General features: G+C 37.0%; 1 long non-coding RNA gene across 1 annotated transcript; it reads left to right on the top strand.

Moving 5' to 3' along the window:
- The first annotated feature begins 29,164 nt into the window (after window positions 1–29,164).
- LOC105708741 (uncharacterized) lies at window positions 29,165–64,482 on the top strand. The gene is made up of 3 exons (XR_001105381.2): window positions 29,165–29,246; window positions 42,371–42,461; window positions 64,136–64,482. It is a non-coding gene; the product is annotated as an uncharacterized LOC105708741 (long non-coding RNA).
- Window positions 64,483–72,089: the final 7,607 nt, after the last annotated feature.

Below are 72,089 nucleotides of genomic sequence, written 5' to 3'. Positions count from 1 at the left end.
CTTCTGTGGAATGCACTCCCTTCCCAGTCTAACCATATGTTCACCAATCAGGGAGCTCTCCAAGCTTCACTGGAGTTTTTATGTGGGATTCATTACATAGGATGATGGTTACATCACTGACCATGTGATCTAACTAATCTTCAACTTCTCCATTTATCAGGGGATGAGGATGAAAATCCCAACTCTCTAATGAAGTCACCTCATAAGCATCAACTCAGGTATCCTCTGAAGGGGCTGGTAATGGTTAATACCGAGTGTCAACTTGATTGGATTGAAAGATACAAAGTGTTGATCTTGGTGTGTCTGTAAGGGTGTTGCCAAAAGAGATTAACGTTTGAGCCAGTGGACTGGGAAAGGCAGACCCACCCTTAATCTGGGTGGGCACGATCTAATCAGCTGCCAGTGCGGCTAGAATGACAGCAGGCAGAAAAATGTGAGAATAGAGACTGGCCTAGCCTCCCAGCCTCCATCTTTCTCCTGTGCTAGATGCTTCCTGCCCTTGAACATCAGACTCCAAGTTCTTCAGTTCTGGAACTCAGACTGGCTCTCCTTGCTCCTCAGCCTGCAGATGTCCTATTTTGAGACCCTGTGATCATGTGAGCTAATAATAAACTCCCCTTTATATATATATATATATATATATATATATATATATATATATATATATTTCATTATTTCTGTCCCCCTAGAGAATGCTAATACAGGGCTCATTATTAATAACAAAAGGTACTTCTGTCACTCAGGAAATTCCAGAGGTTTTTGAAGCTGTGTATCAGGAACTGGGAGAACACATCAGATATACTTTTTATTATACCACAGACACTTAATAATATGCCATCATAGGCGCTAAGAACAGTCTTCGTTTCAAGGAAGAGCAATTACAATAGCAGAGATAGGAAAGATGTAAACACTCAATGTTACTACAGCACGTGAAATGGGTGCACATCAGTGTAGCAAAAGATAGATGAAAGTAGGAAATTACATAAGAGTAATTATCAAAAAGGAAAAATCACATTATACATATTTCACATACAGTCTTGCTCATGGGCAAATAAGTCTAAGTGATTGTTATCCCAACATATTAACAAAAGATCTGGATCGGTAGTAGAAATCTCATTGGAATAATTTATCTCATCACGAATACTTAGTTTATACAGCCTCAAAGAAAAAGATTTAATTTTAAGATGGAATGAGTTTAGCTTCTCTGAATTTTTTTTCTAGTAAGAACAGCTGTTCATATATATTTGCCTATGCCCCAAATTCCCCTTGCCAGTTCCTCAGAGAAATCGTCTCAGTGAATTCAACAAGAATTATATTATTGAGAAACCCACGGATCCTCATTTTATTATTTGCAAAGTCACAGTTAGGAAATGTCAATATTTTACTATCAGGAACCACGTAATCCTACCCTGGGGAGAAAGGATGACATAGAATGGAAGGAAACGATCATGTTAGAACCACATGGCCAGGGTCTTGTTCCTGGACCTGACATTAATGTAATGTGTGATTTTATGGCAACTACTCAATCTGCATGAACTCATTTGCCAAATAAACACATTACGCTTAGATTTGCTTGGTTAAAAATTGAATAATTCAGGATTCTATTCCGACTGACTTCAGACTATGGGATAATAATCTGACCTATAGTGCATTTACAGATACACCAGTCACCCAAACTAATCAGCAGTACTTCAGAGTTGAAGAGGGATTGAAAATCCCGATCCTGAAAGAACACCAAGAAGGATGTCGAAATTTTTATTGATGATCATTAAACCACTTTAATCAATAGTAATATAAAACATAACTTTGCTAATGGATCAGATTTCACCCCTCATTGGCTTACTTTTTACTCAGGCCACGACTATGACAATCAGGTTTTTGGCAACCTACTGCAGCTATACATACAGTTTTCTACACCAAGGCCTCCCTGATACTGTAGCAGGGGAACCATGCAGAAGTTCACTAAACTCATGCATGCACAAGGGAAATGATGGGGACTTAACGGCCCATGGAGCAATCCTGAGCAATGAGAAAGGGGTCAGATGGAAAACTACCCCTCCCTTCCCTCCCTTAGAAGCACAAGTTTGAGGCTCATTCTGTACAGCTTTTCAGGCAGTCTTGGTAGGTTTGGGTCTTAGCTGCACTCAACAATGATCAGATGAATGATGCATGCTGTTGGCTTTTCCCTGCTCCTCATTTCACCCTCCTATTTCCCTGTAATCATTTCCCAAACAAACCGACTGCACACAAGCTAATGGCTCGGCTCTGTTTTTGGCCAGAAGCCTACCAAAGCTAGGACAAGCAGTATTAGAAATATCTTAGGAAGCAGACCTTAAAGAGGAGATTCTGGAACTGGATTACTCACTGACTCCATGGCAATGAGGATGCCATTTCTGGCTGTAAGCCAGGTGGCAACATTAATCTTGACATTCAATAGAATTAAATGTGTGTGTGTGTGTGTGTGTGTGTGTGTGTGTGTGTATGTGTATGAGGATATATATATAAACTCTGGGCAGCGTAAGCATTGACTGATGGATCATAAGATTGGAAGGAGCAAAATTGAAAAGCAGAAACAAAGACTTAGAGCAGTCACGTAGATGGACCTATAAGAGTGGATCTTAAGCCCACTGTCTTATCACATACTCCAGAAACAATTTTTTAAAGAGCAAGCACTCAACACCCACATATGACTTGCCAACTACTACAGTGCTAGAACAATGAGCCAATGAACTGAGGAACCATGAAGCCAGGAGGGACGCCATGCATGTGCCCGACAACCTGGTCACCCTCTGACCAATCATCATTCTGCTAGACCTGCAGCTGAATGACAAACCTGCCAACAGAGAATGAGGCTAAGCCCTCTAAATGACAGCATTCCTTAGAAAGAAGATGCAATCTCTTGATGCTGAGTTTATCATCATGGAACACTATTGTCCTGCAAAGTATTCTTATCAGACTGATAGCAGCACTGGTTTGCTTTACCATCCATAGACTTACAAAATTCCTGATTACTAGCATGCTGTCCCTCACAACAATGTCTTAAACAAGATGATCCATTATCAAAAGAGTGTCTTACTAGCCATGACACAGTTCTCTGACTCTGTGGCTCCAGCCACTCCCTCACTTAAAGCTGCATTCCCTGGAACGCTGGCCGGTTTCTGGTTCCCCCCATCCGTCTGCAAGATGGCCAGCTCTCCCTTAACCGTCTGCAAGATGGCCAGCTCTCCCTTACAGGGTCAGCAGTTTCACTCTCTCTCTCTGGGCATGAGCTGCATGTACAGCATCAGCAGGGCAGTTATACCTTTTACAGACAATGGTGGCTCAGAGCCGAGTGTGAACATACACACAGATTACATCACAAGCGGAGTTGTACACCTGCGCTCCAGACTCACTGAGTCACACTGGCCTGGATGTCTGCCTCTTTCTATTCTTGACCAAAGCACATCCATTTTCCTCACAGTAAGTTGTGGGGCCCATCTTTTACTGAAGCCCCTGTTGTAGAAACCGGTTTAGCGAAGGTGTAACCTGGCCTTAGCTGCACTGTCTTCCTGTGCCGAAGCCAGGGTGGGAAATGTCCATGCAAACCTACTGAGCACTCACACAGGGAATTTGGAGTCCTGTAGATGTTAGTGCCCCGCGAGGACTCTTGACAGTAGAGGACAGTAGAGATCCTGTATTGACTCCGATAGGGAAGGAGCTGTGTTGGAGAGGGCGAAGAAGAGACCTAGAGCCAGTGAACAAGACATAAGATTTACTGAGGATTTACACATGGGGCAGGTCCAGGAGCAGCCAGATAGCCGGTATAATGGCTACTGTTTGTAAAAATCATGCAGTTTATACAGCATCTTCATTTAGTATCCTCCACCTGGCAACCTCCATTTAATCCAAACAAAGATCTTTGGTTTTTTGTACATCCTGTGTTCCAAGGAAGAGGCCAGGGATTCAGATGTGCTTCATAGATAAAAAGAAAATCTCCAGGTTGGCCAATCCCAGATTCCTTAGCCTGAGACTCCAAACACACATTCTTCTTAGACCATAGGGTCATTTTCTGGGTCTGCTGAAGTTATTGCTTAATTTGATGCCTAGTTGTCCACACAGCATAACTGTTGAGGTGACATACACTTTGTTTTAAAACGCAGGTTTTATTGTTTTTCAAGTATGATGAGGCCAACAGATTAAGAGGGACATTCATTGCAAAGATAGCACATTACTCCACAGTTCCCGTACCATGCAGGGCCACACGGGAAAGTACCGGGGTATGCCAGGAAGCGGGGGTGGGCCATGGGCAAGAGCTTTCACTGTGTTTTTTGCAGGAAAGAATGGACAAAGTAGGATAAGCAGCGGGGAAAGGGTTAGGGTTGGCTGGTTGGAATAATTTCAGCAGGCCCCTTTGTGTGGGGGTTGACTCTAACAATGTAGTACCTGGCCCTAGGGGGATTAGAGCAGGGGAATAATGGCCTGGAGTGTAAGAGTCATTAAATGAGGCAGTCCTCAGGTGTGGGTGCTGGATCAGTTTGTTGGCACATGAAAAGCACATTCCCAGGAGACCTCTTACCAGCTATCTCTGGTAATGGGCCAACCTTGGGAGGGGCAGTCCCTCTAGGGTCAGCAAAGGCCCAGATGTCAAAGCATCAGAAACACAAAATGTAAAAAGGCATGGTTAATACACCCTTACATTTGCTTTTCTTCCTTCTTTGCTTCACTTTTTTCAGGTTTCACTCCTTTTCCCTGAAATTGCTTTATGAATAAATTACTTTTACACTGACTCTAGTCTCATGCCTTGCTCAAGACTAGAGTCACTGTAAAAGTAATTGATCCATAAAGGGGATATTCTCTATTTTATAGGGAAAAGTGTGGGTGGTGGGAGAATGCAACTAAGAAAAAATCCTCCTAAGTCACTCATTCACCTTTAGATTTGATTTCAGCATCACGGATTTTGACTCTGCATCTTCAACAGAATCAGTGGTCATGACTTTACAGTGTGGATGTTGATTTCAGCATCACAGATTTTGACTCTGTGCATCTTCAACAGAATCAGTGGTCACGACTTTACAGTGTGGATGTTGCATTTCTAAAGAGAAGTGATTCGTGAAGGTGAAAATGCTGTATTTATAGAAAAGCAGATCTGGCTGGGAAGATGGTTCTAAAGAACAAGAGTTGCATTTTTCTTGGTTTGTTTTTTTGTTTTCATGGATTTGAGCCACAGGAGAAGCCTCTTCTTCATTACTAGTAAAGTTAAATTTAAAAGCATGTCTTTTGCTTCACAGGGAAAATGGGAGCTAAATCATGTATAGCGTGTTATTAACGATAAGAAGAGACATAAGGTAAAAATCAAGAAGCACATAATCAAATACATCACATATTTTCCTGGACGTTTCCCCAAACTCCAGTAGCTTTTTTTTTCTTTATTTGCATTAAGGACCAAAGAAATTGCTTGAGTAGTTGAGCACTAGGGACCTCTTTGGGCAAATATGAATGTTACTTGATTCTTGATTCTTCTTTGTCAATACCCCATGACAGCAACCCCACTATGACAGGAGGAAAAGCAATCCGCATTTTATGTTACCCAACATCAGGGATTGTGAATAACAGGCCCCCTGTTCTCCCAGGAGCACAGCTTTATATTCCATCTTCTTGGCGTATGTCCTTACAGGCAGACAGCTCCCACAGCATTCTCAGAGATTGACTTGGAAAGTGAAAAGCCATCAAAGCCTGCATTTAAAAAGCCCATCACATGGCACTTATTTTTTTAATTAGTAAAAAAGTTTAAGAGTTCAATAGAAAAATAAAGAATTAAAGTATTTTGCTGGTTTAAACAGAGAAAAAAAATTCTATACTAGATTAACTACCTTGTATTTCAGAATGGGAAATTCTTTGGCACGAGTCATCAATTTTGCTCTATCTGAGATTTCCCTGTGTGCTTTCTTAAGGGTCTGAATTTGGAAATCCAAATACATCAGGGACTAAATTATTTAGAAATTACCCTGAATACCAGATTAGTGAGATTATCTAAAAATAACTGAGGTAATGTAATGCGGAAGGTAACTAATGACCTGTAAATGCAGGTTGCTCTACAACTCTCCCTTTAGGGAGTAGTTAATGTTTCTCAAATGGCTTCTATGGGAACTGGATTGTTCAGAGGAATTGGTATTAGGAGATGATACAGTGATTTTGCCATTATGTCCTGACTTGAACAACACATAAACAAACCATCTTTCTGAACAAATACATTCATAAATGCTTAAGAAATGCATCCAATGCTGACAACAACCTGAAAATCTATACTGCTAACCATAGTTCTCATGCTTCCTTGTCAGAATCCATTCTGCAGAGCACACAACATTATTCTTTTTTCCTTTGACTTTTTTGCGGCAATAGCCTATGCTATCACTCCAGTGTAAAACTTCCATTGCAAGCAAAAGTTAATCAGAAGTTCTTTTTTCATTTGTACCTATTTCAATTGGTCCTCATATAGATAATCAAGTAATTTAGGGACTAACACAGAGAATGGAGAACAGGAGGATAAAGAAGCATTTACTACAAGGTACAATGAGGTATGAGAGCCACAAGAGGAAAAAAATAGAGCCGAAAGGGAATTCGTAGTTACAACCAAGCTCTTTATTTCATAGCTGTGCAAAACGAAACAGAGATGCGTTAAACTGTCTTGCCACAGGTAAAGTACTTAAGAAACAGTAGAGGGTCAGGTCTTGCCCTCTCCCTATTGAGTGTCCCTTCCTCTACAGCACACTGTGTCCGCTCAAAAGGCATTAGGAAACAAGTCATAGGGTCTTGCTGCAAATTGCTGAGACATAAGATGCAGTAACTGTGGACAAACTAATCAGCACAAAGCTGGTAGTAGCTGAAGTTTTCCTTCGAAGTTGGCCAAGCAACACTATATTTGTACCCGTAACGGCATGGCACTAATTAAGAAGTGAAACATGACAAGCAAGCAACACTGCTCTCTCAATACCTTTTATTTTATCCAACCTATGCAGAAGAGAAAATGAGGAGAAAAGGAAAATCTCAATTCTAGCTAGTAATTTGATCAGACTTGCTAATCAAACTAGCCATTCTATCACTTTATAATTGCAGAAGTTATAAGCGACAAATCTGAAAATTGCATCAGACAGGTAAAAAGCGTCTGTGAATGCAAATCAAAGGGCAATGTCGATGTGTGTGAATAGAAGGAAGGGTACTCTTTTTCTAAGGAAAGGGTTCAGAATTATTCATGGTCTGATATACCAGAAAGAATACAGCCTTTGGAATCAGATGGGCCTTAAGCTACTACCCTTTACCTGTTATGTGCCTCAAGTCTTTTGACTCTTGGCCTCTTGACTTAAGCAATTTCAGCTATCACAGAGGACTAATAATAAATACCAGTCTACTTGTTGTCGGGATTAAATGAAATGATATATTTAAAGTTATTACCATAAGATATATGCTCAATAAGTGGCAATTTTGATCAGTTTTATTTTTATTTTATTGTGAAGCAATTCAAATCCATATAAAGAATAGTATAACATATTACTATGATCCTATCACCCAGCTACAATAATTAAAACTTATGGCCAATCTTGTTTCATCCATATCTGCGTCCATGCCCTGTATTATTTGGAAGGAAATTCTAGACATTATTTTTCATCTTTAAATAGTTCAGTATGTATCTCTGAAAGATCTTTTATAACATAATCCAAATTACAACCACACCCCCAAAATACTGATAATTCTTAGTATTATCAAATATCAACTCACTGCTCAAATTTTCAAATTGTCTCATGGGTATTGTAAGTGGTTTCATTTTCCAGCTTATCTGAATCAGGATCCAAATAGGATTAGTTGATATATGGTCACTGTGATGATGATGAAAAAGATTTCTGGCATTGGTTGGTGTAATTTTGGAATGAAAATAACATCTATAAGTAACATGACATTGCTATAGCATTTTAAAGAAGGTATAACTAATATATGACTAATAAATCAGGTCAAATCTTTTCTCTTTCTTACACTCACCTCAAAGGAAGAGGAACTTAATTATCATGGCAAATGCCCCCCGTCATTATACATCTGCCAGATTCATCCTGCTCTTTCCCTTAGTTTGTTTTATAGACAGATAATATAGGGTCATAAAGACACAGGAGATCTGTGTGAGTGCAAAGTGAGTATAAGAGAGGTGTGAGTTAGGGGTTTGGTGGTGCTGGCCTTTTGAGGAAGGTTTTTTTTGGAGGGGGTACCCCTGTTTTTAGTGTCTGTATGTGTTAGCAACAGGTATTTTCTTTCTATCATTGTACTCAGCACCAATTGAGTTCCTACCAACAGAGTTTTCCAAAGTCTATTTTTCTCTAGAGATGTAATTATTTGTAAAGAGAAGCCAAACAAGGAAATGGCCCATGTTCTTGTCTTGCATTTGGGGAGTAGACTGCTACCGCAGACTCATAACTGAAAAGTAAGTCAGAATGAGACAGAATTAGGGAGATAGCATGCAAACTCAAAAGCATATAATCAGTAAAGCTGGCGGAAGATGCCTCTTTTTTCTATGCCTCACTGTCCTCCAAAAAGAGTACCTATTTATGAATAATAATGCAATTTTTGCAATTAACTTTAGTCTCTCTGTATACAGATATGTAACATATATAAATATAAGCATATATGTGTATATATAGAGATATAATATACATATACATATACATACACACACACACACACACACACACATGCTTGTTTTGAATTGAGGATGAATGAGATTGTTTGCAAGGAGATAAGAGACACCATACCTCCAGCTATTGACTGTATCAAAGGTGATGTGCTTGAAAGTAATAAGAATAAAGGTGTCTATGACAGAGCTGAAGAAGCAGATGGACGGATAAAAAAAATTAGATATTACCTTGATGTTATTCTGTAAGTCATCAATACGCATCTGTCTACAAATAAAATTCTTAAATATTCTTAAATATATCATGGAATAAAATGCCAGTTCCTGTTGAATAATAACTAGAATCACATATGTTTCAATGAGTTAAACTACCACCATGCAATTATGTTCCAGTTTCACTGAACTTGGTCCAGACCCTTTTGAATTAAGCTATATGTAAGACTTTGTTTAGTTCACACAATTATTTAAACAAAACCTGAAAAGGGAGGTTGTCCTCTGAAAGAAAGCATACATTTTAAAAAGGGATTTGAATCTACTTTGGATACAAATTTAATAGTACACAATAATTTAGCCATGGGTTTAAGTGGCATTTTGAGAAATATAAGAGGGGAGGTAACCAAATCGGATCTGAAGAAAATCCTATTAGAATATGGACCTTGACTTTCAAAAAATCATTAAGAGCAGTTTCTGGTATAACAGTTGTGTCTGTTTCCTGCTTTATTGATATATGTCATTTTTGTTTCTGGTATATATGCTGTTTAGCATGAATGAATAAATGAATGACAGCATGATCTTGCTAGAAAACATGGACTTCCACCAAGTGACCAATGTCCTAGTGAACGATAGCTATCCGATTTGGCAAAGTGGACACTGATAAACCATCCAAAATGACTTTCTATGCCACACTCCCTATTTAATTCATCATCAGATTCTATGGAGATTATTTCCCACATATCAGCGATGCTTTTCTCATCATGTCCACTGCTTATCTGATTTGGTTTTTTTTCTCTCACTTTATCTAAAGGCTCATATAAAACACGCAGTCTTTAGCCTTTCCAAACTGGTTTCTTTTACTTAAAATAATGCATTTTAGGTCCATTCATCTTGTTGCATCTAACAATAGCTATTCCCTTTTTATTTATAGCTCAGTCTCATTCAATTGTATGGATCTACCACTGTTGCATTTATCCATTTCTAAGCTGAATGACACATTGGCTATTGCCACTTTGTGACACTTGTGAGTAACACTCATCTAACCATTCATATATCAGTTTTGTGTGAACATTGGTTTTCACTGCATTTGGATAAATACCTAGAAATGTGCGTAATTGCAGCATCATCTATTAAGGGTGCATTAACTTTAGGAAAAAATGCCAAAGCGTTTTCCAAAGTGGCTGCAAAAAGGTTTATTCTCACTACAACTGTGTAAGGGTTTCAGTTCTTCCATATCCTTGGCAAAACTTGTTACTATCAATTTTATTATTACTATTATACTTTATGTCCTCGGATACACGTGCAGAATGTGCAGGTTTGTTACATAAGTATGCACATGCCATGGTGGTTTGCTGCATCCATCTTCCCACCATCTACATTAGGTATTAGGTGCATAGCACTATATATTCCATTTTGTCTTTAGTTTGCATTTCTACAATAAAAAAGAATGTTGAACACCTATTACATGTTTGTTGACCATCCCTATATCTCTGATGAAGTGTCTGTTTGTCCATTTATTATTGAGTTGCTTGTTTTCTTATTACTGAGTTGTGAGAGTTTTTTATGTATTATGAATACAAGTTCTTGATCAGATACGTGACTTGTAAATATTTTCGCTCAGTATGTGATAGTCTTCTCATTCTCTTTACAGTGTTTCTGAAGAGCATAAATTTGTAATTTTGATGAAAATCAACATCAAAATTTTAACAGATCATGTTTTAGTGTCATATGTAAGAGATTTTTGTACAATGCAAGAATCACAGAGGCATTCTCTAATATTTTCTTCTAGACATTTTATAGTTTTACATTTTACAATTAGGTCTGTGATCCAATGTTCAGTTAATCTTCATATAGATTGTGAGGTTTGTGCTACATTTCTTTTTTTCTTTGCATATGTGCATCAAAATTTTCAGCACCACCTATTGCAAAACCTATGTTTTGTATGTTACATTGCCATTGCAACATTGTTGAGAATCAGTTGACCATGTATGGTTGGGTCTGTTTCCTGCTTTATTGACAGCTGACATTTTTGGTTCTATTGTAAATGGCTTTCAATTTCTTCTGTATTTAAATTTCCGGTTTTTGATTTCCTCTGTATTTCAGTTTTCCATTGCTTACATATAGAAAATCAATTGATTTTTTTGGACTAGCCTTGTATGTTGTGATCTTGTTATATTTATTAGAATTGTTTTTTAAATATTCTTTGAAATTACCTATACAGAAAATTATGTTGCAGTTTTATTTCTTCATTTCCAATCTGTGTAATTTTTATGTCTATTTTTCATTATGTTACCAAAGAACATCGGTATAATAGTAAATAGTCATGGGGTGAGAGAACATGTATGCTTTGTTTCCATTCTTAGGTAAAGTACTCAATCTTTTGTCATGAAGAATGACATTAGTTGTAGGTTTTTCATAGATTCCTTTCATTAGGTAAGGAAGTCACTTCTCTTCCTATTTTGCCGAGGCTTGTTATTATGAATGGGTGTTAAATATTGTCCATGGAATCGCAATTGTTAAATGTATAAACATAATGTTGTTCATATCATTTTCCTTATTAGTATTTCAATTACTGTATGATCTGTAGTGATGTCCTCATTTTTTGTTTCAGATGTTTGGAATATTTGTCTTGGATTTGCTTAATATTAAGAAATATCAAAAGTCGATACCAAGTTTTGACTCTAGGCTTGTCCTTTTATTTGTCTTTTCAAAGAATAAACTTTTAATTTTATTTATTTATTTTTGTTGTTGTTGTCAGTCCTACTGGTTTCTGCTCTAGTCATTCATTAACTTTTCCCTTATACTTTCATTGGGTTAAATTTAATATCACATTTCAATTTTGTTAAGATAATGCTTCTATATTTGATTTGAATCTTTTCTTCTTCTCTAATATAAGCACTTATTGCTATAAATTTCCTTGTAAACACTGTATTAACTGCATCCCAGATATACTGTGTTTTCATTCCATTTGCTTTTTTCCCCCCTTAATCTTCATGGTGATTGCCTTTTTGACCTATGGGCTTTTGAAAAAAAAAGTTTTGTTTAATTTCCAAATATTTGAGAATTTTTTCAAATATCTTTCTGCTGTTTGTTTATATTTCAATTATGTTCTGGTAAGAAAATACACTTTGTATGAGTTGAATTCTTTTATTTTGAAAAAGTCTTAATTTGGACCAGAATATAGTATCTTTTATTATTACTATTATTATACTTTAAGTTCTGGGGTACATGTGCAGATCTTGCAGGATTGTTACATAGGTATACACATGCTGATAGTTTGCTGCAGCCATCCCCTACTCACGTACATTAGGTATTTTCCCTAATGTTATCATTCCCCAATATTCCCACCCCCTGCTATCCCTCCCTTAGTCCCCCACCCCTTAACAGATCCCAGTGTGTGATGCTCCCCTCCCTGTGCCCATGTGTTCTCATTGTTCAACACCAACCTACGAGTGAAAACATGTGGTGTTTGTTTTTCTGTCCTTGTGTCAGTTTTCTGAGAATGATCGTTTCCAGATTCATCCATGTCCCTACTAAGGACATGAACTCATCCTTTTTTATGGCTGCATAATATTCCATGGTGTATATGTGCCACATTTTCTTTATCCAGTCTACCTTTGATGGGCATTTGGGTTGGTTCCAAGTCTTTGCTATTGTAAATAGTGCTGCAATGAACATACATGTGCATGTGTCTTTATAACAGAATGATTTATAATCCTTTGGGCATATATACAGTAATAGGACTGCTGGGTCAAATAGATCCTTGAGGACTTGCCACACTGTCTTCCACAATGGTTGAACTAATTTACATCCTATTTCACCACATCCTCTCCAACACTTGTTGTCTCCATATTTTTTAATGATTGCCATTCTAACTGGCATGAGATGGCATCTCAATGTAGTTTTGATTTGCATTTCTCTAATGACCAATGATGATGAGCTTTCTTTCATATATTTGTTGGCCTCATAAATGTCTTCTTTTAAAAAGTGTCTGTTCATGTCCTTTGCCCACTTTTTGATGGGGTTGTTTGTTTTTTTTCTTGTAAATCTGTTTTAGTTCTTTGTAGATTCTAGATATTAGCCCTTTGTCAGATGGGTAGCTGGCAAAAATTTTTTCCCATTCTGTTGGTTGCTGGTTCAGTCTAATGATTGCTTCTTTTGCTGTGCAGAAGCTCTTAAGTTTAATTAGATCCCATTTGTCTATTTTGGCTTTCATTGCGATTGCATTTGGTATTTTAGTCATGAAGTCCTTTCCTATGCCTATGTCCTGAATGGTATTGTCTAGGTTTTCTTCTAGGGTTTTTATGGTGTTAGGTCTTATGTTTAAGTCTTTAATACACGTGGAGTTAATTTTTTTGTAAGTTGTAAGGAAGGGGTCCAGTTTCAGCTTTCTGCACGTAGCTAGCCAGTTTTCACAACACCATGTATTAAATAGGGAATCCTCTCCCTATTGCTTGTTTTTGTCAGGTTTGTCAAAGACTAGATGGTTGTAGATGTGTGGCATTACTTCCAAGATCTCCGTTCTGTTCCATTGGTCTATATCTCTGTTTTGGTACCAGTATCATGCTATTTTGATTATTGTAGGCTGTAGTATAGTTTGAAGTCAGGTAGTGTGATGCCTCTAGCCTTGTTCTTTTTGCTTAGGATTGTCTTGGCTATGCGGGCTTTCTTTTGGTTCCATATGAAGTTTAAGGTATTTTTTTCTAGTTCTGTGAAGAAGGTGAATGGTAGCTTGATGGGAATAGCATTGAATCTATAAATTACTTTGGGCAATATGGCCATTTTCACGATATTGAGTCTTCCTAACCATGAGCATGGAATGTTTTTCCATCTGTTTGTGTCCTCTCTTATTTCCTTGAGCAGTGGTTTGTAGTTCTTCTTGAAGAGGTCCTTCTTTTCTTTTGTTCATTGTATTCCTAGGTATTTTATTCTCTTTGTAGCAATAGTGAATGGGAGTTCTCTCATGATTTGGCTCTGTTTGTCTGTTATTTGTGTATAGGAATGCTTGTGATTTTTGCACATTGATTTTGTATACTGAGACTTTGCTGAAGTTGCTTACCATCTTAAGGAGTTTTTGGGTCTCAAGGAGACAAGATTTCCACCCTTTCTCACAAGTTTACATCTTTTGTTCCATATGGGTGATGAAGTAAAAAATCTGGGTAGGACTTAATTCTTTCCTGCAGTGAGTAATGGTCCCCTCTTCCAGGCCTGCATAACAAAGGAGGCTTTGTTGAGATTTTCACCTGCTGCTAATGTTGCTCAAGAGCACAGTGAGCTCTGTGGAGAACTTGCTAGGGGCTGTGAATTTTTTTGGAGCAGCAGCTCCAGAGATTTTATTTGCTCACATTATTCCACACATAGCCGTTAGTAATTTATTAAAAATATTAGCTGAATCTTTCTGCTGACTTACATGTTGCATAGCATCATCCTCAGGTAAGCAAGGATTTAACCCTCTCTCTCCTTAGTGATGCCTCTTTCAGTAGATATTTTAAGTTAGTTTTTGCCCAGTGATCTCAGCTGTCTGATGAATTCAAGAAAAGTTGTGATTTTGCAAATTATTAGCTGTTTTTTAAGGGGTTCTTGCTCTGTCATCCCAGCTGGAGTATGTGGCATGATACTTATAGCAAGTATCAACTATAAATTACTGATTATGAGTAAAATGGGAATTCAGAAGTGAGAAATCAGGGAAATAATGGAAAAGATTACTTTTTAAATTATACTTTAAGTTGTGGGATACATGTGCAGAACATGGAGGTTTGTTACATAGGTATACATGTGCCATGATGGTTTGCTGCACCCATCAATTCATCATCTACATTAGGTATTTCTCCTAATGCTATACCTCCTTTAGCCCCCACACCCACCAACAGACCCCAGTATGTGATGTTCCCCTCCCTGTGTCCATGTGTTCTCATTGTTCAACTCCCACTTATGAGTGAGAGCATGTGGTGTCTGGCTTTTTGTCCCTGTGTTAGTTTGCTGAGAATTATGGTTTCCAGCTACATCCATATTCCTGCAAAGGACATGAACTCATCCTTTTTTATAGCTGCATTATTCAGGAGTGTATATGTGTCACATTTTCTTTATCCAGTCTATCACTGATGAGCATTTGGGTTGGTTCCAAGTCTTTGCTATTGTGAATAGTGCTGCAAAAAACATGCATGGGCATGTGTTTATACTAGAATGATTTATAATCCTTTGGGTATATGCCCAATAATAGGATTACTGGGTAAATGGCATTTCTAGTTCTAGTTCCTTAAGGAGTCGCCACACTGTCTTCCACAATGGTTGAATTAATTTACACTCCCACCAACAGTGTAAAAGCGTTCCTATTTCTCCACATCCTCTCTAGCATCTGTTGTTTCCTGACTTCCTAATAATCACCATTCTAACTAGCATGAGATGGTATCTCATTGTGGTTTTGATAGCATTTCTCTAATGACCAGTGATGATGAGCTTTCTTTTCATGTTTCTTGGCTGCATAAATACCTTCTTTTGAGAGGAAGGATTACTTTTTAAGAAAGAGCTACTCACCATTTGGGTAGGATCTGAGGATTTACATAATTTCAATGTATGAACAGCTTATATTCATCTCATCAAGAATACATATAGTCTGAGAAAAAAAGAACACTCAGTTGTCTGCCATTTAACTGTTAGATTCAATATCTTTGTCCACATATAGACAAGAATAGCTAGTAACATTTTGTTAATTAGGCCACCCATGTTTACCCTTTCCTGTCACTGAAAATAAAAGCAATAGTGAAAGAATAAATAGAAAGCTAAATAAGATTGAACAAAAGCATTGTTATACTCACAAATGGTACTTAAGGCTGAGGCAGACACCAAGCTATAATACTAAATGCAATTTTAAAAAAAGAATCCAAATAGAAAAAAAAATGTTACTGCTGTTATTCAGTCCCAGAAATAATGGTGAAAATTTCTAAAAATTCCAATAATGGATACAAGAGAATAACAATTGTTATAAATAATTTTATTAATAAGTTTCAAAGTCTGAAATCTAGGTCTTTGTTAAAGTTTTCCAAAACTCAAAATCAAGAATTCATTATAATTCAACTTTGTTGAAAGGTTTTAAAGTCTTAAATTCTGGTCTTTAGGACTGAACAGCTTTTAAAGTCATAAGTCAAGAATGAACTATAATTCATCTTGAATTCCAGCAACCAAGTATTTGAAAGAGAGAGCAAAAGAAAGAAAGAAAGCTAAATAGCTTTCTATTTCTGTGAGTAAGGAGTCAGTTATCAGAAATTCCATATTGGTAAAATCTTCATTTCACTATAGGTCAATACAGAAGAAAGAAAACATTTTCTACAAAGGTCTATGTTGCTGTCAGATGGCAGCACATTAAATTGTTTGAAAAATCCACATCCTGGCATGTGAGTATTTTTCAAAGCTAACTATTCATAAAATGTTGACATATCATTACTGTAACTGTCAACAGACATGGATACTGGTATGATCACATGAAATTCTATTCTCGAGGAGACCAGAAATCACAAGACTACACTGAGAATTTTCAAATGCTAGCACCCAAAACAAGGAAATGGTCAGCTTTATCTCAATGTATAACAATATATATAAGAAACAACTTCACCAAGCAATATAATTAATAGAACTTTGTAGTGACCGTGGTACTATTTGAATCACTCTACCTTCATGATTAGTTGAAAATTCTTATTTTGAAGTTGTTTCTTATAATCATATTGAATTCTTCTTTTTCCTATCCCAGCATAACTGATGGATATTATATATTAATAACAATAGATTCTATGCACCAATTATTCTGATGTGTTTTTTAATTTAAGGGAAGATAGCTACCAGTCTCTCTCTATTTAATTAATGGTTTTAAACTCTAAAATAAACAGCATTGTCCAAAAACCCCCCAGTTTTGAAACTAAAAGAAACAATCTTTGCAATATGTCTCATTACCCTAATTTTATACTTTTTTCTGTGCTTTTAATACAAGGTTGACAAATACTGTTAAATACTGTTAAATTCAAACATGATATTCGGGCTTCTTGCCATACTGTGAGTGGTGAATTTCTTTCTTTCTTTCCTTCTTTTTTTAAGAAACCAAGATTGTTGTTTATTCCACTACCATCCATTAAAAAATGACAAGATAATTTATTAGCTTGCAAGTAGGGTAAAATCTCAGATCCTTCACAACTCTCGACTGACAAATATGGAAAAAAATCCTAAAATTGTGTACAAACAGAAATAAATGAACTGAACTATCTTTCAAATGAATAATATTACCGCAATTAAGGGAGTGGAAGCAAGGACTAACCAAAGTAACTTTTTTCAACATAATACAGTATTTGTACCATGTGCTCATGCTAAAGGCAAGAACTGTGAAAAAATAATGAATTATTAGTAGCAGATTTATTTTTCACAGAGGCATGGATTGGCAATTCTGAAACTACTTTTATGTGTATTCTAGGACTAAACACATATATAAATACACTGTGGATAGTGAGAACCAGTTTTCTTACTTTCAAAATAAGGAGTAAGGCATGAAATGGGAAGTTACTGAAACTAACGCATCAGTGTGAAAGCATGGATTTTAATGTAGATGTATGATAGATCTATGGATATAGAGATATATGCATTTGTCTATGTATCTGGTGAAGTATACATCTACACAAATGTATGCATGTTGTATGTATATATCTGTGTTATTAATCTCACAGCTCTGTTCAGTGGGAGGACCTAGACACAATAATATCCCACTAGCAATAACTTTATCTAGTATCTCTATCTTGGTTTCTGAATATTATTCTCCAAAAGAAAGACACAGGAATTCATAACGTAATAAATAACACCAGAACCTGAACAATAAATCCAAAGGGATTAAAATGATAGACTTTTTTAGCTGCATCCCACAATGTTAATTTTTTTAAAAAATTGCTGTCTTTATTCAATACATTAATTAATTCTTGGGTTACTTAGAAGTATGCTAACTTATAAATATCTCAGTTTATTGTTATTATTGATTTCTTATTTAATTTCATTTAATTCTATTACGATCAGAGAACATACTTGATAAGATTTCAATTTAACACCTTCTCTTCATGTTTGCTGTAAGTCTTATATGTATCTTTAACTTATTACAATTTACCTTTAAATAATATTGTACCACGGCATGTATCTTTTGTAATATTGTTGTCATCCATTTTGTTTCCTCCTGTTCATCCACTCATACTATACGTTATTTTTGTGTTGTCAATTATTGTTTAAAGGTATAATAAATTTTAAAATTTTGTAGTCATCCATATATTTATTATTGTGATGCTTTCCGTTTTCTTCTAATCCAAATTTCCATTATCCTTCCCCCCTCAAAGAACTCCCTTTAACATTTCTTGTAGTGGAGGGAGTCTGGCAATGATTTCTTTCACCTTCTGTTTGCCTGAAAAAGTCTTTATTTCCATTCAGTTTTGAGACATATATTTTTTCTGGATAAATAAATCCAAATTATATAACCCCCCTAAATAAAAATGTCTTCACTTTCTGGTTTGCATAATTTCAAGCAAAAGTTTCCTTTTCTTATCTGTTCCTCTGCACACACTGTATCTTTATTCTTATGCCAAAAGTAACTTCTTTTCTGTGTGCCTTGGTGTATTTCTTTTCTTCTTCTTTTTATTTTTGAGAGAGAGTCTCGCTCTGTTGACCAGTCTGGGGTGCAGGGGTGCGATCTCGGCTCACTGTAACCTCTGTCTCCCAGGTTCGAGTGATTCTCCTGCCTCAGTCTCCTGATTAGCTGGGATTACAGACACCCACCACCATGTCCAGCTAATTTTTGTGTTTTTAATAGAGACAGGGTTTCATCATATTGGCCAGGCTGGTTTCCTAGCTCTTTCTATTTTGACAATAGGGTGTCAATTTTAGATCTTTCCTTGCTTCTCATGTGGGCATTTATTGCTATATATTTTCCTCTAGAGACGGCTTTAAATGTGTCCCAGAGATTCTGGTACATTGTGTCTTTGTTCTCTTTGGTTTGGAAGAACATCTTTATTTCTGACTTCATTTCATTGTTTATCCAGTCAACATTCGAGAGCCAGTTGTTCAGTTTCCATGAAGCTGTGCGGTTCTGGGTTGGTTTCTGAATTCTGAGTTCTAACTTGATTGCACTGTGGTCTGAGAGACTGTTTGTTATGATTTCTGTTCTTTTGCATTTGCTGAGGAGTGATTTACTTCCCGATTATGTGGTCAGTTTTAGAGTAGGTGTGATGTGGTGCTGAGAAGAATGTATATTCTGTGGATTTGGAGTGGAGAGTTCTATAAATGTCTATTAGGTTTGCTTGGTCCAGGTCTGAGTTCAAGTCCTGGATATCCTTGTTAATTTTCTGTCTCATTGACTGTTTAAAGCTGACAGTGGAGTGTTAAAGTCTCCCACTATTATTGTGTGGGAGTCTAAGTCTCTTTGTAGGTCATTAAGAACTTGCTTCATGTATCTGGGTGCTCCTGTATTGGGGGCGTATATATTTAGGATCGTTAGCTTTTCTTGTTGCATTGATGCTTTTACCATGATGTAATGCCCTTCTTTGTCTCTTTTGATCTTTGTTGGTTTAAAATCTATTTTATCAGAGAGTAGGACTGCAATGATATGCATGTTATGTTCCCCGCTAATGTCATACAGATTACAGATGCTTTGAGGGATTTTTAGTCTCGCTCCATCTCTCCTTTTCTCTCTCTCTCTCTCTCCTTCATTTGAGTAATTTCCACTCCCATGTCTTTTTCTCTGCAGTGCCTTAATATGCTGTTCCTCTCATGCAGTGTTTTCCATTTCATTTATAATTTTTACCATATCTAGTAGTTTCATTTGAGTCATTTTTCCATCTCTCATTTCTCTCCTCACCACAGTCATGTTTCCCTCAACCTTTTTGTACTATTCATAAGATTCACTTTAATGTCCTGGTCTGCTGCTTTGATTATCACTGCAAAAACTTGGTTTGTTTTTATTGACTAATTTTTCTCTCTCTTCATGAGTCATATTAATAGTTTTCTGCTTATTTGCATACCATATTAGTTAGGGTTCTCTAGAGGGACAGAACTAAATGGAAATGTAAACTCATATATATATGAGTTTATTAAGTATTAACTTACACGATCACAAGGTCCCATGCTGTCTGCAAGCTGATGAGCAAGGAGAACCAGTCCAAGTCCCCAAACTGAATAACCTGGAGTCTGATGTTCTAGGGCAGGAAGCATCTAGCATGGGAGAAAGATGTAGGCTGGGAGGCTAGGCCAGTCTCATCCCTTCACATTTTTCTGCCTGCTTTATATTTGCTGGTGGCTGGTTAGATGGTACCCACCTGATATGAGGATGGGTATGCCCTCCCAGCTCACTGACTCAAATGCTAATGTTCTTTGGCAACACCCTCACAGACATACCCAGGATCAATATTGCACCCTTCAATTCAATCAAGTTGACATTCAGTATTAACCATCACAAGTCCTCCCCTTGTCAACTTGAGCCCATACGCATCTCCTAAGATTATCCACAGTCTTCAAATAAAGACAATAATAAGGTCATAATTACACCTAACTTAATGCAACTATCCTTCATACAACCAGAAATGCACCAATCCCCAACCCAAATACTATCACATAAAGTTAACAATACTTAAATGCTAATATGAAGTTAATAAATCTTATGTTACATGATAAAGGAAAAGGAAATAAAATGAAGATATTTTCTTTGTACACGTGTATATATGCAGAAACATGTTTTTAACAAAAGGAGGAAATACTCATGACAATTACAGTCCTCATTTCTGCATCTGGTCAAGTGGTCATAGCTGGTATTGATGACTATCTTCATCTACCATCCATTCTGTATTCCCTTTGCCTTCAGCAAGCATCTCAGCAGATTATGGCTTTTTTCCTGGTGGAGTGACCCGAACCTTTATTCCTGAAAGGTCTGGGTCATGTCTGGTATGGGCCATTGTAGTTTCCCATTGACCTTAATCACAGGGCATTATAATACTTGGAGATGCCCTAATGGATCTCCTGTATTCCATGCACACTCTTCCTTACCTCTGTTGTGGAGTAATAAACTGATTTCATCTTGATAGTGCAAGTCAATCACCCTGCCAACTCTGTAACTCCCTTAGCTTATTGACTTAAAGGTAGGAGGAGTCCAAAGCGTACAGGTGGCAATCTTAATTTCCAGTTTAATGGAATCGTTGTTGTGTCTCCTGAAGGCAGCCTTCCTCCCTATGGAACTAAGACTTCTAGGCCAGCAGAATGTAATGTAATGGAAACAGGAAGCAAAAATTTTGCTAGTGGATCACTGGGGTGATGGTGAGTGGTGCCACTTCCACTTCCACCCTTTGATTCCTGGACCCATGAATCCTGGCTATGGGAGAAATAGTACCATATATTGGATGCTGATTCAGAGCATACACGGCCTTCTGGAGGACTTTGCCCCAGCCCTGCAAAGTATTGTCACCTAGTTGGTATTGTAATTGTGACTTCAAAAGGCCATCCCACCATTCTATCAATCCAGCTGCTTCAGAATTATGGGAACATGCTAAGACCAGTGAATTCCATGAGCATGAACCCACTGTCACACTTCTTTAGCTGTAAAGTGAGTGCCTTGGTCAGAGGCAATGCTGTGTAGAATACCACGATGGTGGATAAGGAATTCCATGAATCCATGGATGGTAGTCTTGGCAGAAGCATTGCACGCAGGATAGGCAAACCCATATCCGGAGTAAGTGTCTATTCCAGTGAGGATAAACCTCTGCTCTTTCCATGATAGAAGAGGTCCAATATAATCAACCTGCCACCAGGTAACTGGCTGATCACCCCGAGGAATGGTGCCATATTGAGAGCTCAGTGTTGGACTCTGCTGCTGGCAAATTGGGCCCTCAGCAGTGCCATAGCGAGATCAGCCTTGTTGAGTGGAAGTCCATGTTGCCGAGCTCATGCATCCCTGCCACAATGGCCATTTTGTTCATGGACCCATTGGGCAATGACAGGGTGGCTGAAGAAAGTGGCTGAGTGGTGTCCACAGAACATATCTTATCCACTTGATTATTAAACTCCCTCCACTGAGGTCACCCGTTGGTGAGCACTCACATAGGATACAAGTATCTTCACAGGTTTTGACCACTGAGAGAGGTCCATCCACATACTTCTTCCCCAATTTCTTTTTCACCAATTTTCCAATCGTGCTTCTTCCAAGTCCCTGACCATCCAGTCAAACCATTGGCTATAGCCCATGAATCAGTATAAAATCGCATATCTGCCATTTCTCCTTCCATGCAAAGTGCACAATCAGATGCATTGCTCAAAGTTCTGCCTACTGGGAAGATTTCCCTTCACTGCTGTCCATCAGGGATGTCCTAGAAAGAGTCTAGTGCTGCAGCTGTTTACTTTTGGGTGACACCTTCATATCATGCAGAATCTTCTGTCAACCAAGCCGTAGTCTTCTCTTCCTCTGTCAACTGATCATAGGGAACTCCCCATGAGGCATCCGTAGCTCACTGGAGCCTTGAATACTGTTTTTCTACAATTTCAGCTATTTCTCTATAGGAGATAAGATTCTCACTCAGGGCAATCTTAGCAGATTTGAGGCTCAGTATGTGTTTCTGAGCCAGGAGACGGAATCCCTGAGTTCATTTTCTTTCGTCACCCTGTCCATTGAACTTAGAAGCAACCAACCAGCTTCATTATGTTTTTTGATTCTCCACATATGTTCAAGAGTATTATGTATAGAGTCACTAAACTTATTGCCTCTCATGAGTGGTGAATCAGGAGTGTCAAATGCATTTATTTTGCATAACTCTTTCAACAGTTCACACCAAGGACTATCAGTGTTCTCCATACTATTGGAAATAGAGTCCTTAGCATTTTGGGGTCTAATCATATTAAGCAGCCAACTCCAGAAACCCCAAAATCAATGAAAGAACTCCATTCTTAATATTATTTTCCTCTAGAACCACTCCTGGTACTAAAATCTGTATCATCAGTCAGGGTTTTCTAGACAGACAGAACTTACAGGATGGACATCTATATCTATATATCTATATATATCTATATAAAGGTGAGTTTATTAAGTTTTAACTTACATGATGACAAGATCCAGTCTGAGTTCCAAAACTGAAGAATTTGGAGTCCAATATTCTAGAGGAGGAAGCATCCAGCAAGGGAGAAAGATGTAGACTGGGATGCTAGGCCAGTCTCGTGGCTTCACGTTTTTCTGCCTGCTTTATATTCCCAGGTGGCTGATTAGATGGGGCACACCCAATTAAGGATGGGTCTGCCATCCTCAGCCCACTGACTGAAATGTTAATCTCCTTTAACAACACCCTCACAGACACACCCAGGATCAATATTGCATCCTTCAATCCAATCAAGTTGACACTCAGTATTAATAATCACACACACCAACTAATTTTTTGTTGGATGTTGGACATTTTACATTTTACATTGCAAGGTGCTGGGTTTTGTTATACTCCTTTAAGAAATGTTGGATCTTGTTTTAGCATGCAGTTAAATTATTTTTCACTACTTAAATCCTTTCAAAGGTTTGTTTTTAAGCATCATTAAGGTATGTTTAGAGAAGTCTTTACCCAGAGCAATTTAGCCTCACTGCTAAATTAATAATTTTATTATTATTTATTTATTATTGATAATCTTATGAGAATGCCACCTGAAACCCCATGTATGACGAGGTCTTTTCACTCCGACAGGTGGAATACAATCTCTTCATAGTTCTGTGTAAGCTGCAGAGGCTGTTCAGCATTCTCTCCTTTGGTGGTTCTTTTCTCAGGCTCAGGTTGTTTCCTCACACATGTATGTAGGTCAGTGCTCAGCAAGGACTCTACGGATCTCTTTGCATGTCATTGAAGGTTTCTGTCTGTACAGTGCCCTCCTCTCTAGTGCTTCATCTTGCACTCTGATCTCCTTCTTAACCCAGTGTGGCCTTCAGCTCAATCTGCTGACGATGAATCCTCTCAGTTCAACTCGTCTGCTACTCCCATATTATATCAATATTTAAGGAAGGCTTTAGATACCTATCCTTTAGACAGTAATCTGATGAAGCTGTAGAGATCATCATTGTTACTTGTTTTCTTTCTTTCAAGCATCAACATCCTGTACTGCCAGCTGTCCAATATTTTAAACCCTCATTTTACATACTTTATCCAATTTAGGTTGCTGTTCAGTATCTGAGGGTACATCCAGTCCCTATTATTCTGTATTGGCCAAAAGAGAGAATATGGTATAGCTACTTTTGAAAAACATTGCTCATCTAAAGCTAAGTCTATTCAAACATTATGACCCAGCAATTCCATTCCTAGGAATTTTTTCAAGATAAATGAGAACACATGCTCATAAAAACACTTGTATGAAAATCTTCATGGCAGCTTCATTCATTGTAGCCCAAAGCTGGAAACTACTTAAACTGAAATCAACATGAAAATGTATAAACAAATTGTGGGATTTTAACACAAGGAGTATTACTCAACTATAAAACGGAGTAACTTACTGACATACATAGCAACAAGAATGAGTCTCACAGATTTTATGCTGAGTGAAGCAGGATACAAATTAGATTACTACCTAACCTATGATTGCACTTACATGAAGTTAAAAAGCAGACCAAACTAAGTTATGGTGAAAAAGAATTAGAATTTGATTGTCTCAGTGGTCAGTGAAAAGTAATTAAAGAGAATCTTCTTGTGTGATACAAATATTCTTTATCTTTATGGGGGGTGAGTTATGAGTTTATGCATATTTAAAAACTCAGCAAACTTTAACTTTAAATGTGTACTTTATTTTAAATAAACTTTCCCTAAAAAGCACTACAAATGGGTGATAACTTTTAGGTATTGACATTGTTTTTCACAGGGAGAGGAACTAGCATTCCAAAACTAGCATTATATTACTTGCTATAGTTTATGTACATTTCTGTTTAGTCTAGGCTTGGACCCATTATTAACTATATTGAGAATAATGGGAGCTAGATTTATCACTGTTGGAGAATTAAGTTGGAAGTATGGAAAGGAGGAAGACTAAATTCTACCCTGTGGTATTAGATTATAATGATAAGTATCAGAATAAATTTATGGTTTCAAATATAGAAATAGATACAGGTATTATTGTAGATTTACATATCCACTGCCTATGCTGAAGAAGCAATGACATATCAATGTTATTGACAAAGACCCAGCACTCACTTTGGTTTCTAAACCTGATTCTCCATGAAAAGCAAACAGATTTCCTTTAACTAAAAAATGATTTTAGAGCTAGCATAGGCAAAGTACAAGATCATTCTAGAACATTATATTAAGCCAGAAAATCAAAGTGCTCAAAGAATGATGAATAATGGAGCTATGTTAAGAGGACAAAGGATACAGTTTGTTGGGGTTCCTACTGGTTAAATCTCAAACAATTTTATTATAAAAATAAATATTGATTGTAATGGATTATATACTATGGTATGCTAGTAAACTGGCTGTCCATAATGGAAAAATTACAATATAGGAAAATTACAACCAGGAAGCCCTGGTTGGCAGTATTTGCTGATTTTTACATTGTAAATACTCCATTATGGATGACTTTAAGCTACCAACATTACGCCAATGCTAGATTTAAGAAGAGTTGCCTAAAAGTGCTTCTCATGAATAAGTGAACTGGCCATAAAATATCATTAATTATAACTATAGAAAAAAATGAGGATACATAAATGTATACAGATTATCAATAAATGATTAAATTACTTAATGGAAGAGAAGGGAAAGCTCTTGCTTATGGTGAAATTTTAACTAACATGGAAGAAATGATGGAGCAGAAAATAATCAGTAAATGCCAAATCTAGCAAGGAAAGTTTTAACAAAGAGTTCTAAACGTACACAATCTGAAAAAAATCACTCTAAAAATTACTCAGAATTTACCAAAAAAAAAAACTGGTGTAACTTCATAGTAAAGAGAGCTAATGGATACCACTTTAACCAAGTAATCAATGTCAGTATTTTCAGCATTGAGATAAGCTGACATTATGTACCTCTTATTAGAATTAGGCACTGATTAGGATTAGGCCAGTGTCACTTCTCTGCCACACCTGCTGTATCAGTCAGAGAAACAGGACCAACAGGATATATTTATACAAAGAAATGTATTTTAAGGAACTGGTTTATGTGGTTAGGGGGCTGGCAAGTCCAAATCTGTAGTGCGCAGTGGCAGACTGGAAACTCAGGTACGATTTCTATATTACAGTTTTGAGGCAATCCTTAGTTTTGCTTTTAGGCCTTCACTGCTTGGATAAGGTCAACTCATATTATCTAAGGTTCTCACTTTGTCTAAAAGTCAACTGATTCTAGATGTTCACCACATCTACAAACTATTTTCCCGGAAATCTCTAGATAAGCATTTGACCTGACAAATGTGGACCAGAGCCTAGTCAAGTAGACACATAAAACTTACCCATCACATCTACCAAAAATTTATAATCTGAATTCAATCATAAAAAATAGACAAATAGAAATGGTAGAACATTTTATGAACTAACAGGCCTATTGCCTTGTGAATGTCAAAATAAATGACAAAATGAAGGTAAGAATCTCATTTAGATTAAAGTTGACCAAAGAAACATGACAATTAAACATAATCTAGGATCTTGGATTTTATGTGGTGCTGGATGAAAAAAGTTCCTGGGACAATTGATGAAATTAGATTATGGAGTGCAGGTTAGATAATTTTCTAATTTTGACTTGTTTTGCTGTGGTTGTGTAGGAGAAAGTCATCGTTCTTAGGAAGTACTCAGTGAAACACTAGAGATAGCGTGCACAGTATCTCCTTCTCCCTGATGATATCTGAACCTGCAAATAGGTTTTCTAACATAGCAAAAGGGGCTTTGAAGATGCAATTAAAAATCTAAAAATGAAGAAGTTATCCTTGATTATCATGGCAGGCCCAATGTAATCACAAATTTCTTAGAAAAAAGAAAGAGGAAACCAGGAGAAGCAGACGCAAAGACTAGGAGATTAGGACAGAGGCTGATTTCAAAGTGATGCAGATACTGGCTTGGAAGATGGAAGGGGCTGCAAGTCAGGGAATATAGGCAACCTTGAGAAACCAGAGGATTAAAACATCCTCTAGAACTTGGAAGGGTCAGGGAGCAGATTCTCCCTAAACACTCTAGAAGACCTGCTGACACATTTTCTGGCCTCAGAAATCTTGTATTGGATTTCTGAATTCTAGAATGTTAAGGTAAGGAATTTGTGGGTTTTTTCCTTTCCATTCCATGTACATTTTATTTTTATTTTAGTTTTAATTTTAGATTCAGAGATATATGTTCTGGTTTGCTACATGGATATATTGCATAATGGTGAGGTTTGGGTTTCTAGCGTACCCATCACCCAAATACTGAACATTGTACCCAACAGGTCACATTTTTAACCCTTGGTGTCTCCCACGCTCTCACCTTTTGGAGTCCCCAGTATCTTTTATTGCCATTTTATGTCCATGTATAGCCATTGTTTAGCTCCCACTTATAAATGAGAACATGCAGTATTTGAGTTTCTGACTTACATGTTACTGTAATAATAGAAACCTACTACACCCTTAAATGACTTCAAAAAAGTATGCATTTGTTTGAAACTATATGTAAAGAGACAAAATACAAAAAAGGCAAAGCAGATATAAAACATTAGCAAAGTTTGATTAAGAGTTTCTGGGATTTCCTCATACTATTACAATTTTCTTTGTTTGAAGTCATACTAAAAAAATTACAGAAAGGGACAAAAAGATCTGTGACTTTAAAAAATAAAGATAAATATTTATGGTATAGAATTTGCTTCAAATACACCAGGAAAGAGGTATAGATAGGGAACTTTGGATGAGTGCTTGTTAAGAATGGGTAATATGGCCGGGCGCGGTGGCTCACGCCTATAATCCCAACACTTTGGGAGGCCGAGGCCGGTGAGTCACGAGGTCAAGAGATCGAGACCATCCTGGTCAACATGGTGAAACCCCGTCTCTACTAAAAATACAAAAATTAGCTGGGCATGGTGGCGCGTGGCTGAGCGGGAGGCTGAGGCAGGAGAATTGCTTGAACCCAGGAGGCAGAGGTTGTGGTGAGCCGAGATCGCACCATTGCACTCCAGCCTAGGTAACAAGACTGAAACTCCGTCTCAAAAAAAAAGAATGGGTAATGTGTAAGAGTTTGAGTATACTATTTTTGTCTGTTTTTGCATTTGTTTCAGATTCTACTCAAAATATTCAAAACCAGGATCATTTTATCTAAAAATCGATGGAAGGGAAAATGATGCAATACTAACATTTCATGTAACAATCAGTCTAGCTGGGGAGTTGGCAGCCTCTACTGAAAAGAAGGAATTGGCATGAACTCTAAACAGTCTGGTGTCGTATCAATTTAATATATTTTATTTACTTGAACAGACAAACCAGGAAACAAGAGGCTTTTCTCTGAGTATGTCAGCCAGCAGACATTAACCTTTCTCTACTTTAAGGCTACTCTCTGCAGTTTCTGCAGTTCGTTTTGCTTTTTGTTTGTTTTTATAATTGTAGGCACTACCTAAAGTGTTTAGAGGACTCTGTTGAAAACGGCAGTATTTGAAGAAACTGGATGTCACTTAAAATATGATCCTTGGATAAACATCACATGCTGCTGGCCTTCTTACAAAATGAGTAAGCATTGACTGTCTCTTTCTGGCTGCCAAAGCCACTTTGATTTTCCTGGAGCCTTCTATTTAGCAGGTAATTTGAGGGGACCGTTGGGAGGGGACAAATATCATACATTTAAATTAGAATCTTTATTTGCTTCACCTGCCCTCTTTTCTAAATAAATTTGTAAAAGAGTTAAGGACATGTTTCTGTACAATCAAAAACAAATGAAAATTGTTCAGAGAGTTAATCTAACTTTTTGCCCTTCCCCAATGAGACATACAAATGAGAGCTTGCATTTCTTGGCCAGATACGATGAATTTAAATTTTCCATTAACATATAATAGGTTTAGACTATAAATCCCTTTGAGCGTGGGAATCAGTGAGGAAAAACAACACTCTGGAAGCTATTGCTGAAATAAGCTCAAACATTTATTTTAGAATATACCGTGCCTGTAAAGAGAAAGATAATAAATTTTATGTGTGTCAATTTTTTTAAAAAAAACAGCAAGATTTTTTAAAAGCCATTTTATCTCTGAGAGATTCAATGACCATGTTTGATGACAAGCCAGATGGCAGTGTTCTCTAGACCCGGTGCCAAGAAGCATGACAGGAGCCGCAATTTACCTTCCGTGGCGAGGCTAGCTGCTGAAGCACACCACAGCTGCGGGCGAGCGGGCTGCTGCCGGTAGGTGCGAGCACAGTTGGTTCCCTCCCAATTTGGATGCAGCAGGTAAGAGGCTGAATCAGTACCCAGCAATTATGGAATTGGCATGCGCCGCATTGTTTACTCACAGTAATATTCCTACTGGACTTTATTAAAACACCATCTGTTGTCAGGGCAGACAAAGAATCCAAATAGAAATACATAGCAAGACAGAGAGAAAAAGAAAGTAAGAACATGCATGTGTGTGCTGGAGCCCTGCTATAGGATTTGGTTGCATTTCTAAGAGGCCACGTTTGACCCTGAGGGTTATCTTTTAACATGATATCCCTACTCTCCCAGATTATTGTTTTGGGTTTCTACTGCCAGCTAGTCCAAAACAATTTGTGGTCCAAATGAAGTTGGCTGTGTGTGAGTCAGGCTGGAATTGAAGGCAGCGAGTGCATGCATATGGGTGGAACCCAATCACATTAGCATGACTACAAATTAAAACCAAAATGATGCACAGTCAAGTCATCCCACTGAATGATGCTCAGAGTAAACTTTTGAGTTAATGTTCAGAATACAGGCTGAGTAATAAAGGATATCTGCCAATAATAATAATACCTTCAGGGAACAAGGAAAAGTGACTGTTTTTTACAATCAGCTGTTTTCTCTCACTTCTTTGAATCCTGAAGATGAGGATCAGATATTTCTAATACACAACTGGTCTCTACAAGTGGCCAAGTGTAATTTTTCATACACCCGCATACCATTCCGGGTGAAATTAATTAGTCAGAATTCCTCATCAGAAAATATACTAATAAAATGTTATGCAAGTAATTAAATATGCACATACAAGAATGACAGCATTAAAACTCTGATATGTCATTTCAATTCTTCGAATAGACAGCTGTCTATTTGGAACATCAGTTCAAAACAAAATCAGAAACAAAACAAACCTTAAAAGTAAGAACAAGTCCTGATGCATGTGGTGAAATGCAAGCTGCAGGAAAATGAATCTGAAACAAGCACTGAATAATTTCTGGGTAAAAGGGTTGGCTCAGCTAAAATATATATTCAAATATTATGGAGCAAATGAATTAGGAGCATTTGGAGAAGCCAAGGAGAAAGCGCATGCAGTGTGTGATGTCATCGTCTGCTTTGCCTGACATTCAGACCCTGATATTCTTGCCAGGTTATGAGCAGTCATTCTAATTTACAGAAATGCTGTTTACCACTTTGCAAGCCATGCCAATATTTACAGAGAATTCAATGAATGAATGAAAAGAAACAGCTGCGACTCCTTCCACCTCATTGCCCATTTCATCTCTAACTCTTCTCCTCTGTACTGTCTTATTTGTAGTCATTTTGTTGAGCAATGGATTGGGCTTGGCAGCATTCAGTACACTGATGCCTGTTTGTTAAACACGTCACTATTCCTGTTATGAATTTTCCCTTTCCTAAGTGTGTGTTACAGAGAATACCATGATTGACTGACTACATTCTGCATTTATATTTTAATAGGCTTCAAAATGCATGAATATCCCAATTATGTATTTTTTTCCCTAAAACTGCTTTTACAGTGGTTTTAATGCTGCTCCTAATACCATAATTTATACTCATTGATGATATTTTGCTATTTGATAATGTATGTGTCTTATGGTATAAGTTACTGTAAAGAATGTCTAAAAAGTAAAAAGGCACAATTCTTTCCTTCAGGGAGCTTAAAATTTAGTTGGGGAAATAATATATGTACTGAAATAACAGAAGGCGATATTAAGTTATACGTGATGAATATTAACATGTAAAGCCAACTAGCAGAAATGCAGAAGCTCAGAAGAAGCAATAAGGGAAAGAGTTATGAAAGAAGACCTAGCCTGTGAAAGTTGAAAAGATTATGCATGGGTAAAGAGGAAAGAGCAGAACAGGGTCTTTAGGGAACACTACACTGGGTTCTTGGGCCAGAAGAGCAAAGGCAATGATGATTTAATGAGAAACACTTTTCAAGAGGCTCCTATAGTTTATTGCACCCTGTCCAAGGACACCAACCTTCCAGAGAACATGGAGAAGATTTTCATGAAGGAGAAAGGAATAGAATCTCTGAAAATATGTTTAGGCTCATTCAAATTGAGATGTTCAGCATTGCCTGCAAAACAGGCTATATAAACATTTGGAGACCAAGAGTTACCAAGAAAGAATGAATTGGTGAATTGACTGTAGTAACTGAAAATATTTGAATAATGAGAATATCTTGCAAGACCTCAATGCCCTTGCTCTAAATTTGCTCTCGCTATATCAGAAGAATTTCATTTAGATTCTCTACTGGCTCCTGGAGCAAACCAAATGAGCATGCATATTTGATGGTTACAATAACCTGGGCTAGAATAAGTGAGCTCCACACTCAGGGCACCAGAATGATAGATGTTGAGCTTCAGTCAGGGTCAAAAAGAAAGAGACTGAGGTCAAAGCCAAATACAATAACTATCTCTGCATTAGGTCTGAGGGTGAAACCAAATAATGGATTAAATAAAGGCATTGCAAGGTGTGAAGCCAGGAAGAGCTGGAATAGGTGAAGTGATGAGGTGTGAGCAGCACACGGGAGCAGACTTAGAATAGAAGCTGTCTTAGTTCATTTTGTCCTGCAATAACAGAATACTACAGACTGGGTCATTTACATGGAAAATAAATTTAATTTTTTCCAGTTCTGGAGGCTGGGAAGCCCAAGGTCAAAGAGCGGCATTTGGTGAGGGCCTCCTGACTACATCAGCCATGGTAAGACGTGGAAGGAAAAGAGAGCAGAAGAGCAAGAATGAGCATGTGAGGGCTGAACTCACTTTTACTCAGGAACCCCCTCCTGAGATAACTAACCCGCTCCTCAGTGATGACATTAACCCACTCATGAGGATGGAGCCCTCACGGACTAATCGTCCCGTAATGGTCCTACCTCTTACTACCATCACAATCACAATTAAATTTCAATATGGCTTCTGGAGGGGACATTCAAAAAACAGCAGGAGCCATGAACATTATAGGGTTATCTGAGCTCCGGCTTTATATGGTGCTAAGTAGGCTCAGGCACAGGCTTTCTAGGAAGAGAAGAGAGAAAAATAAATTGCCATTTTGCCATTTTACCTCACAGAATACGTTTTATTAAAGACTTTCTTTTCATCCTGATACAAATCGATTCCACTTAAAATAAAAGCATGACTTTAAATTATATCACCATTAACTTAAGGTCTTTATATCATTGGTAACTTCATTAACAGAAAAAGTTGACAAATCAATAGCTATCTACATGGAATGATTCAAGATTGACATTTCTTTTTCATAAACTATTCCCAAAGAACTGTGTCTACAAGGTAATATTTAGCCCATCTTTCACCCTCATTTTCCCAAGTATTCCTAACTCGTCCCCACTGGAAAATTCTATGGGAATAAGCTTCTGGTTTAGAGATTATGCTGGAAGAGTAAGAAATAGCTCCTTGTCCCTTTGTCATCACAGTCCTTGCTTCCATCCACCACGCCAAATGTGGGTCTCTTCTCTGGAGCTGGTGTCTTCACACATAGCCCATTGGTTTTTGCCATTAATTCAAGACATATACATTAAAAATCTCTGTGGTTGTATGAAAAATAGCTAGACGAACAACTGGAACATTCTATTTGGGATGGTTTCATCAATCTCAACGACTCCTTTTTTACACACACACACACACACACACACACACACACACACACACACACACACTGCCCTGTGGTTTTCAATTCTTGGTCAAAACCAACACAGAACCCATAAATGCAGCAAGGTTGTCTCTGATCCCCAACTGTGCTGTCAAGTGGCCCAGATAGTACTACAGAAGTGATAACCCTAGGCTGTCACCACCCATACTCCCCTGTCACTGCAGGCCTGGCTCGCTCGCTTGGGTGGAAAGTTTTGGAAATAGTAGAATAAAAATATCCTAGGGCTTGTGTTTATTCCACAGAATAGAAAGTTAAGAGAGCCTCTAGGGAAGCTCTTAATGACCCTTTCTATCTTGAATTGCTAAAGACATCTCCTCTCTATAAGGCTGGACCCCGGGAGGTGAAGCAGGACCTTGGCATTATAGAAATATTGACGGGAAGAATGCAACTGCAGGCTTTCCACAGGCACTCCTTGTTGTGTTGAAATTCCAAAGGCCCTAAACGCAGATAGAATCTTCCTTTCTTTTGCTCTTTTTCCAGTGGTAACAATAAGTATTTAACGCACGGATCTCCATGGTCTCTCAGTACAGGGACAGTGGATTGAAACACCCAGTGTTGACGAACTGATCAGTGGTAAAGTCTAACACTTTAGCACAGAAGCCAGGACTATTAGGGAGCAGAATAGCTGTCAGACAGACATCTCAGGAGTCTCCTCACTGAACAGTTGCTCAGAAGTAAGTGATAGCTTCTAGGAGAAGCTTTTGCATAGAGCTAAAAGGAATTATAGTCTGTCTTTATATTTTAAAAGCTTGAATACTAAAACTAGATTCCTGGCAATACCAAATTACTGCAGCAAGGACTGTGCTCCAGTTGTCTTCCAGGTACATGAATAGTGAAGGTAAGGGAGTTTCCTGCTGAAGGAGAAGGATCTGAGACAACAGTGACACGGTTTGGCTCTGTGTCCCCACCCAAATCTCCTCTCAAAGTGTAACCCTCAGGAAGGGACAAGGTGGGAGGTGATTAGATGATGGGGATGGTTTCCCCCTGCTGCTGTGGTGATAGTGAGATAGTTATCTCAAAGTGTAACCCTCAGGAAGGGACATGGTGGGAGGTGATTAGATGATGGGGATGGTGTCCCCCTGCTGCTGTGGTGATAGTGAGGTGGTTATCACAAGAGCTGATGGGTTTAAGTGTTTGGAATATCCTCCTCCTTGCTCTCTCTTGCCTGCTGCCATGTAAGGCATGCCTGCTTCCCTTTCTACCATGATAAGTTCCCTGAGGCCTCCTCAGCCATGTGGAGGCCTCAGGAAATTTTTTCTTTATAAATTACCCAGTCTTGGGCAGTTCTTTAGCACAGTGTGAGAACAGACTAATACAATGAGTCTCTATATCTTGAATTGTTAGAGAGAATGAAGAATTCTTGGCAAGGAGTGAGAAAATGGTCCAAGACATAACTCTTTTTTAAAAAAGATGAATTTGTAGTCAATAGGAAGAATGAATACATTAACACATATATAAAAGAGGACTGGGCTGGGCACAGTGGCTCACACCTGCAATCCCAGCACTTTGGGAATCTGAGGCAGGTAGATCACTTGAGGCCAAGAGTTTGAGATCGTCCTGGCCAATATGGCGAAACCCTGTCTCTACAGAAAATACAAAAATTAGCCAGGCATGGTGGTGCACACCTGTAATCTCAGCTACGTGAGAGACTGAGGCATGAGAATTGCTTGAACTCGGCAGGCAAAGTTTGCAGTGAGCCAGGATGGTGCCACTGCACTCCAGCCTGGGCAACAGAGCAAGACTCTGTCTCAAAAAATAAAAATAAATAAATAAATAAGGACTGGAAGAAATAATATCACTTGGTCCACATAGCATATCTTCTGAAATAAACTGTTTCATTCACATATTCTGAGACATATGCAACAACCTTGGAACATGATGTTACAAGGTAAAAAGGAGAAAATTATTCTTAGTGCCTGGGGACTTCCTGTCAAGAAGTAAGAAGCTGATTTTGTGTAGACTGACATGGCTTATCCAGCAGTAAGCTAAGTCATTGGGGCGTTTCTGATAGAGAGTCATATTAGACTTAATAAAGTCCTCTTACAATGATGACTTATGTAAAGAGAACCAAGAATGTATTTCCAATCACTTTGAAGTCCTAGGTGGAAAAGCCAATTACATAAAAGCAGCTTCCAATGGGATGTCATAAATTGGGAAAGAAAAATTACAAAAAAAGATGAGGTAATGAAGCACTGATGATGAAGATGTTGTTAAAGAACAGGATTTTTTATTATTTTTTATTCGGCCCAAAAAAATGGATACTTGACAAGGCTAAAGAACAATTGGCAAAAGCAACAAAGAAGACAGTGACCAGAACAAAAAAGTTTTAAACTGAAAATTTAAGCAAGCATAAGAGCCAAAAAAAATTTTTTTGAGGCAGTCTCACTCTGTCCCCCAGGCTGGAGTGCAATGGCACAATCTCCACTCACTGCAGCCTCTGCCTCCCGGGTTCATGTGATTCACTTGCCTCAGTCTCCCAAGTAGCTGGGATTATAGGAGTGTACCACCTTTCTTGAGAAACCTTTAAGACAAATAAGCATGTAGCAAATGCACAGAAATTTTCCAAGGATCATGAGGGTGAAGAATTGGGATTCATACCTAACACTACAGAAAGCATCTACATAAATTCATAGAGAGTAAATAAATGATCCTGAATTCCAATGGAAAAAGCTGAATAAGACCCCCAGAGTACTACAGATGGGATGAGATAGAGATGAAATATGGCTGATCACAGAAATACATGCCTTATTTGAAGAAAATAGAATAAATAGACCTGAAAGCAGAACAAATCCCTATGTCAAGAAATTATAACCATTATAACCTATTATAACCTATGTAAGTAAAATGTTCTATTTATTTCTGTTATAACCGTGTGTGTAAAATAGAACATAGAATGCATATTAAAAGGCAATGGGGTAAAGATCAAAAGACAATAAAAATGGTTTTGGTATGGAGGTAGCTTGCAGATTCTCTTGCCAAATGAGATTATGGATAATGTTTTCCTAATATAGATGAAAATTTGGCATAAAGGCAATTTATGGTCAAAGCAGAATTCAACCTTTGGGTCAGTGTTTCTTTTCATGCTTCTAAAAGTAGAATATCTAAAAAAAAATCTCATCTTTTCTGCAGTTTCATGAATCAGGAAGTTGAAAAAGTAATAAGGGAAACCCTTATACCCAATTTAGTTCTAAGCATAGTTTAAAAATTTGAACTAATGGGAAACGTAAGGGAGATTGTCCATGTAAATTTAATTCTTGGTTACCAAGGAAGTAAATTAATGATGATTAGAGCCAAACAAAACTGACATAGGATCGAGTTGGGATGGAAAAGCATGCCATGGGTTTTGGCATAAGATAGATCTGGTTTTAAGCCTCCTAGACTCAATTATTTACTATCTTAGAGACTTTGATCAAGACAACACTTCTTTTCTGAGACTTTTTGTTTTCATTTCTAATGAATAGTTTACATATATCTGGAATACAGTGTCATTACCATATGCTGCACTAACTAAAAATTTGACTTCAGAAATTCTATAATTCTCTCTTCTATCAATAAGGTCACTGAAATAGAAAATTACTGTAATAATTCAAAATCTGGCAATTAACTATGTCTGCATATGGGGAGAGGAAAAATAGTCATACTGGGCCAGTTACTAAGCAACCACTTTGTAAAACCCTATCTCACCAGGCTGAGAAGAGAACAAAGAAATGATGCTTTCCTATTAGACCCTATTAATCCCCTTTAAAGGGGAATACCACCAATGAAAGGATGGCCAATCATTTCTTTAACAACCTGTTGGTAAATGGGGTTTTGCATTTCTATGACTCTCCTTCTAATTTTTCTACATTAAATTTTAATATTTCTTGAGACGTAGACCTCTTAAGGAGTCATGAAAGCTACAATAAATAAGTGAATGCTCGAAAATCCTAACAGATAGTTGCACACATAAACTTGAAACCCACTTATGGATCTCCAGATAAAGCTAAACATAGAAGTAAATAATTTCTCATTTTTTAGATTTTCACTCAAACTCCAATAACATTTATTTATTAAAATACCAAGGCAGATATTAAAACCCAAGGAAATTATGAATATTTACTAAAAAAGAAGACAAACAAAAATATTCCAAAAGTTACTTTTATAAGAAATATTGCAATTACAAAGACTGAATGGGGATATGCTGGGATCCAGGACAGTGTATTCTTTACCTGATTCCATTTGAAAATTTAATCAGACTCATAATTTCAGAAAAACTGACTACAATCTTGAGATGAGAGTCAACCTGTATTTTGTTAGTCTAAAGAAAAAAAGCACTGCTTTAGAAAACCCACAGCTGTTTTTCCAGAAGTTGATTCCACAAACTACCTTACTGTAATTACCTGGGGCACTTTTTGAAGTGCTGATTCTTGTGGTCTTTTTGTTTTTTGTTTGTTTTGCTTCCATACCTACTGAATCAAATTCTCTGTGATGATGCCCATAAGTGTGTTTTTAACAAGCATCCTGATTGATCCTTGGCTAAGCTAAAGTTTGAGAAACATTTTGCCACCATTTTAAAGATCTTCATTAAGAGTATCTGATATCTAACCAAAACTTAAATCCGACAATATTAAATTTTACTTTGTTGAATGAAATACATTTCCAACCTATATTGCCCTACATTTTTGGTTTGGATACTTTTTATAGATTTGATTTTATTGTCCACGGGAAGTTAAAAGTGCTACAACCCTAAGGGGTAAAACACTATGCCCATCTGTGATTGTCATCTTGTTCATTTAATAAGAAATAATAACAATCATATAATCTTGGGAAGTAACATGAATTGTAGTGACCATTTTCACCTTGACAGCAGCACAAGAGCATCTCCAGAGATTATTTTCTGAGCAAAGCATAATACCCAAAATTGAGTGTTATTTAAAGTTTTCAAAAGAAATAACTTTATAATGATACAAACATTGTAAGTCCACCAAAATTCGAGATGTATCTTTCCTTTAATTCTGATTACAGAATGTGTAAAGTAGTAGAATAAAGAGGGATACATTTTTCTCTTTGGTATCACTTTAATCTTTCAAACTTGCATTTACATACTTTTTTCTTTCTCCCAGGGATAGAATAAAGTGGGAAGGCGAGGTTTGGAAAGAGGGAGCAAAGACAACGAAACTGACAACCATTCCAGAAAAGAATGTTTTTTATGATACAGGAGTCCATTAAGGACTCAACAGAGGCAACTAAACTAATTACAAGAAGCTAAACAGCACCCCTCCCCTAAGGATGACATTCAGTATTGACCTGCTAAGAAGATAGATGCCATTACATTTATTGTCATAAGGGTCAGTGCTTGCCCTGTACTAAAACAATCCAGAATATGTTGGTGCTCTCGGCCTTGTGTCATACTGCTACCTGTATGAGAGCATCGTACTTACAGATGGAAGCCCGTCACACTGGGCAATGCAAGCATGCTGAGCCACGGAATGTCTGCGGGAGAACTTTTGCATCCTTGTCAATCAAGCTCTAGCTCTTGCTGGGGTAACAAGAAAGAAACTTTTTGCAAATGAATGTAAATCATTGCATGTCCTTTGGAATAGAATAACAATCAAATTGATTTACTAGCTATGCACAGTTCTCAGAGAAAGTTTGAAAGTGAAGGGTGGTTTTAATAGGATGGAGCAGTTGGCTTTTACTGAACTATTCATCTATAATTAAAATAAGAGGTGATCAGCATTATCTATCTACAACTTTCTGAGTAGTAATTAACACTAATTCCTGTAAGCATACTGCAGTGAGAAGAAGGCAGAGAAGAAGTTCTACAACCCATGTCAGTATAATAATCTCACCCCTTCATGTCCTGTTGTGGCCCAAAAAGTGTCTGGTTTATACCAGCAGAGTTGGTACCAGCTATGTGCACATTTCTGCTCTTCTTATTGTTATGTGTTTAAGTACTTAGGAGGCATCAAGAGGAAACCAATGGAAAGTTCTCCCTGGTGGCAAATTCATGGTCTTGAGAAACAATGTTGATAGGCTTGGACAGGATTAAACACATCCCTAAAAGCTATACACTTTGCCATAATTTTGGTACCTGCGCAAATCTAAATGTTTTTTTCTTCTGTCTTCTCCAATACTGTGCATTATGCTAAATTCAATCCTAAAAATAAACAGCTAAATACCTCGAGTACATGATACATTGACCTACCTTCAGTTCTAGGCTAGCACCATCCATAACACAGGACAGATGCAGTCATTCCAGAACGCGCTACCCTGAACACTAATTCCATTAGCAGAGTAATACGAAAACTACAAAGTCCTCATCACCTAGAGACTATGTTCAGGATCCTCATTTAACAAGCAACATTTGAATGGCAGATGCAAAATGACAAGGTTTGTCCATGATTTTTTAGAAATAATAGAAGTTCTACTTGATTCTCTATTCAGAAAATAAAGAGGATGTCATTATTATAGACCAATGAAATAAATTATTTGATTAGGGTAGAAATAGCAACCTGACAGATGTAATTTCATATACAGGACAAAATATTTACAATTATGCTACAAAATTTACATTTTCTACTTTATAGTGTAGAGAGCCTGTATATACATTTTCTACTCTCTCTATAGTGTAGAAAGGCTGTATATACATACATATATATACATACATACATAAATAGGTTATTTACACTGTAGAGAGAGTAGAAACATATAGTGTATATGTGTTTGATCACAGGTCCATAAAACATATAGTGTACATATATGCTCTAGCATTTATGCTGAACAGCAGATTCAGGGGCCTCTGAGAAACATGTAGTGTATATATGTTTCAAGGGCCTGTGACAAATTTACCACCAAATTCAAAATCTATTTTAATATACACTTAACAGGATTGAATTCACTTTTTTGGTCTCTTCTTCTCATAGCCTCTGACATTTTCAGTAACACTTTAGTAAGTAAGACATGTTTATTTATGCATACGTACATTTATGTGTGTAGATAAACTATCTTGATATATGCATATGTACATTTATATATGCATATGTACACATATATACACACATATGTCTCACTAAACATACATAAGTCTTACATAGTTTATCTACGGTTAACATTTAACATCTTTGTTCCTTCTATGCATAGATATAAGTACACAGTAATGTTGTTCATCAACTATTGTGGGCAATTAGATGAAAGACATGCTTTCTGAATGAGCAATTAAACTTTTTGGACAGTGAAATATTTGTTATTTACTGAATATGGTTCTTAAAATATCTGCTAAGGTGCTTTTATAGGCAAGTCAATCTTCTTGTTATTTCTCTGAGGATAGTTTCTATGGTGTGTGGTGAATGTTATAACAAGCCCCCCTTTTCACAATTTATCATGAGAAAAAAATCCAAAACCATTACAATGGTACATGCACAAAGGAGTTTACTGCAGTATTGATTACTGTGTTTATTGCAGTAATGAACATTTCAAAACCACCTAGATGGCCAACAACAGAGAGAAATAATTATGACATCATATCAAATATACATACAACCTCTACAATATTTCCAAAATACTAATTTAAAAACCGGATGGCAACTGGGAAAAGAAAGATGTTGATATAACTATCAAGAATAAAAAATCCAATGTAAATGTGAATTTTTGTTACATTATGCATGTGTAGTCAAACACTGCACAATGGCATTGGAAGTAGGAGATTCATTACCCCTGGTTGTTTTTACAGCTCTTATCTCTGTAATTCTTAGTCTATGATATATACAATTAGAACTATTTAAGGATATCAGGGCATTCATTACTGCGGTCTTTTATGACACTATCATGACATTTCTTTAGCACTCTTTGGAGCCAAATCTCTATGTCACTGCAATTTTTTCTTCAAATGCAATTGTAATACATGAAGTTGTACTTTTCTCTCAGCTCTAGCATTTATGCTGAACAGCAAATCCCTTCTGCTTTGGGAATTCCAACAAATTGCTGCCCTAGCTCCCTACCCCCACCCCCCACCCATAGAGATTTGAAAGTATCTGCTAAAAGTAGCTTCCCTCAACACATGCTTGGTACCAGTGTTACTTTTCTATTGCTGCATAACGAATTTCAACAACACAAATTTATCATCTCATAATTCCTCAAGATCAGGTGTTTAAAACAACACAAATTCATCATCTCATAATTTCCCAAGGTCAAGTGTCTGGGCCTGGGTTAGCTGGGCCTCTGCATGGGCTCATCTGACTGCAGTTGAGGTGTCTGCTCTTGCTGCCCTCTCACCTGAGGCTCAGGATCACCTCCCAATCTCATTCACATTGCTGAAAGACTTCTGTTCTTTGAAGTTCGTATTAGGTCATTCTCGCATCACTATTAAGAAATACCTGAGGCTGAGTAATTGTAAGGAAAGAGGTTTAATTGGCTCATGGTTCTGCAGACCGTACAGGAAGAATGGCGCCAGAATCTGCTGGACTTTTTGTGATGCCTCAGGAAGCTTACAATCCTGGCAGAAGGTGAAAGGCAAACAGACATGTCACATGGCCAGAGCAGGAGTAAGAGAGATAGGAGGGAGGTGCCACGCACTTTTAAATGACCAGCTCTCATGAGAGCTCACTATCATAAGGACAGTACCAGGGGGATGATGCTAAGCAATTCATGAGACATCCACCCCCATGATCCAATCACCTCCCACCAGGCCCCACCTCCAGCATTCAGGATTCCATTTCAATATGAGATTTGGGCAGACACACATCCAAACTGTATCACAGTTGTAGGACTGAAGTCCTATTTTCTTGTCAATGTGGGGGTCATTTTTAGCTCCTGCAGGACCTGCAAGGCTCTCTTTTTGCTCTTGAAGTTCAGCAGAAGAAATTCTTTCTAGTCCTCTGTGACTTTGTCTTATAAAATATAATGTCATTGGCTGGACACGTTGGCTCATGCCTGTAACCCCAGCACTTTGGGAGGCCAAGGTGGGCAGATCATGAGGTCAGGAGTTCGAGACCAGCCTGACCAACATGGTGAAACTCTGTCTCTACTAAAAATACAAAAAAATTTATCCAGGTGTGGTGGTACACACCTGTAATCCCAGCTACTCAGGAGGCTGAGGCTCCTGAGAATGATTTGAACCTGGAATGCAGAGGTTGCAGTGAGCCGAGATCATGCCATTGCACTCCAGCCTGGGTGACAGAGCGAGACTTCGTCTCAAAAATCAATAAACAAATAAAATAATGTTATCACGAGAGGGACAATGCCACCACCTGGCTCCTATAAGGTAACCTAATCATCAGATCCATGGAAGGAGAGGGATTGAACATGGCATGTAGACCAGCAGGTGGAAACCTTGGTAGCCATCTCAGAATTCTGCTTACCACAGTATATCTAACTAGGCTATACACAAGATAAAGAAATTAAGAAATTTCTGTTTCTAAGAAAAAGAAACAAATTATTATGTCAGATATAAATCAGAAAATTATGTATTATGTATAGTCTCTTGGTTTCAACAGAGCAAAGAGAAAGAGAAAGAATATTCTTTTATGCAGAGGAGCAACATCCTCCTATGATTTGTGGGAAGGACAGCATTGCCTCAGTGGAAAAGTAAGTAATGACATATTTCACTTTCCTGTAGGATTTTTTAAATTAATGGCATTAAATTGATAAAGAGCTGGTATCTTGGTAATAAATGAATTGTTATTCTTTCTCCTCAATCAACTGGTCTGTAATCTACTTGCATTTCCCCACAGGTTAGTGTTTTTGTTCAGATATATCTCCAGGGTAGCCTCTGCAAAATATGGCAGATGTTACAGTAATTAAGGGTGCACCTAAGCTAAAACGCATTCTGCTTCCTTCAGCTCTACTCTATGCATGATTGTGTTAATATTTCTACGATAGCTTGTGTAGCTGGAAAGCATGCCAAGTTTGTTAGGACCATGAGTACACTCATCAGAGAGGTAGCTCTCTTCTTTCTTCCATTGTATAAATGAAGTCAGGAAAATGGATAAGTTAACTGCTTTTCTGAGGTTTTGTAACTAATCAGCAGTGTAACCAGGATTGTGACTCATCTTCTGATTATTTGCCTGCGTGCCCATAGCCGGCATAAAAATGTGAGCACTACGGGACAAGCTTGAGTTGCAAAAGCAAGCCAGAAAAACACCCTTTCTCTTACTTTCCCAAATAGCATCTATTTGGAGAAACCAGGTAATAGCATAGACTCTTATCCTCAATGAATTTGCTGCATCTTTAGACACACAGGCAGACACATGGATGTTTAATGTTCCCAGCTGTCAAATTTACTGGGTTAATACCCATATAGAAACATAGCTTAGCACACCCATTCTAGAAGTGACCGAACAGTTTCTCCAAGCTGATCTCCTTCAAAGACAGTGGACCACATCTCTGCATTCATAAGCACTGCAACATCATCTCGGATAATTGCTTAACTCTCTGTGGGTTTCTAACAAGCACTCTTCACGCTGAAATACAGCTTTTTAAACTCTTTAAGCTCATCTCTCTGCTAATGGAATCCGTCTAACTCCCTGCTGGGACTGACTTCTTGGAAGTTATCATTTTCTTATTTACTTATGCAATAGCACACAAAGTTTTCCTTGTTTAACAGGTGTTCCTGTTCTCCAAGTTCAAGTCAAAGCAGAATTTTTTGGATAAAGGGAAGAACCAATTTCCTTCTAGGAGTTAATCAATATCTAATCAAAATGTTTCTCTTGCAGTGTGACTGGTATTCATCCTTTCCTTTCCATTTCATTCCCATTGTTCTTTTAATACTGGTAATTTTAGATGGTAGACCCTTGTGCTTTGATTTCTTTTTTTAATTTCTTTTTTAAGTTCCTTAAGTAAATTTTAAGTTCCTTCTAGTAAATTTTTCAAACAGTCTCAAAAACAGTGTCTACTATCTTGGCATATAATGATAGATCTACAGATATCAGACCTTCACTGTTCATTTCCAAACATATCCTAAGTAATAGACAAACTTTATTATCCTGTCTTAGTCCATTCAGACTGCTATAACAGAATATTATTATAGGCAGGGTGACTTACAAACAATGGAAATTTATTTTTCTCAGTTCTGAAGGCTGAGAAGTCCAAGATCAAGGTGTTGGTAGATTCAATGTCTGGTGAGGGCCTGCTTCCTGGTTTATAGGCAGCTGTCTTCTCACTGTGTCCTCACACAGAGTAACAGCTGAGAGACCTCCCTAGAGCCTGTTATAAGGGCACTAATCCCTTTCATGAGGGCTCCACCCTCATGACCTAATCACCTCCCAAAGGCCCCATCAATACAACCATCGCATTGCCAATTAGGTATCAACATATGAATTTTATGGGGGACCACAAACAGTTAGACTATATAGTGTATCTGATTAAATCTGAACATTGAATCTATCAGTCTGGGGGTATTTTTTACAGCTTGCTTCAATCGGAGTAATAAAAGACAACGTTTTGTCGATGACAGCACTTTAACCCAGCCCTGCCCCTCTCTGTCTGCTCCTCTTCCTGGTGACCCTGTGGCCCCTTCTCAAGGGAGCCTGTGCTGAACTTTAGAGTTTACAGCCCCTCATGCTCAGAGCTTGCGAAGGCCTATAAAACATGAAGCCTTTCCGATAGTATTTTTTTTTTTTTTTGCCTCATGACACAATAATACTTTCCTCCTCTACTCACAAAACACTCTGTTGCAAGAACCCCCATATAAGAGCTGCTCTGATATCACTCCTCCCAGGTAAGATACTTGAATTTAACTGGGATTCTAGAAGAAAGACTAAATCCTCAGAAATCCATCTATTTTGAGGATGTCAGGTTGACAAAACAGGTAACTGGGGAAGAAAGGTTACTACAGCGATCCTCAAGTCACTGTATCAATTATAAATGCTACTTTATAAATTACACTTGGGTTTCTCGAAGCACTTTCATATGAATTAGTGCACTTGGGACTGCCAATAATTTGTAGTGGCAAGTAAAGGAATTTTTAGAATCACTTTTACTTCTTTTATATATATATTTTTTTATTGTGTTTTAGGTTTTGGGGTACATGTGAAGAACATGCAGGATTGTTGCATAGGTGCTTTTACTTCTATAGTACAGACAGGTTAAATGATTAAGCAAGATGGGCCAGCTAGTTATTGGAATTAGGACTAAAGGTCCTATTTAAAATAAAACTACAGGTCCTCACACTATAAAGCTTGGACTCAAGTAGATTACGAGAGATCAACTCAAATCTCACAAGTAGTAGAGAAATTTAAACCAAAGGGAGGCCTTGGTTTGAACTGTTAATTCATTTGAACTTTGTAGATAATAAATAAAAGGTCCAGGAATTATATTTCCAAATAATGAACTATCATTATTTTCTTCAAGTATGTTGCACAGCCTCTAACTGTATCATGTGAGTTCATCGAGAAAATATTTACATCAACATCTCTGTGGTGTCCTCGGCCCTCTTGCAGGTATGAGTGAAGTGCTCGGCTCTGCAAGATGGTCCTGGAATATCTTCACCACTTGTCACAATTTTCTCCTCTTGTCTTTCCACTGATCCTTCGGAATGTGTGGCCTTTTAACTTTCTAAAAGGCCTTCTGTGTCTCTTAATTCAAATTCTCCACATGTAGATACGTTCAGATCACCTTACAATTTAATCTTTGAGCAAAACTGTAAATCATCATTGCCCAGGACATTACAATCCTGGGGGGAAAAGTGTTTGGTATCGCATCGAACTGCTTCCAAAATGCGGAGTATCTCTGGACACAGTCAATATCCAGGTCCCAAATATGCATTTATTGAGTTTATTATAAGGATTGCCTTTGTATTCACTGCAATCATTTTCTACTGCTTCTTCCTTGGTCTAATTATTTCTTCCCTTCCCCTCCATTGTATTTTAGAGGAATTCTGTTTTGAATACATGCTTTTCTTTCTTTTAAAATAAATGTTTTGTGTATATTTCAGTTTTACAACATAATATTACTGGATACATATATACACACACATATATATACAGAGAGAGATAGTACAAATATGCATATGTATACATACCTATATACAGAGAGAGATAATACAATGATTACTATAGTGAGGCAGATTAGCCGGTCTATCATCTCACATAGTTGCTTTTTTGCACGTAATAAGAACACCTGAGATCTACTTATTTAACAAAAATTCTTAATACAATATGAAAATTCTTAAAGAAATTAAAAATAGAGCTGTGTTATGACCCACCCATCCCTCTTCTGGGTCTATATCCAAAGAAAATAAAATCACTACCTTGTAAATATCTCTGCGCAGCCATGTTCATTGAAGCATTATCCACAATAACTAAGCTATGGAAACAACCCAGGTGTTTGCCAACCAATGGACAAATGGCTAAAAACAGTGGTGTGTATATATATGCGCGCGCGCGCGCGTGTGTGTGTGTGTGTGTGTGTGTGTAATATTATTCAGCCTTAAAAAAGGAGACAATCCTGACTTTTGGCACAACATGGACGGAGCTGGGGACATTATGCTAAGTGAAATAAGCCAGACACTTACACACATTTTAAAAAAAAATAGACCACCTGTTTTCCTAACTTGTCTCTTAGCTGAAAATTCTCCAGCAGTCTTCACTGCTTAGAAAATGAAGCCCTCAATACTTAGCTTCTCATTAGGTAGAACTGATTCTCACTATTCATTGTAGATGTGTTTAAAAAGTCACCACAAACACTGAATTAGTGAATAGTGATCCACTGTTCCTAGAAGAAATATGGGGTTAGTTTCCTATGAAACTAACAGCATTTTTGTCAACCAAACAACATAAAACCTTGTTTTATGTGTGTTTCCCTGTAAATATACCTTATTTTATATATACTGATTCATTTAATAATGATATTAAACTCATGGCAATCAACATGACAACTATGCTTGAATGAAGCACCTGGCATGTATTTTCTTCATAGGGCACATTGCAGCCTCTTGCCTGAGGACCACTGGAGCGCACTTAACACTACCAGTGCTCTGAAACCATTCTAAACAGCACAACACCAACAAAAAACCCAAAAATGAAAGAAACAAGGCGGCATTAAATACAGTGCTAAAAGGACACTCGTTTACACCAGAGAACTGAGAGAAGGCAGAGTGCCATGTTGTTGCATGTCAACTGGAAGGATATGCAGAGGTGGACTGGGGTGAACATGTTCATAAATCATGGTGGAAGCATTGCAATGGCATTGATTGTGGGGTTACAAATAAATATTAAGGAGAAGGCGAATTTGCAAATGTAGAATCCTTGAATAATGAGGATCAATGGAATTTATGCTGTGAACTTAATTCCACTTTCATCCGCACTAAAAAATAAGCCATGTTCTATCCAGAACAGAGGCTTGGGTAGTTCCAAGGCTCACCTTTAATTCTCCCAATCCCATAACTTTTTTTTACTTTATACCTTTGGTTTGAAACCACTCCTGTATTTGTTCCTTCATATGGCTTTCTGTGGTTAAAATCAATAATTTCTCCTCTGCAAAAGCACTGGAGAGATATCACCATTATAGAATATGCCACATTCTCTCCCAGTTAAGGATTATCTTTATTCAAATATGACCCATGCACACCTCACCTGTATCATAGAAATTTAAGCAAAGCTCCATGAAAGTAAGAACCATCTCTCATATTTCTTTACATCCTCAGTAGGTAGCCCAGAACCCAACACATAGCAAAGGCTCAATAAATATTTACTAAACTGAATTCAACTGAATTTGATTTGAATCAGATTGAGATGTATTGCTATTTCTTATGTACCCCTATAAAAATCCTATATCACGGATACAATTCTGTATGCCTTGTACAAGAAAATATTCTGTAAAAAATGGAGAAAAGCTTACAAGAGTCTTCATAGAGAACCAGAGGAAATAATGAGAAGGGCAAGAAGCAAAGTAAGTGTAAAGGCAGCAATCTGGTTAGAGGGTGGCTACATGATATATTGATTGATTGATTGATTGCGATAAAGTTTCACTCTTGTCAGCCAGGCTGGACTACAATGGCGTGATCTCGGCTCACTGCAACCTCAGCCTCCCAGATTCAAGTGACTCTCTTGTCTCGGCCTTCCAGGCATCTGGGATTATAGGAGACCCCCACCATGCCCAGCTAATTTTTTTTTTTTTTTTTTGTATTTTCAATAGAGACGGGGTTTTACTATGTTGGCCAGACTGGTCTCGAATTCCTGACCTCAGGTGATTTGCCTGCCTCGCCCTCCCAAAGTGCTGAGATTACAGGTGTGAGCCATTGTGCCCAGCCTGCTATATAATTTAAGTTGAAGCTGTGTTTGTATAGCCAGCACAGCATTTTTATATTACACATATCTGGGTGTCCTGATGAAAGTGTGAATTTGGGTGGAGGTGACTATGCAGGGTGGGCCAACCCAGCTACCTTTGGCACTGTACAGGACACAGATAGGCTCTCCACCTGCATAATTCAAACAGATGGCAGAACACTAGAACACTTGGGTGCATCCAGAAACAAACCCAAGTAGGTCAGGAGAGTATTCCAAAATATTATCTTAATTATATCAATGTAATTATAGCCAATGTAATTTCTTACCAAAAGAAACATACTTCTTCATTTATCTTAAACTATGCTTAAATAATAGCACTGGGTGAAATTGCTATAAAAAATAAGCTAGTTATGCAATATGGCGTTAATATCCCGGAAAGCTAGATTTAAAATAAGATATTGATCATCTCTGCATCTAATTTGTGGGCTGTGCTAGTGTCTCCTCAAGGTCATGGGGCAAGAGATGGCTTTAGGTTCACAAAGTTAGTAAATCATCTTTATCACCCTGGGAGTTTGTTGAATTACAGATTTCTCCAGCTCTGTCTACTCTGAGATTCTGAAACTTTTTATGTTTCTCTTTAATATTCAGCACAACTGGATAAAAAAATTTTACTACTATTTCATCTATACATACATATTTTAATATTTTTATTTCAAATGCATTTCTTCTTAAGTATATAATGAAAAATAGAGGCATTGGAAGAGACATCATTTTTTGCTATAAATAAAAGGATCACCATCAGTGTACAGATTTTAATTAGATATCTTATCTACTTAATTTTAGCAGCATTATTCATCAGAAAATAGAAAATTTGCAAACCGTGTGTACAAACTACATGTAAGCAAATACGTCTTTTTGTTTGTTTGTTTTTAAAAATAGAGAACTCTGCAAACAACATGAGTACAAGGAGGAAAGCATCGCAAATATTCTGTGACTAGCAAATATGTCTTTAGCAGTCCGTTGATCATCTACCTACCTACTAATCGCTTCATCTATTTGCTTAAAATTTTGAGATTGCCTTTTCTATGATGCTTCCTGAATAACTGCCATATAAACCTATTTTTACAAGTATTTGTGTTTCTTTTCTTGATTGAATTTCAATCAGAAAAATCCCATTATCAATCCATCAATGTGGATTTCTTACCTTCATCACCATCCAACATAGTCTTTTTTTTTTTTTTTTTTTTTTTTCATTTTAAATACTCTATTTGGGCACAGTGGTACATGCCTGTAGTCTTGGCTACTTAGGAGGCTGAGGCAAGAGGATCACTTGAGCTCAGGAATTCAAGGCTCCAGTGACCTATGATGGCACCACTGTACTCTAGCCTGGGTGACAGAGCAGGAGTTCAGATCCAAAGATAATAATAATATTATAATAATAAAATTAATTGTAAAGAATGCTCAAGTTTGGGTAACCTCACACAGAAAGATAATTTTATCTTAGAGAACATTTTAAAACACACACACACACCATATAACAACAGAAATTCCTTCAGCCACATGAACAGACTAGTCTTAATATTGGTGTGGTATTTATTTCTGTGGGTGATACAGGTTTATAGGTAAATTTTTCCAGAAATGAAGACAAAAGAATGAGCAAAAAGCACATCAGAGGAGATCTTATCTATACTAACCCAGGGTCTCATGCCAAGAAGTACGTCTGGAGTAATTATAATTTCTGTACAGATCTCTCTTAATTGGCATTATTCAAATACAGATAATTGAGTGACAGTGTGACCTTGTTCACACCAGTGAACTTGTTCTCCAAAGTAGAAATCTGACAACAAGCTTTTTTGTCATCAAAGGGTGAAGAAATGTGACAATCCGGGAACTGGTTTTAGGGCCCCATCTGCTAAACCAGAGAGAAATCAAGATTTTACAGTTCTATAAATATTTTAGTGTATCCCATCATTTATGAACTGTGGCAGCTATCATAAAACGTCTCTGACTTTTGTTACAACTGCATATAAGGCCAGAAAATTGCATCTCGTGGTAAACCATAAAAACCTAAGTAAAAGCACCGTTCCTTTCAGTATATTCTAAAAATATACAACCTTCCTGTCAGTACATGGCAGGGTAGTTACCATCCCAGGATGCCTGTTTCCTTCTCATTTTTTTATCTGATCTTACCCTGGTCTTTTCAAGCCCTTTTGTATTTCAGTATCTTTTTATGTTTCATAAATAACGGCTATTGCCATATAACAGCTGAAATAGATTTTACTTTGTCACAGCACACTGTAGGCAAGAGGCACTTGGATGATGATAATGCCATCTTACAGTAAGCCTTTATTTTTGACCTTATGTCTAATTGCTTAAGATGTGATTCTCATTTTTGTCTCTACTGAGTTTCTTTAGTATTATAAATAAGATCGCTTAATTAAGAGGCAATTAGCAGATGTACAAGGAGAAGCTACTCCTAAGAAACGATGAAGGCAAAATACATATAAAGCCAACTTGACTATGAGATTAAAATGGTGATTAGTGGATTGATTCATCTTCTTATTTTATATATGCTTGTTCTCTGACTTTTAAAAACGTATGATACATGCGATATTTTAACTTTTAAGTGTGGTTTTTCTGATGGCTTCAGAAATGTGGTAGCTGTGAGGGTCACATCACATGTCAAGGTTGACAAACTATCCACATTGGCATCTTTGGACCAGGCAGAGGACTGTTTTTCTTAATACTAGACTGTGGCTTGATAGGCTACAGAAGTTAATAAGGCAACAGATCACAAGGCTCAAAGTCATTCGTAGAAATCTGAGAGCATGCACACACACTCCTGCTGCATATACATAGGATGCTCTGTGGATCATATTTTGGGGGATTAAGCTGTATTATTACCCTTTACTCTTATTTCTTACACACAGATGAATGCATGATTCTCGGTGTCCAAATTCCACCTGAGCATTTACCCAAGTCAAATGTTTCTCAGCTTATTTATTAATATGATTTCCAACCCCCTAAAATCTGCCCTTCCACTCCCATCTTCCTCCCTATAAATAAGCCATTTTCATTTGCAGTGAACATAGCCAGCCTCATACTTGGGATGGGAATGGGAACGTGAGGCAATATGAAGCATATTTATCGTTCATGAATGTAGCTTGGCCACACTCAGATTTGTGACAAACTGCCCTCTGTGCCTGTGCTCTCAGACTTAAGTGGTGGGAATAAGGTCATACCTTGTCCCTTCCTCTGTACTCTATATAGAGTCTAGCTCTGGCCTAGGAAAATACTTTTAGACAAAAAAATCTGAGCAGAAAAAGAAGGGACAGAACTCTGGGAACATTCCTGAGGCACTGACAGAATCTCTGCAGGAAGACGAGAGCATCGCTGGTGTGGGTCTGGGGACCCCCACTGCCCAGAACTGGCATTCCTTAAAGCTACTACTGAAATTGTATTAATATTAACAGGTGTTAGAAAGCATCCTGAGCCTGAGCCTTTAATGGCAATGAAAAGAGGAGGCAATAAATATTTCTGCCTGAGAAACCAGTGGCTTGGAATATCTGACACAAAGCTTTCTGGATGCACTGATCATGAAAACTATATTCACATGTTATGCAACAGAACCACAAGCAAGAGAATCAGAACTGAGAGCCACCCCAATGGGAAGGGCTTACCTTGATTCACGATGGTAGCCCATGAACTACAGTCTCATGAGACAGCCCTAAAAGACTGGCCACTTGCTAGCAAAGATGAGCTCCTTTAATATCTCAAATCCTTAATTTTCTCTTCTGTAAAATAGGCCGTTTGAGCTCCCCATACTGGCAGTGTAGTACTGGCAGAGCTATGCTATTTGTGAAACATCTTGAATAACACCCCTCTCTCCTCACATTGTTGTAAGAATCAAAGTATATAAGGTTATGAAACTCTTAGTGAGTCCCTGAAGCAGAGTAAGTACTCAATACAATGTAGCTCATGTTGTCATCACTGTGTCAGTGAGCATGGCACATAGTAGGTGCTCAATACATTCTGGTTGAATTGAATTAAATTGAACAGAGATTTGGGGAGTTTTATGTAGGATTATTCTTCTTCTCATTACAAACTGTCCTGCATGGGGACATTTCAGTTATATTAGAATAGGATTGAATTGAATGAATATGAAATAATGCCAAATGTGATACTAAGCACTGTCTACTATTTACCTCATGGAATTCTCTTTTAATGCTGTAGTTAAGTCTTTTTTCCACTTTATCGATAAACACTAAATTTCAGAGAGTTGAATTTACTCACTTGCATTTACATAACTCAATGACAGAATTAGAGTTTCAACTCAGGCTACCTGCTCCCCAAACCAAAAGGCAAAAAGGGATAGACAATGGCTGTCTGAAGAATCTGAAAGTTTCCCAAGTCAACATTCTATTTGTCTCACCAGGAAAATAGCATTATTCCTGCTGAGTAATAAAGTGATAGACATCTTAATGTGTTACCTAAAACTTGCTGTCTCTTGAAGTGTTATATGACTTGTGGGAAGTTCTGTAACTGGAAGTCAGTGGCTAATAAGTTGTGCATGCTCTTCCCCTCCACAGGGAGTCCTGATGGGGATGGGACATCAGGACTACAGCTATTACAACACATCGTGTGTCCTGAGGAAAGAGGGCATCTCTCAACTGCTCCCACACTAACAAACAGAAGAACATTGCAGGAGCATTCTGCTAGTACCTTCTCTAGTTTGGTGAAGAGAAACAATACTACTTGAGATCTTATTTGGTATTGTTTTCGTTGTGTTGTTGTTTTTGCCCTTTCACCAGGAGACAGAACTAGAACCAAAGAGTAGAAATTACAAGGAAGTAGATTTAAATTCCATAAAATAAGCAGCTTTCCAACCATGAGCGCCATTGCTGAGTAGCACCTACTCTAGAAGTTATTGTATCATTTGGAAGGAAATTAAACATGCGTTACAGGTTGCCTGTTGGCTCTTAATTCTATGATTCTATGGCAGAAGGCAACCTTAAAGCAGATATTCTTGAATTGATACGTCCTGGTGACACTTTTTAAAGAAAATAAAGTTTAATCATTTTAAAGAAAATCTGAGAGGCACAGTACTGGAATTTATTCAATTATGCAACCCAGACATACTGATACCCTTGTCTGTTTTGACTGAGGCAAACGTGTTTCCGTCCTTGTGAACCACCCAGAACATCACAATCTCGTTGTAGACAGTGATTCTGGTAGAGTCAGACAACATATAAAAGCAAATGAAAGCTAAGACCTTTCAAGACTGCAAGGCGGGGGTGAACTTTTCATCAAAGTAGACCCTGCTATATTTCTGGGTTCTTCTTCATTGTCTGTGGTTCACTGTGCTTGTCAAATCTGAGTACTGACAAGACCACGGTCTTGGGATGAACAGCCCTGAATTCCATTTCTGAGCTGCCCGTGGGTATCACAAAGTACAACCCTTTCTCTCTCTCTTCAGTTAAGAGTTTATGACGGGCCTGATAGAATGACTATGGACTGGGAGAATTCATTTCCGAAGCAGGAAGTGAGACAAGGAGGAAGTTCAACAAAGCTGATGCATGTTGTGGTAACTAAATCCTCGTCTGCATTTAATCAAAGGGCACTGGTGAGTCACAACGGGGAGAGCAGGGCTCCCCATGCCAGTAATCAGCAGCAGCGAAGCCCACATCAAATACCGCCCTGGTGCTCGACTTCCTCCTCTATTGTTCCGCAGACATCCTTAGACAGAGTGGAAGATGCAACATAGACAGTGTGTGCTACTAAGTCCTCGTTTTCAAGCTATATGGCTTTTACAGAAATGCGTGCCTCAAAGCCACAAAGACAGGCGAGCACAATAATATTTACCAAAAGATCAGGGACCTCGCTGGATTTGGACCCCAGACACGGATGGTTGTCTGGAGCCTCCCACTCCAGCAGCTCTGTGTTTAGACCTACGGGAGACGCTGTGCTTCTCTTTTGTCCATGCTAGCATCTTGCTTGGCTGAAGGGGCATCCCCCTTCGTGTGGGTTATCTCTCTCCCCAAGATCTCAAAGGGACTCCAAGGCAATTTTGCCTAGAGCTTTGCACTTTGAAAGTCTGCCCCTGGAAAATGTTATCTTCCCGTGGCACATGGGCCTCTATGGGAAGTGTTCTTCTCTAAGAAAAGCAAATCATTCTTACTCGTCACAGAATGCTGCCTAAAATACAAACTGTCATGTGCAGCGTAGGAAGATTACTGTACACGAAGTTATAGAGTGAAAGTAAAAGTTAACATTCCAAAACTACGAACAGAAAGCGGTATCTCCATCTAGCTTTACTTTCCGAAGGGAATGTAAATGGAATAGAGGCTAGAAAAATTGTGATGTTAATTTTTAGGCCATTTCCTTATTCTATGAGTTAAATCTGTAAGTAACATCAATTTATACTGAGTAAGTTTGGAGATTAGGAATAACGTGATTTTGCAAATAGCCCATTGTCATGTTCTTACTCAAACTGAAGCTAATACCACTTTTGAATTCAGCCATAAATTTAACATTGCTTTTCATTCTTCAATTGGGACTTGAAATTTGATCACTAAAACATTAAAATATATTTTTAATGTAAATATCATGTCATATTTTCTTTAATTTTCCATATTCATGTGGTATCTAAGTGGTTTCCTATAAGAAGAAGAAGCCATCATTCTTGGCTTAGTTAAATTGGTTATCTTATTCTCTATTTCCTAATTTTAATAGTCATTACATAACATTGATTAAATGTTGATCCTAGAGAGTCAGATCTGAGTGTCTAGGCTGAGGGAGGTTTTTCTCTCTTCCACTTGTAACAAAATGCATCCCTTTATGATCAATAGAAAAGTTTCCACAACAATTCTGGAAGTCAATTCTTTATCAAAATCAAATGTGAGGATAACGGTTTCTTAAAATGTTTACTGACAGTTCACCCAGAAACCTCCAACTTAATGAGCAGCTTTTGTTCACAGTTTAAGGCAGCTGTCCTGTTCTGCTTAGGGGACATTCAGTCCTGGAAGAGAAGTGTTACCGCAGATCACAAGTAAAAGATATCACAGACCTTCCTGCCTTGCTTGTTCTTTCATAACAGAAGGGATCTGTGGATGGAGAAAGTTGTTCCGAACAAGTTTCTAATAAATATTGGAAAGACAGCAGCTTTTCTACTACGTGAACTTTTCATAAGCTCCTTTACATACAGGTGTTTACACAGCTATTTGTTTTTCCTAGTTACAGTATTTCTTGTGGAGAGCAACATGTTGGCTTGGGGAAAGCAACCCGATCACGTAATTACATCCAGAGCAAACTGGGACCCACTAGGCTGGCATGAGTTTACAGCCTCCTATTTATACTACCTATAGGAAGACCACCTTACTTCAAAGCAAAATAGAGAATGTTTTTCTTTAGGTATGTTTTTCAAAACAAGACTTGGTGTATCCACAGAAATTAGAGATAGGGAATATTAAAAAGTTTCCTTTGTTCCAAATTTTTCTTTACTTTTAGTTCCTTTTTTCATGGGAGGCTTAAATAAACACAATGGGAAATGGTCCTGCTCTCCCATGAAACTATAAACACTCTGCAAACACTAGAACGAAATGAAAAGGAAAGAAAAGAATATAAAAGGAAAGGGTTTTAGGTTAAGGCATTGACTCTGCTGTCTTAGAAGAAATAGTTTCCTTTCGACAAAACTTCTGTTCTTATGCATCATGCTTTCGGTGGCCTTTCCTGTTCTTCATAACATCCAAGTGAAGAATCACTGGGTGACAGTGAACACCATTAACCTAATGACTTGGAGGGCTTTGCCCTGGGCCATGATTTACATTCCTATGTTCTCAAGATGTAATTTGGTTTATCCATGACTTAATTTCTTTAGGGTATTGAGCCCAGGGGCCTCTAATAATTTCCATGTCTACAGTACCATGTTGTTGGTAAATCACACCCAGGAATAATCAACAGAGGCACACGCTACTTAATTTATTAATAAAACTTTACTAGACACCACTGACAATTTTATTCCATAAGCACTCCTTATAATGGGTGCTTCCTGTCCTTAATACTCAGATTAGGCATTGCAGTATAAAATAAATAGCTAAGAACCATTTGACCATTTTCGTGTTAGGGGCACAGTTTAAGATTCAAACTTCCCATGTGTAAACACTTCCACTTTGAAGTACCTCCTAGAAGAGTTTGTTGTATGCCACTAACACGCAGACAGTAACGATGCATGAGTTTAATTCTCTATTACACTGTTTAAGTTAAACTTTTCTTTGTATCATCAGTGCTTTAGCCTGAGAATAAATGATTCCCAATCTGCATTCCCTGAGACGATGCACAGATCATTTGAGAATGGCTTTCCTGCTCTGACAAGCTTGCAATTTTATTTAAACAAATTCTTTTCCCTGGATTCCCTACAGAACAGCTATTGTACCCTTCTGTTGATTGTAGTGGACATACTGCAGATCTCCAATTACCTCCCCATGGACCACCCACCACAAGAAGGTTTTGTCTTGCCAGCACAGAAGCACTGGCAGCCTCTTGCCTTTTAGAGACGGGAGCAAGGCCTTTGTCTCAGCCCTGTCTCCAAGTTTAACAGACTGCACTGGCCCTGCATCTGTGCTTGTCCTGACATAGAACAACCCAATCAATTACACCAAACCACTTTGGAGTAAATACATTGTCTAACAGAATAATAATTAGGTGGTAAAAAGAAAACATTATAATGTTCTTTTGGATAGGAGGCTGACAGCTTCCAGACAAATGTAAGAGATTTGTGAGGTGAAAATCTAGCAATGGGGCAAGAAATTTGCTATTGAAAGGAAACAAGGAAGTACAATGGGACAAATGGGCGCCAAGTGTTCTCACGAATCTCTGAACATTTACAGTCAAAATCTTACATTTTCCACTTCTTTTTTTAGTCTTGTGAAGTAGATAATTTAGTTAGTAAAATTCCTTATTAATGATACAGCATTTGAAAGAGCTATTTGTTTTATGAGATTTGATGTAACTTACATCAAGATAAATCACGGGTTGAAAATTAAGACATTGTTTTGCATAAGCAATGAAGGTTGTGATTCTTTAAATTCTTTTCCCAGGGAACTTTGGTCTACAAATGTGATCTCTGAAATGAGGTATTACCCTGAATTCTAATTTTTCTTCATGCTTTTCCAACATAAACAATAATAGTTCTTTAAATTTCAAAAACCTAATTCTACTTCAATAGGTTTACAAACTATTTTGAAAATATACCCCTAATGTTATAGTCACCACTTACCATAAACTTATAACTTGAATTCTGAAAACTAAACTAATTATGTGAGTTAGTACAATAGCAGAATGAAAACTAAAAGAATTAAATCTACTCTCTATTAATTCTTCAGTAACCTAAGACTGAATTGTTCTATGAATCATTTTTTTCATCAAAAAGAAACATATACAACCTTGGACTTATAAATGCATAAATGTGATGAGATTTTGAGATTTATGCATAAAATACTTTAACTCTTTAAAATAAATATTCTATAGAATGCAACAAAAATATTAATGGCCTTATAAAAATGAGGAACAGAGAGTCATAAAGATAACTATATAACTTCAACCATTCCTACTTTTCTTCATCACTTCAAGACCCAGTTTTATTGCTTAATAATTGAATAATTTTGAATTACATACCATAATTAAGGTGCCAAATATTAGATTATTAAATTTGCACTCTCTTTAAGTTACTTACACATTATAATTAGCTATTGCTGTCATGCTCAATAGTAAAAAAATGATACTCTAATAACCTTCTATCTACTCCCTTGATTTTAGAAGTTCACACTCAACACACACAAAGAACACACATCATATATACCATACACACACATCACACATAAAGTGTCATTACATTCCGCAATCGTGATTGCATTTCATATTAATGAGGTTTTTTGTTTGTTTTTTGTATTGCAGAGTTTGGAGACATTTATTGTGGGACAATTAAAAAGCGGGAGTTTTGTAGCTGGAAAGAAACTAGTAGGGACAATAGTGTTTTGCACAAACACATACACACACCCAGTTCTACTGTGGGGTGCTGTGTTTTTAATCACCACTTGGGGAATCATTTAAAAAACCTTCTTACCCATTCTTTATGTACAACTGAAGTATAACAAACACGGAAATGTACATAAATCACAACTCTACAGATGAGTGAAATATCACAAAGTAAACACACCTTGCAGCCAGCAGCCAGGCAAAGAATAGAACATACTCAGAAGTTCTCCTTAAGCCTCCTCGGGACTCTATGTTTTCCCCAACGGGAACCACTATCCTGAGTTCTAACACCATAAATTGCTATTGCCTATTTTACGAACTTTACATAAATGGAATAATTCATTATGTGTAATATTCTCTGGCCTCTTTTGCTCAATATGAATTTTGGGGGTGCATCCATACTGTCACATATAGCAGTAGGTCTTCTTTCGAAATGCTCTGTAGTGTTTCCTTGCAGGAGTATACAGTAATTTTTTAATCTGTTCTAATTTTGATGTGTTTCCATTTCGAGCTAATCATGATATTGCTGCTGTGAGATATTATATAAATGTCTTTTTGGTGAAGATACATACGATATATATGTAGGAGTAAAATTGCTGGCATTTCTATTCACTTTTAGCAGATACTGCCCAATTTTTTCCTAAGTGTATTTACCAATTTATACTTCTCTTTTCAATTCACGAGAGTTCCCATTGCTCCACATTCTCACCAGCATTGATAATAATGAATTTCTCATTTTAACCATTCTGATGTTTTGTATTAGAATCACACTGAGTCTTGAATTTGTGTTTTCTGTTGAAGCTAATAAAATTGAGATTTTAAAAATATATTTATTTCCAAGTAAAACTGCCTCTTCAGGTGTTTTGCCTATTGTGCTATTGGGTTGAATGTCTTTTTCCTCTTGACTTACAGGAATTTTTGTTCTATTCAGAATATGAATCCTTGTTGGGTATAAGCATTTCAAATATATTTTCCCTCTCTATAGCTTGAATTTTCATTCTTTTAATAGTGTCTTTGGAAAAAAATCTTTTACGTAGTCCAATGTCTCATATATTCAGAATGAAATTCTTTTGTGTCCTGTTTGCCAAATTCTTGCTAACCATATGTCATGGAGATACTATTTACCTTTTTAGTAATACCATTTAAAAGTGCATTGTATTTAGATCTATAATTTATTTGGAAATAGCTTTTGTACTTGGTATGAGATAAGGGTCCAAATTCACCTTTTTTCCTATGTGATGACTAATTGACTCAGCATTAATTTTGTAAAGACGATTCTTTCCCTAATACATACTACAGTTTTACTTTTATCATAAACCCACGACTGGGCATGCGTGGGTCTGTGTCAGGGACTTCTGTTTGTCAATTTGCTCGTCCCTCTACCAATGCAACAGTTTTCATTATTGCAATAATTTAACATGACTTCATATTTGTCAGTCCTCTAGCTGTACATTTTTTATTCAAGATTCTGTTGGTTATTTTTAATCCTTTTCATTTATTTATAAATTTAGAATGAGCATTTTAACTTATACCTATTGTGCTATTGGGTTTAATGTCTTTTTCACAAATGTTGAAAGCCTTGCAATATTGTATTTCTGCATTGAGGTAGATATTTAATTTTTCAATAATGTTTTGAAATGTTCCCTGTGAAATTTGTGCACTTATTTATTCTTTTTAGCTTAAATATTTGACATTTTCCCATATTATCATAAATTATATTTCTAAAGTTTCATTTTCTAGTTATTTATGCTAGTATATACAAATATTACTGTTTTTTTCTACATTCACCTTTTATTATCTGATCTTGCTAAATTCACTTATCGATTTTGCCAGTATATTTGTAGATTCAAAGTATAGAATCATGTCATTTTTACTTCCTTTCCTATCTTTCTTTCATTTTCCTTTGCCTTATTACACTCAGTAACACCTCTAGTAAAATATGAATAGAAGTAGTAATGGTGAATATCCTTGTCAAATTCCTGAACTCTAGAGAAACACTTTGCTATTTCACTATTAGGCATTACTCTCCAGGTGGGTTTATTGTTGAGAGATCTATCAGATAAGAAAGGTTATTTTCTATGTCCAGTTTCCCAACATTTCTACGATGAATGGGTGTCAAGCATAATCATTTATTCTGGATCTATTTTAATGACCATATAAAATTTCCACCTTTTTTTCTATTAATGTGATAAATTATCATCATATTCAAATATTAAGCCAAACTTGTCTTCCTGGAAAAAAAGAAAAAAGCCTAAATTGGACATGATATATTGTAATTTTTACGTATCTTTGCATTCTATTTTCTATCATCTTAAGATTTTTGTACATAAGATCATGAGAGACATTGGCCTGTGATTTTTGAGTGTTTTGAGAATTAGCTGTTAAAGCAGTCTGAGCTTGGATTCTGCTTTGTAGGAATGTCTTTGATCAAATTTGTAATCCTTTAATTGATACAGAGTGGTCCAGATTCTCTCTTTTTTGTTAATTTTGGAAGTTTACTTCTTATCTAGGAATTTTCCATTTCATTCTAAATTTGTCAACCTATTAATATTAAAATTGTTCATGATATGATTGATTTAAAATGTTTTCATTTTGTGGAAATTTATCATTTGACACACAGGTTATTTAAAATTTATTGCTTTTTTCCCAAACTGCTAGGCATTTTGTTTATTATTATTATTTTTATACTTTAAATTCTGGGGTACATGTGCAGATTATGCAGGATTGTTACATAGGTATACACATACCATGGTGGTTTGCTGCATCCATCCCCCTATCACCTACATTAGGTATTTCTCCTAATGTTATCCCTCCTCAATCTCCCCACCCACTGCTATCCCTCCCCTAGTCCTCCCCTCACCCCCTAACAGACCCCAGTGTGTGATGTTCCCATCCCTGTATCCATGTGTTCTCATTGTTCAACACCCACTTATGTGAGAACATGCCGTGTTTGGTTTTCTGTCCTTGTGTCAGTTTGCTGAGGATGATGGTTTCCAGCTTCATCCATGTCCCTGTAAATGACATGAACTCATCCTTTTTTATGGCTGCATAGTATTCCATGATGTATATGTGCCACACTTTCTTTATCCAGTCTATCATTGTTGGGCCTTTGGGTTGGTTCCAAGTCTTTGCTATTAACAGTGCTGCAATGAACATATGTGTGCATATATTTTTATAATAAAACAATTTATAATCATTTGCATATATCAGTAATGGGATTGCTGGGTCAAATCTATCTATTTATAGATCCTTGAGGAATTGCCACACTGTCTTCTACAATGGTTGGACTAATTTACACTCCCACCAACAGTGTAAAAGTGTTCCTATTTCTCCACATCCTCTCCAGCATCTGTTGTCTCCAGATTTTTTTAATGATCACCATTCTAACTGGCATGAGATAGTATCTCAATGTGGTTTTGATTTGCATTTCTGTAATACGAGTGATGATGAGCATTTTTTCATATGTTTGTTAGCCACATAAATGTCTTCTTTTGAAAAGTGTCAGTTCATATCCTTCACCCTCTTTTTGATGGGGTTGTTTGTTTTTTTCTTGTAAATTTGTTTTAGTTCTTTGTAGATTCTAGATATTAGCCCTTTGTCAGATGTGTAGCTTGCAAAAGTTTTTTCCCATTCTGTTGGTCGCTGATTCACTCTAATGATTGTATCTTTTGCTGTGCAGAAACTCTTAGGTTAAATTAGATCCCATTTATCTATTTTGGCTTTTGTTGCCATTGCATTTGGTGTTTTAGTCATGAAGTCCTTGCCTATGTCTATGATGTCCTGAATGGTATTGCCTACGTTTTCTTCTAGGGCTTTCATGGCGTTATGTCTTATGTTTAAATCTTTAATCCATCTGTAGTTAATTTTTTATAAGGTGTAAGGAAGAGGTCCAGTTTCAGCTTTCTGCACATGGTGAGCCAGTTTTCCCAACACCATTTATGAAATAGGGAATCCTTTCCCCGTTGCTTGTTTTTGTCAAGTTTGTCAAAGATCAGGTGGTTGTAGATGTGTGGCATTACTTCCGAGGTTTCTGCTCCTTTCCATTGGTGTATATCTCTGTTTTGGTACCAGTACCATGCTGTTTTGATTATTGTAGCCTTGTAGTATAGCTTGAAGTCAGGTAACATGATGCCTTTAACTTTGTTCTTTTTGCTTCGGATTGTCTTGGCTATGTGGGCTCTTCTTTGGTTTCATATTAAATTTGAGGTGATTTTTTCCAGTTCTGTGAAGAAGGTCAATGATAGCTTGATGAGGATAGCATTGAATCTATAAATTGCTTTGGGCAGTATGGCCATTTTCATGATATTGATTCTTCCTAACCATGAGCATTGAATGTTTTTTCCATCTGTTTGTGTCCTCTCTTATTTCATTGAGCAGTGGTTTGTAGTTCTCCTTGAAGAGGTCTTTCATTCCTTTGTTAGTTGTATTCCTAGGTATTTTATTCGGTTTGTAGCAGTAGTGAATGGGAGTTCACTTTCACTCATTATTTGTCTCTCTTTAAGTTTGTTATTGGTGTATAGGAATGCTTTCGATTTTTACATATTGATTTTATATCCTGACACTTTGCTGAAGTTACTTATCAGTTTCAGGAGTTTTTGGGCTGAGATGATGGAATCTTCTAAATATACAATCATGTTGTCTGCAATTAGAGACAATTTGACTTCCTCTTTTCCTAATTGAATACCCTTTATTTCTTTTTCTTGCCTGATTGATCTGGCTAGAACTAATACTATTGAATAGGAATTGTGAGAGAGGGTGTCTTTGTCTAGTGCCAGTCTTCAAAGAGAATTCTTCCAGTTTTTGCCCAATCAGTATGACATTGGCTGTGGGTTTGTTGTAAATAGCTTTTATTGTTTTGAGATACGTTCCATCGATACCTAGTTTATTGAGAGTTTTTAGCATAAAGAGCTGTTGAATTTTGTCGAAGGCCTTCTCTGCAGCTATTGAGATAATCATGTGGTTTTTGTCGTTGGTTCTGTTTATGTGAAGGATTAGGTTTATAGATTTGTGATGTGCAACTAGCCTTGCATCCTAAGGATGAAGCGTACTTGATTGTGATGGATAAGCTTTTTGATGTTCTGTTGCATTTGGTTTGCCAGTATTTTACTGAAGATTGTTGCATTAATGTTCATCAGGAGTATTTTCTTTTTTAGTTGTATCTCTGCCAGGTTTTGGTATCAGGATGATGGTGGTCTCATAAAATAAGTTAGGGAGGATTCCCTCTTTTTGTATTTTTTGAAATAGTTTCAGAAGGAAACTGAGACTTGCTTCTACTAAGGAAACATGACAAAGGCTATGAAGCGTCACTTCCATGATTGTTACACTGCAGAAGTTTTCATCTCGCTCATAGACATGCTCCAAAACCATTTCCATTGAAGGCTGTGAAGAAGTGACGGTGTTGGGAGGCCCACACATCAAGCTGGGAGTGACCCCTGAGAGCTGAGGTTGACCTCCAACCCACAGCCTGAAGTAAGAACTCCATGAAAAGGTTCACAGTAGTAATACAAGAGTTACTGCTAATGCTCTCAGATAACTAATGCTAAACATAATGTGAGAAATATTTGTCATGAACATAGAAAATAACTTAAAATTCTGAAACTCTTTTAAGACCCAAGTATACAACTCGTTGGTGACAAGTCAATAATCTCTTCATATTCTTAATTGTCAAAGCAGGGATTATTTTTCTCTATCATGTCTGTGTCCAGTAATGAACCAAATCCTGGCATTAGCATATTCAAGTGGCTGCATCATGGGTAAATATGAAATATTGCAGTGAAAGCTCCATATCAGGAAAGAAAACTAACTCATGATTAATCAGTTTTTAAAATTTACTTTTATATTCTTGGATAGCTGATCTTAAAATAATTAAGAAAAAGTAAATAAACAGAAAACAAATGAAAAAATACTTTTTAAAAATAGAAAAAAATAAAAAATTTTACTTCCATTGCTACTAACAGTAATTTAATTTTCTAAATAAAAATAATGTTTATTTACCTTAAATAGGAAGCCAAGTATGAAATGAAGCTCTTTGTAGTCATGGGGACCTCAACTTAGTCATCTTTCAGACCTGGCCACAGAGGAACCACAGCTTCTACACTGCAGTTCTGGAGAATGGAATTGTTCTCTCGTTCACCACATCTACCTTTAACGAATACAAGCCCTGGGGACATTATGTAGAGTTTCGGAAAGGAGTATTGTCTCACTCCAGACTTTTCCATGGACTTTTCCACTGGTTGGTATATTTGTGCCTTGCTGTGCTGATGGCTGAGTTGATCAGGCCCATACATTCATGTCAACTCATCATCATTTCCTGTGCAAAACCCCTCTCTGGTTTGAATCATTTTTACTTCTTTTTTTTTTTTTTTTTTTTTTTTTTTTTTGAGACGGAGTTTCGCTCTTGATACCCAGGCTGGAGCGCAATGGCGCGATCTCGGCTCACCGCAATCTCCGCCTCCTGGGTTCAGGCAATTCTCCTGCCTCAGCCTCCTGAGTAGCTGGGATTACAGGCACGCGCCACCGTGCCCAGCTAATTTTTTGTATTAGTAGAGACGGGGTTTCACCATGTTGACCAAGATGGTCTCGATCTCTTGACCTCGTGATCCACCCGCCTCGGCCTCCCAAAGTGCTGGGATTACAGGCTTGAGCCACCGCGCCCGGCCCATTTTTACTTCTTATTTCACTTCTCACCCCTGTTATGCTTACCTTCCTACATGCAACTACTGTAATGTGTTTAATGTGTATTAAAATACAGTCTAATTATATTTCTTCCTTCTCATAGTCAACACCACCACAAACAGCGCTGCCGTGAACATGCACACTCATCCCTTTATGAACCTGCTTCACAATTTGGCATATACATTCTGTTACAGTATATTTAATTTTGATTTAACTACTACTGGATGCTATACAAAAGGACGCTGGCAATGTATAGGGTGTTGTTACCCTCATATCCCTTCCACCACTAGCATTATCCTGCTTTCTGATTGTTGCCATCTTAATAAGTTTAAAGTAATCTCACTGTTTTAATATGCATATGTATAATGGCAAAAGAATTTCTGTATGTTTTCATGTACTATTTTGGTTTTGGGATTCCTTCTTCTCCCTGTTCCTATATTTTTCCTATTTTCTCATTAAGCCTTTCTTTCTTTTTCTTGTTGGTTTATAGGAATTCCTTATACAATCTAGATTTTGTTCTTTATTGATTCTAAATATTGAAAATACTCTTCCTAAGTCTCTCATTTTTCTGTTGTCTTTGTACATGGCATGCTTTGTGAGATGCAATTCTTACCTTCATGTAATTAAATTCATTAATTTACAATGAAGTTACAAAAATTATAAAATCTGTGCCTCAAATAATACATTCCTAAGGCAGAAACTAAGAAAGATCAAAGATAAATCCATTTAAGATAGCATATATAACATACAGTTTTCTGGATTAGATTAATCCAGTGGAAACAAATAAGGATATAAAAAATATAGCCCATTCATCAATTATATCTTATGGATATAGCAAACCTTATGTTCCAATAATATATGTTTCTTCTTTTCCATTGCATATCAAATATTCAGAATTGACTAGACATTATATCGAAAAGGAAAATCTCAAATTTCAGAAAATATAATTTTTAAAAATTTTCTATCAAAGAAAGCAAAAATAAAAAAAAAGTCTTCAACTTAGAAATTTAAATATAACAGGTTTTTATTAAGTAATTCTTAGAAGAAAAGGGTTAAACAAGCTAAAATTTCAGAAATTTTAGAAATAATGAAAACTACATATAAGAATCTATAACAATAAAAATAAAACAAAATAAAATTAAAAAAAGAATCTATGGAATCTAAAATATAAGGAGAAAAAGTAGGTGAAAATGACAAACACACAGCCTACAGAAAATATACACTTATTTATAATAAGAGAAATACAAACTAAAACTGCTATTTCTCATTTTCCAGACAAACCAAAATTTAAAACCTTGACACTCTGTTGGTAAGGACAAGTGAAATAGATATTTTTATTTATTACCGATGGCAGTGCTAAATGGTGCAACCCATATAAAGAAGAAATTTGACAAAACAATATTCACTTCTCCTTTGATTCAGAAATCTCATTTGAAAGACATAACCGATGATACATTTCTGAAAACATGAAACATCCTACTCACAAGGGTTATTCATTGTCACAGTAAAACATCAGAAGCAGCCTAAATGCTCACTAATAATGAACTGGTTGAATAAGCCAATGAAATATTATGTGGACATAAAATGAATGAGAAAGATCTCTATGAAGTTCACTATTGCTGGGCATTTATGTTGCTCTATGAATAAAATAGATTGATTTTTACAACACGTTGTTAAGATCAAAATTGTGTATATAGTAAGCTACTTTTTAGTGTAACAAAAAATAAATGGTAATTTCCCCATTTTTTAAAAAGAAATGCAGAAAGGATAGATGAGAATTTAATAAAACTGTTTGCCTCTAGGTGATGGATGGTAATGGTGTGGAAGGATTGAAGAAGGAAACAAGTTTTCTAAGAATACTTTGTAGTATATTTTTAGCTTTTGAATCATAGAGGTTTATTTTTCATGTTAAAAATATTAAATACAAAGACTGTAAAAAGCAAATCTTAAAATGGAATATCAACAGAAAACAAATGAATCTATCAGAATGATAAGATAAATACAAAGAAAAATAATGTTATTTGAAACCCCTAGTTTGCATACCACTCGTGAGTTACGTTTTGAGGACAAAATGAGCTTCAAAGAACATTTGAATTTTACTTCATTAGATATATTGTTGATCATGATATTGGTATAATAATTATAAAACTATGTTTTGATAAATTTAAATTCACCATATATTAACAGGGTATTCTTACCTTAAAAGGGAGATTAAAATAGTAAAATGTAATATGAGAAAGGTGAAGAGAGCCCAGTGATGCTGAATTTGAATTTAAAATATTAGAATGAATTCAAGATGTTTTAAAACCCCAATTTTCTAGTTTTGACCGCTGAAATGGAACCAATAGTACTCCAGCACCAGTAAGCACACTGGACGCTCACTTCTTGCTTTCAAAATACCACTCTGTGCTTAAAGAACCAGGTCTTTTTGAAGGATGGCTAATTCCAGGAAAAGTACCAGGTGAGATTGAAGAAAGTACTCAGATTAATGAAAACATGTCAGAAATGGCACAAGAACCAGCTTGAAGTGATTCCCACTGCCCAAATTTATGACGGTTGAGCAAGAAGAGAAACATAATAGATGACACACATTAAATTACAGATATTTGCATGATGTATAGCAGTACCAAAAATGAGAGGTGGTGGGAAGAAAATGCTATTCTTTACAAAAGAAAGCAAGTCAAGAAATACAGCAGAAAAGCTCAAATCAGGGGAAGAAATATTATTTTGCAACTATCATATAATAATTGGTTTTGGAAACAATCATCAATAGATACTACCTCTTTTGGTAAAAACATGACGGGGGAATAGGATATTCACATGGTCTCAAATTTTAACACAAAGATTAGTTATTATTTTCAAATGGGAAAGGGCATCTTCACAATGGGAAGAAGTTTGTCATCACCTGTAGCAGCTGCTTATAGACACCCCACCAGATCACCATGGTGTGTATCACTCAGATGCTGTGTTTTGACCACTAACAAAGCCCAGTTCCCCATTTCTTCAGCGACTCCTCTCTGCTGAAGGGAGGCACCTTGTCCTTCAGGTTTTACTATCCCCCACCCCCCACCCCTGGTCCATGGCAGCACACATCCAACAAACTGGCTACCATGAGGGCCCAAAAGGCCAGCCCCAGGAAACCAACAGGAGGAGCTCTGTAGCCTTCCTTATCCTCTGGAGCTATCCCCTCCCCACTTTGCTCACTGAGCAGGGATCAGGCCAAGGTTGGAGTTTAGCTGAGACCACACCCTTGCTTTCTTCTTGCTCTCTCCCTCTCCTACTTCCCTCACTCCCTTAGAGGTTCCTCCTGCATCGCACTTCAGTAAATCCTGTACCCTAATCCCCATTGAGGTTATAATTCTAGAGAACCCACACTAAGACATATCCTTAATCAAGTAAGCAAACTTTGCCTTCACTACTGTGACAAAATCACATCTTGTGCTTCAGAATGTTATGCAATTTTCTTTCCAAAAATACTTAACCTCCATCTAATTATGAAGAACCAATCAGACAAATCCAAATTGTGTCAGATATTTTAAAAGATTAAGTGGTGTCTAGATTCTTAAAAATAATGACACTGTGTATTTAAAAATAATAACCAAAAATTTTTCAAAACTTGGGAATTGTTCTGTATTATAGAAAACTAAGAATTATGACAACCAAACACTGTGTATAATCTTTGGTTGGATACTAGATTTCTTTTTTCAAATAAAAAAAAAACCCAAGCTTTAAAAGAAATTTTAAGAACAATTGAGCATACTGAAAATTGACTTAATATAGATAATTTATAGAATTGTGGAATGTCTTGAGGGTGACATAATAGTATTGCGGTTGGTGAGAAAATTTGTTTTCTTAGGAGATACATGTTGAAACTTGGGAAGTATCATGATGTTTGTGGCTTTTAAATGTGGTGGAAAATAAGTGTGTTTCTTTTCTGTATATATGCATTTATGGAGAAAGAGAAAGAGAATTGCAAATCATTACCAATTGGGAAGGGTACAGCATGTATTTATTATTCTTTCAATTTTTCTATAGAATTGAAAATTCTCATATAAAAAGTTAAGAGTGGGGGAAGCAGGAATAATTTGACCAACAAAATTAATATTGATAGTTTGAGAGTATAATCCAAAGAATAAAATAAATGTTCATGCATAAATACTAGTATTTACAATCAAATAATGAACAAATAAGTAAATGTGAGAGAAGGGACAACTCACCGTTCAGAAGGGGCAAATCACTATTAGGGCACCACAGCAATAACTGTTGCAGGAAATCCACCGATCAATGCTAAAGTTAGTAGGCAAAACTTTAACACCAACAAGACATTTGCAAAGCAACAATGTATCTCCAACACAATATTAATTTCTGTGGTGTTCTTAGCCTAAGGCCATAGATTCCTCCATACACCTTTCTCCAGGAGATGAATGTTAATTCCCCTCACTTTCAGAGAAGATTGGATTGAGTGACCCACTTATTAAAAATTGAGTATAGAGAGAGAACCAGAGTAACTTCTTCATATACTTGCAGACACTCTTAAACAAGTAGCCAGGTTCACATGATCGGTGATTATACAGAATGCTAGAGAAAATATGCCTTACACGATGCAATGAGAGGGCATATCACTGTGTGGTATTTTTCCTTAAGATTTACAGTATCAGTCCAATCATGAGAAATGCCCATCAGACAAACCCAAAAGAAGGAAAATTTTATAAAATTGTTGACCAGTGCTCCTCAAAAAGTCAAAGTCATAAAAGCAAAGTAAAGATTAAGAATAATCACAGCTTGGAGGAGACTAAGAAAACATGACAACTAACTGCAATATGGTATCTGGATTGGATTTTGGAACAGAAGATGAACTTGGTAAAAAACTGGGACGTCCAAATGTTAATTGCTTAGTTTTAGTTTTGATCTTTTCATTACGGTAATGTAAAGTTCACTATTTGGGGAAACTGAGTAAAAGGAATACAGAAACTCTGTACTCTTTGCACCTCTTCTGAGAGTCTAAAATTATTTTTAAACTTTTTTTTAATTTTTAGGAAAATTTTAGTTAATTTCTTAGTTTTGATCATTTTATCATGGTAATGTAAATTTCAATATTTGGGGAAACTGAGTAAAAGAAATAACAAACTATGCTATTTGCACCTCTTCTGAAAGTCCAAATTATTTTTAAAGTTTGTTTTAATTTTTAGGAAATTTTTAGTTAATTTCCTAGTTTTGATCATTTTATCATGGTAATGTAAGGTTCAATATTTGGGGAAGCTAAGTAAAAGGAATACAGAAACTCTGTACTCTTCGCAACTCCTCTGAAAGTCTAATATTGTTTTTAAAGATTTTTTAATTTTTAGGAAAATTTTAGTGTAAAATATGAAGAAAATCACATGGACTGGGGGCTTTTTAAAAGGGGTGGTCTTTGAGTCTTTCATGCTTATTGTCCTAGTTGAATTTTCCTTCTGATCATTTTTCCCATTAACTTTGGTATGTTTTACTGTTTCCAGTTGCTATAGTTTCGATATTCTTCCTCTGAACCTCATGTTGAAATTTAACAGCCAATGTTGGAGGTGAGGACCAATGGGAGGTATTTGGCTCATGGAGGTGGATTCCTCATGAGTGGCATGGTGCCATCCTCTCTGTAATATGTGAGTTCTGCAAGAGCTGGTTGTTAAAAAGAGCCTGGCTCCTCCCTCCTTTTCTCTTGCTTCTTCTCTTGCCATGTGATCTCTGCACACAAGGCTCCCCTTACCCTTCTGCCATAAGTGGAAGCAGCCTGAGGTCCTCACCAGATGCAGATGCCAGAGCCCTCCTTTTTGCACAGCCTGTGGAACGATGAGCCAAATAAACTGATGTTCTTTATAAACTGCTTAGCCTCAGGTATTCCTTTATAGCAACACAAATGGACTGAGACAAAAGTTTATGGAATTATCTACATTTTCTGATTTGTTTTACAATACAGTTTATGTTAAATTTATGTTGTGTCTATAACGATGCCCTTTTGCCATTCTTTGAGTGTTTGCATTTTTGATTTGTTGAAATTACCATGCTAGGTGTCCATTTCTTTTATTAACCTTTTAAGAAAAAATTTTTGATTTGTCTAATTTCTACTGTATTGTTTCTCTATTTCACTGATTTCTATCCTTGTCTTTATTACTTCTTTTTTCCTGTGTTTGAGGGTTTGCTCTTTTGCTGTTTTTCTAGTTTATTGACTAGAAACCTAATTCCTTTGTTTTCAGAACTTGTTTCCAAACAAATATTTTATCAATTATTCATGAGAGACCCTGTAAGTGCAATGGTTCTACTGCAGAGGTCAAAACAACCTCTCTTTTTGCTTTCCCAGGAGAAGCACTAGTTTTCTTATGCAACCTGAGCTCTTGGCTGGTTTTTGAAGCTATTAGCTAATACGTTTATTCTTGATGTATCAATTTGCATATTGCAATAGCACCATACAAAGATTTGTTTCTATCTGTTTTTGAGTAGTCTTTAGAAGGGAGGAGCAATTAACTGCCTCTGGAAATTTTCTCCATGTAAAACTCCATAGGAGTCATTTTCCTATCTTTTTCTCGGATCAAATAAGTCTTTATTTTTAATTCTTAGGCAGTTCTGCTCACCTCGAAAGAGTATTTGGTGTTGATATTGAAAAATAGGACATGGGTCCCTCTTAAGCCTTTTAAAATAGGAGTCTTCCCGTATGCCTATGACACTGATGAACTGCTAGACTTCTGTGGAGGAGGAGAAACAAGCTAATAAACTACTCATGGCAGGCTCCACTAGTTGTCTTTTATCACAGAGGAAGTATTGAAAGATTGAAGGCAACTGCCTTTTGTACCACCGTGGGCCTGCCATCCTTCCCCAATGCCAATTAATTATTTCATACATTTAAAAAAAAAATTAACTTTCCAGTGAAAAATTTCTACAGAGCGAAGCAAGCAACCTTTGAGGCATTCATCATGTAGAAGAATAAATATCAGGCATGCAAAGCAAATGTGTATTTCTCCAGAACATTGACCACCAGCTGGAACGGAATTGTCCAGAGGCTCTGTTTTGAATCAAGTGACTCTGAGTGGCTCTTCTTTAACAATAAAGGTAGAGAATTGAAAGAAGAGAAAGAAGGAAGGAAGGAAGGAAGAAAGGAAGGAAGGACAGAGGGAGGGAGGGAGGGAGAGAGAAAGGAAGGAAGGAAGGAAGGAAGAAAGAAAGAGAAAGAAAGAAAGAAAGGAAGGAAGGAAAGAAAAGAAAGAAAGAAAGAGAACGAGAAAGAAATAAAGAGAAGGAAGGAAGGGAGGAAGGG

Source organism: Aotus nancymaae, unplaced genomic scaffold (genome assembly GCF_030222135.1).
Source record: "Aotus nancymaae isolate 86718 unplaced genomic scaffold, 86718_ANA_hifiasm-v0.15.2.pri h1tg000051l, whole genome shotgun sequence".
In the NCBI taxonomy this organism is placed as follows: domain Eukaryota; kingdom Metazoa; phylum Chordata; class Mammalia; order Primates; family Aotidae; genus Aotus; species Aotus nancymaae.
Note: the sequence above shows the minus strand (reverse complement) of the source record. Positions and strands in the feature narration are given on the sequence as shown.